The following is a 68,834-nucleotide window of genomic DNA, read 5'->3' as shown; positions in this document are numbered from 1 at the left end:
CTCTGCTCCCACACCCAGCCTGGAGAACTGCAGATTCTGAGTAACTTCTGGGTCATGGCACCAGCTCCTTCCATAGCTGACAAAATCCCCACTCACAACCAACTCCTGAGAACTTGAGACACTGCCAGATCCCAGCGGCTGGGGGGAACCCCCCTTACCTCCCCTGGGGGAACTGACCTCCAAAAGCCTCCTCCCAGTCCCCATGAATGATGGGGAAGTGATTTGTGTCCCAGACTCCATCACACTGAGTTAGACAATGGCACTGGAAATGCTCAGGGGCAATTAGAAGCCTCCTACTGGTACAGAACCCAGGGCAGGTTGTTGTACAAGGAGGCTTGGTGGAGAAAAGCAGTTAAGACATTGACTTGGTTCCCAGAGTTAGTGGGGATCTGGATCCTGCCCAGCATGGCCCTGGGCATGGGCCCAATGTCAATAACCATTTACTTCATTCTTTTTCAGGAATTGCGGAAGCTGGAGGCCAAACATCCTAACCTGGTGATCATTGCGCTGGGTGGGTGCCTGGCCCCAGGCCCAGAGCTGAGGTTCCATCTCCCTGCGGCATGTTCTTCCTGTTCCTATCCCCCTCTGCATCCCCCCTCCCAGGTTCACCCAATCACAGTGAGGAGAACAGGACCAGAGTCAATAATCGCTGAGAGCCCATTGACACCTTCCCCAGCCCCAGAGGAGGCAGGTGTGAGTGGAAATTCTGGCAGGGTTGGTTGGCTCTGGAAAGGCTGGAAAGCCCCAGGACCACCATGTGGCAGGTTCCTCCTGTGAGAGTCACACATGGGCAGCTCTTTCTGGCATTCCCACCTCTGGGATGGAGCCCTGCATGTCCAGCTGGGGACTTCTCTCACCTACAATGCATCACAAGCAATTCTAAATCATCCACTTCCTTTGTCTAAGTGAGATCAACTCCGCGCGTATGAACTAACCACTAACTCCAGCACATTTCCATTTTCTTGGCTACTCAGATTGTCCAAGGAACTGATCATAATTGTCTCTCTGAACTAGCTTTTCCTCTTGTTGCTCCAGCACAGCTCCCCATGCCTGGACCCAGCAGCAGTCCCCACTCCCTTCCCCAACCCCTCTCCCACCTCTGAGCCCAATGGAAGAAGCCCTGTGGCCCCGGGGGCCGTACCCTGGTGGGGGTGACATCGGGGAGGAGGAATCATGCTCTTGACCCCCTGCTCTGTCGCTGTAGATGTCACAGACCCAGCCAGCATCAAGGCGGCGGCAGCCAGAGTTGAGACACACCTGAAAGGCTCCGGGCTGAATCTGCTGATAAACAACGCTGGGATAGTGAAGTTGAACACACTGGAGTCAGAGACACCAGAGGACATGGCCCTGGTGTACGCGACCAACGTGACGGGGCCCTTGCTGGTGAGCCAGGTAAGGGCCCTGACAGAGAGCACGTGGCCAGATGCACCAGGGTTTGACAGTGCTTGGGCCAGGAGTCCTCCCTTCCCTGGGTTTGGGTCACTGGGTCAATATGGGGCCTTGGCTGGGAACACAAAGGCTGCAAGTGTATTGAGGGACTTGAACCTCTCAGAAATGAAACCTCACCCCCAGATCCCTGCATGGCCCTGGCTCTGCACACACACTGCTTCAATCCCTCACTTTTCACACCCAGAGCATCAGTGCAAGGACAGAGTCATTCATGAAGCCCCAGTTCCCTTACTTGAGAGACCTCTGTCTCCCCAGTCCCACCACTATGTGTGGCCTTAAGAGGACTCTCTCCCCGTCCCCTCAGATGTGGCCCAGCCGGCAGAGGGGCATCTGTCTGCTCCGGGGCTGAGGGTGACTGCAGCACGGAGCTGCGAGATGGTCTCTGGCTGGCCGGGCTGGGGCTCATGGACGTAGGTCCACAGCCAGGAACTACGGCCCTTCGAACTGTGAGGACAGAAACGTGTCCTTTCTCCTTGACATATAGTCCCCAGTGGGATAAGCAGCAGGAAGGGGCTATCAGGGCTGGTTCCCTCTTTTACCAAAGGCACCGAGTGCTTGTGAGCATCTCTATAAAGCCCCTGGACCCCCTGGGCAGCCCATGAGGCTCACAAATGGGCACCTGGGTCTGAGTGGCGGCAGGAACTGGCACAAACTCGACAGCCCAAAAAATGAGCTTCCCCGTGTGTTCACTACAAACCCATCTCTGCTGGTGCTCAGCAGACTGATGGCCCCAAGTGGGCTCACTCCAGGTGCCATACGAGCTGCAAGTGGCAGCGCACAAGGGGCTGGGGGGGGCAGGACAGGCTCGGAGGGCTCCACGCTGGGTGGGTCTGTCACTGGCCTGTGTACAGAGACCGAGTGTGGCACAGGCCGGGGAGGCAGGGCTTGTGTGGCCAGAGGCCGGGGGGTTCAGGCACCTGCTGCGGAGCCGGCACAGACCAGTTAGCTTCACGCCAAGGGCAGCTGGTGGGGAGATGCCTCAGAGCAGGGGAAAGAGATTCTTCCAACCCCGGCAGGGCTGTGGGGAGGCTCTGTGCCCTCCCTGGTCCTCATCCTTCCTCTCCTCTCCCCACACACCCTGGCTCCTGGCCAAGCCACAAGCTGTAGCCTGGCTGGGCAACTCAAACCATTGACCTGCCCAGGGTAGGCAGGTGGGGGAGCAACATCCAGCCTGAGTCCCTGATCCCGGGGCCTCCTGCTCAGGATATAGGGGGGGTTCCCACAGGTGTCCACATGACTCTTCCCCTGCCCTGGCTCTGGCTTGCAGCCTTGCCCAGCAAAGACTCACAGCTGAGGAGCTGCAGCTGGGCCATGCTCAGAGCCATGTGGGCAGGTGTGGGGAGCCGCAGACCCCCCATCTATCTGCCCTGGATGGGGACTCTGAAGGTGGGAACATGAGTTGCGTCATTCTGGGCTCCTACCTGGGCATGAGCAGGGTCCACAGCTCCCCACACCTGCCTGTGTGGGGCTCCTACTTCTGGCCTGGCCGGGGGCTGGGTTTCAGGGGGAAGAGCAGAGACCCACCGCATTCTGGTGGCCTGTCTCACGAGCACGAGGCTGGTTCCTTTTCTGACCTCACGGCTGCTCTGATCTCCCCACTGCCCAGGCCTTCCTGCCCTTGCTGAAGCAGGCTGCCCAGGGAAGCCCCCAGACAGGGCTGAGCTGCAGCAAGGCGGCCATCGTCAACATGTCCAGCGAGGCTGGCTCCATCCGGAATCTCTACCTCTGGCATCTGGGACAAGTCATCTCCTATCGCTGCAGCAAGGTACAGGGCACACCCAGCAGGGCCGGACTGCTGCCTGGGTCTGCTACTTGCACAAACCCCTGTCAGTCGGTGTCTTCCCCTTATTCCCCATCCTACTGCCACCACTCCAGCCTCCAGCGCTGTGCTGGGCAGGGCCGGCAGATTTTTTTCTGCCTGCAATTCACTTGGGCTTCAGATCAGAGTTCCCATCCGGTGAGGAACTTTCTGTTGTGCCTGTATCCTGCTGGAGAAATCCTCACACTCTGAGGGGGCCAGGGCAGCTCAGCCCCCGTCCAGCCAGTCTCAGCTTAGGGAAGGTCACTGCGGAGCTATGAATTGTATCGCCCCTGGGGTGGACATACCCCATTTTGAGACCATCCCCAGTTCAACTCAAGGGGGTCAGATCCTTGCTGCGTCTGGCTCAAATGTCGGGTACCCCAAAGGAGCATTGATGTCACATTTCCACTTTCCTCGAACTGCCCAGATCCTGCATAACAGAGAGCGGCCTCAGCACAGCTCTCATGTGTGCTCACCTGTCACGGCTCACTGCAGGCCTGTCAGCATCAGTGGCTCATCAGAGTGCAGCCACACCTGCATCTCGGTGGCTTGCTGTCCTCATTGAGCCCATCAGAGACTGCAGCTCCCACGAGTGTTTTCTTCTCACTAGTGTTTCCGACAGGCTGAGTACTTGGGCAGCCATCCTGGAAAAACTCACATGCCACCCAGCTGATCAGCAGAGCGCGCACAGCCGGCAGCGTGTGTTTTCATTGGTGGGTGCCATCCACACATGCTTCAGTGCACATAAAGTTTATTCTGCACATAGAGGGACAAAAATAAAAGGAGCTCTGATCTCGCACCTTTGTCTCTCTGTCTGTCCCATCCCTCCCTTCGGGAGGGTGGGTCGTTTCCTACAAGGCTCATTCCCTCCCACACACTCTGCTGTCTCTGCTCATGGTGTCTCACCTGCAGGCTGCTCTGAACATGCTCACCAAGTGCCAGGCCTTGGGGTATGGTGGAGACGGGATCCTGAGTGTCGCTGTCCATCCTGGCTGGGTGCAGACAGACATGGGGAATTCTGACTCCATCCAGGTAGGTACCTCGCTCGGAGCGGACAGTGATTGCCAAGTGTTAGGAGCAGATGTTTATTGTAGGGGTAATGGCTGTGCTGGAACCCATCCTGCCCTCCGCCTCTGCCCTGCGTGGAGGGATTGTGTCCCACTCAGAGGCCCTCAGGGATTCCATGCTGTGCTCTGGGCTTCCAACCTCCTGCTGCCGCTTGCTTGGTTCCTCAAGCTGCTGGCATCCCAGAGTGAAGGTGAGCAGAGCTGCTGCTGCTGTGGGGTTTTTATGGGCACCAGCTCACAGGTACTTACATGCACTCATGTCTGTGCTCTCCACCCAGTATCTTCATGTACCCCCAAAGCCCAACTCCCATCCTGGACTCTGGACAACTTCAACTTACCACTCTCTAGCCAAGAGCTGAAACCCACTCCAGCTCCCCAGCCCAGATCCTGGACCCCCATCCTCACACCCACCCCCCAGTCCTGAGCACCTTCCACATCTTCTGGTAGCCCAAATCACTAATTTCCAGCATTTCCCGGAAGCCCAAACTCCCAGGCAGAGCCCTCACACTCCTGCATCCCAACCCTCTGTCCCAGCCCAGAGCCCCTCCCCCACTCACACCCCTTGGCCCCATTCCCACAGCATGAATTGTGTTATGTGGACCAGGGTGAAGGTCATGCATCACAACACAGCTGTGTTTTGCACACCCCCTGCCTTGGGACACACAAGAAAATTCATGCCACTCAGGGGAGGGACAGTTCAAGGGAACTCCAGCTGGGCCAAGGGCTCAACTTGGTCCTGTCTCTGGGCCCCTGGGATGCTCCCAAAGTCAGCTCCCTGACCTCACTCTGCTTCCCCCACCCACAGGCCCCAGTGACGGTGGAGGCGAGTGTCAGAGGGATGCTGCACGTGCTCTCCACGCTCTGCGAGAAGGACAATGGAGGCTTTGTGAATTGGGAAGGGAAAGTTCTTCCCTGGTGAGATGTTCCCAGCCCTGCGCCAAGAGCCCTGGGCCAGGCTTTTCCAGTGACCGTGCTGTTAGCTGTGCCTCTGGCCTCAATAAACCCACTGAGCTAACGCAGAAGCCCTGACTGAGCCTGGCCTGGTCTGTCCTGTCCTGGAAGACACTGGCTGCGCCTGGGTGGAGCTGCCACGTGACCATTGGTTCCTCCCCGCACAACCAAAGCCCAGAGCTGGTCTGTGAGGCAGGAGCTTTGGGTGTCCAGCTGGGAGGGGGTGGCTGAGAGTGAGGAAAACACCCAGGACCTCACTGCTGCAAGGAAGAGGCCCAGGGAGAGCTCACAGGCAATGACACCCCTTCTCCCACACTTGTGCAGTATATTGAATTAGCCACCCTGAGTTATCTTGGCCAATGCTACCTAACCTGGGCCAAGTAGCCCCTGCCCCCGAGGCAGCGCAGGGGGCACTGGGAAGGGGAGGTCAGGAGCCTCTGGGTGTCTCTCTTCATCAGTCTGTCATACAGGAGGATTCTCTGGGCACTGCTGAGAAAGCCAAACCAGGGCAAATTGCTAACTCAGTGTGTCCAGGTGTGGGCCAGGGTGTGCCCCAACGGGGGTGGAGCAGGCCACAAGACCTATCCAACTCTCGGCCCTGCCTCGTTCTGGGCAGGCAGCAGTCTCCAAAGGGCCCAGTCCTCCTTAACAGGGCTGCAGGTGGGCAGAATATGGGCCCTGGCTTTGGGGCAGGATTGGCCACATCCCACATAGGCAGTCAAGGTGTAAGCCCCAGCCCTAGGTCAGGGCAGGGCTGCAGTTCATTAGTCAGGCTCAGCCCGTACAGCAGGACAGGGCACACACAGTCTGTGTAGCAGCCCTGGCTCTGGGGCAGGGCTGGGCTGCCTTTAATCAGGCTCAGCACCTTGTTAGCAGCTTGTGTGCAGCCACGGCTAACCTGCCATTGCTTTGGAGTAGCCCAGGCACTTTGAAGTACTGGCAGCTTAGTCACTGCAGGAGACAAGCTGGCACTTCCAAGTTTGCGGCTTCATAGCTGTCCAGGGAGGTGGGAGCTGGGGAGAGAATTAGCTTAATGAAGTGCTGCATATGCATCACAGCACTTCATTAGTAATCTCCCAACACCCTATTTCCCATACTCCCTTCCAAGATGGGAGCCAGTGCAGACACAGCCTGAGACAGCCAGGCAGGTTACTGAACTAATTCAGAAATAGTGGATGGCTTTTTTTAAGGTCTTTAAACCTCATTCTACTTGGAATAATGCCTATTCCAAGAGAGAGAATGGGGGCTGTATGGACAGGTAACTGGGGCTCTTTCAAAGAATAGTTTATTCCGAAATTATGCTGCTGTGTCGCCATAGCGCCCATGTGCTTCAAGGGCTCTAATCTGAACTAGGCTCTCTGGTGTGGGGAAAAGCTTCTTCTGGACTCCAAATCATGCGCCCATATGCTAATGAGGTACAGAACATTTCCATCCATGCCCCATTTGCATCTCCTGGACAGCTCATTATTACGCCACTTCTGGAAGCAGCGGCACGTGAAGACAGAGCCGCAGGATCCCCCCCCAGGCAGGGGCTGCACCCACGGGCTGTCTCTGTTCTGACACAGCCTGTGGCAGGGCCCAAGACCTCAGTGAGAGACAAACAGTGCAGAGGGAGGGGGAGGTCGGGTGCCAGGGGGGACGGGTGGCAGGTGTGAAGGGGAACCTGGCCAGGGCTTGTGGCTGAGGGAGGAGGGGAAAAGGGCAGTAGGGGGGTTGGCAGGGTCTGAGGGGACAAGGGGATCAGAGGTGTAGGGAGGGGAAGGCCGAGATTATTAATGAAGTGCTGTGCTGCACAGGCAGCGCTTCGTTAAGCTAATTCCCCCCCACCAGCAACTCTTTAGTGTCGGCTGGTGTGTAGCTGTGGCTCACCTGCCCGTACTTTGCACTGCCTGGGGTACTCCAAGGTCCCTCGAGTCCTCATAGTTTGGAGGAGTTTAACACTTTGGAGTTGCCGGGGGCAGGGGAGAATTAGCTGAATGAAGTGCTGCGTATGCAGCACAGCACTTCATTGATGACGTCCTCACGCCCTGCTTACCAGCCTCCCTTTGAAGGAGGGCAGTGGTGGAGTAGTAGAGGTCCCTTCCACTTCTATGACATGTGTATACTCATATGTATAAATATATATAAACTCTGTAGTGTCGACACACCCAAAATAATCCTGCACTGTGACTGGTTGTGATAAGGAATTTGTCTTTACACATTGCCAGCTCACCACCGCTGTTATTCCCCAGGGCAGAGGTTTTCCAGGTTCGTCTGCACTACAGAGTTATTTCAGAATACTTATTTCAGAATTATTCCTCCCAAATTAGCCATTTGATAATAACGCCTTCACGCGCCAAGTAAGCCCTGGAATAAACAAAACCTATTGGAAAACAGCACGTCCAGACTCCAAAATACACGTTCAGACGCGCAGCCCACGGGGATCTTACAGAAGGAAATGCTCCCTCCAGAAGCCCCTGCTTCTCTGGTTTCTCCCACTAACAGAGCTACAGCCACTTAGAGAGACAGATTACTAGCATGTGTGGGGCAGCTCTCTCTCATCTGCTTGGAGCATCATCAATGATTACAAAAAGAACCTACTGAAGGACACCCACCAATCAATCAGATGCTGCTGGGTTTGCAATCAATGGCAGTAACTTCTCTGTCTGGCACTTTTGATGATCCTGCAGCTTGCTTCAGTTGCTGAATAAAGGAGCTTCTACTGTGCTAAAATATCAGACCTAGTGACAATGTAAATATGTTTTCAAAAGGAGGGTGCTGTGACCTGTTGGATAGTCCACAGGAGAGTTGCAGTGAAATGTAACCCATTAGTCCATTCAGAGTTTGGACTTAAATACTGCAGTGATCAACTGAGGAAGAACTTTGTTCATGAAAGTTTAGGGGTGGTAAAGCCTGCACACACACCCCCCCAACCCCTTAACTAATGAACCAGGAGCAAGCCTCTGGGAAAAAAACTACCAAACAAGGTAAGTGGTGGCATTGCAGAAGATCAATTTGGAGATAGACATAAGAGGAAGGGCACAACATGCAACTATATTGCATGCTGAGATGTGGTTAAACAAATATGCAGGGTGAAAGAACAAGGAATAACGGATCAATAACTGACAGCTAAGGCAATAGTGTAAATAGCAATGAATGACCCAGCTGAACTCTATTAGGAGGCAGAAAAACTGTACAGACCCAACACAGAAACCAGTGTAATTTGGACCTCGCTGATCAGTGTCACACACATTTTAAACTGATCTCATAGCAGAATTTCCAACAATCTTTTTCCCAGTCTCATAGTCATATCCATGTTCCTACTAGGAAACCAGAGCAGCCTCTACACAGTAACAAATCTCTCCCCATTTTCCAGTGAAAAAGAGAGCCCAGCTCAGTGGTGGAACATGTGATGCTGATGAAGATATCCCAGGTGCTCCCATTTGGGTGGTTTTCTAAACAGAAATCAGTTTTCATCTCTTGTCCCAGTATGTTGGGGGGTTGCACTGGATGCTTGAAAAGGATTTAAACTCTTAACATTCCCCTCTGCAAATGTGCGAAAATTGAGCAAACCTGTCCCTCAGCTGCCTCAGTTCCCAGCCTCTGAGGCTCAGGTTTCTGTTCCCATCGATCACACAAAGGTGCAGTAGGATGCACATGCACAGGGCTCTGCTTGCCATGGGCTGCACTGGGCAGGACAACCTGACCCACAGCCGGGGGGCTCAGGAGTCTGACACAGAAATGCCCTTGGTGCAGGCTGACACACCTAGGCCGTGTCACACTCAGCCAGCAGCAACAGAGACTGACCCAGGCCCAGGAACAAGCCTGTGGCTCTGAGCAGTAAATAGTCACCAGGCAGGGGGCAGAGCTGGGCAGAGGGCCAGGCAGAGCCCTCCCACAGAGGGAGCTGCAGAAGGGACCAATGCAGCAGAGAAACAAAGAGACATAACTGCCGAGTCTCACACATTGGCTCAGAGCTACCGAAGCAAGACACGAGTGAGCCAGGCTGATGCCAGCCCCACAGTCATGGGTCAGTAATTCACCCTGAGACTGAAGGGGTGAGAGGTCCCGGGAGTGACTCCTTCCCCCCAAAAGGCTCATTTATGAGTTTACCTCTGGGCACCCAGAGGGAACAGACCCCTTGGGGCACAGCCCCTGCAGAGCACAGTTTAGTAAGCATGAAAAGAAGCACAAAAATCTACCCCACGAGCCCCAGTTTAAACTCCTACTGCCAGAGACAACAACGTCTCCACTGCGGCTGCTCTCAAAATATGGAGCATCCACCAACATGCTCGCAAGTGGCAGACTTGTGCGGTTGACACAACCAGCCCTGTTGCATGTACCTCACCTGCCCAAGTAGCTCAGCAAATCTATGTGACCAGGCAGGTGACAGGCACAGAAACACAGAGGATGCCAAGAACAGTAACAGCAGGTTACTGCCAGTCACCAGCAACCCTGGACAGAGGCATTTGGAATTCTTATGGTGATGCCAACAGTGATACCCAGAAACCCCATCCCCCAGACTGACCACTGCATAGTCCCCTGGGCATAGGAGAGCCTATTTGTCCATCACTGCCAGGACACCTTCCAAAGGTGAGCGAATAGCTATCACAAGACTTGAACCCCTCATCAGAGCATTAGGGGGCGCACAATAAGCAGTTCAACTCGCCAGCCCTGGGTAGAAAGGAGCCATGGGAAGCTGCAGAGAGTTTGTGGCCTATGAAATGAGATGCAGGGGTCAGGACATTGGCTTATTCTGAGGGTCATTAGCTCCAGGGGTAGAACACTTGATCAGCAGGTGAGCAGTAGTGGGATGCGTGGCGGATAAAAAGACTCCCAAATGCTCACCCTGAAAAGCTCCAGCCGGGGCAGCACAGCCCATCCCCCACTCCGTGAGAGACAGGAGATAACTCTGCCCCACAGCTGGGCCGTTCCTCATTCCACCCCTGGGGTGTGAAGAGGGAGAAAGGAGGGTGTGGGGAGCACAGAGTGAAAGTGAGGCGGGGACTCAGGCTGAGGGAGCAAAGGGGGGCAGGACTCCAGGCTCTGCTGATGGGATCCTGGCACTTGGGCAGGTGGGGTGGGAGGAGGGTAGATTGGTGGAGTCTGATCTGCACACGGCAGAGGGGACAGGAAGTGAAAGGGGGTTTTTTCGTTCCTCTCATCCGCAATGTCCTCTCGGCGACAACTCCAGCTTCCGTCGGGCACAATGTCTGTGCTGGGCAATGGGAAGGGGTTGTTGTGGGCAGCCCACCAGAGTGGGTCGGCCCCCACAAAAGCTCATCACTTGATAAATTCGTTTGGTTGTCGTTAAAGTGCTGCAGGACGGCTTTTTGGCTGAAGACATAGATGAACGCAGATACCTCCCTGTCAGGACGCACAATACAAGCAAGGGGGGCACCATGGCTTAACTGGTAAAAGCACCTGCTTTGTAAACAGGAGAGCCTGGGTTCAACTCCCAGTAGAGCCTTGTTGTGCATCATGAGCAACATGTTCCTACAGGTGTCTGGGGAACCAAAAACCCCTCCCTTGGCAATCCCAGTCATGGCTGGGGAAGGCAAAGGCTGATGGGAGAGGAGCATTGGGAAGAATCCAGTCACAGACAAGAGCTCAGGCAAACACAGAGGAAAGTGGCGTTGGGAAGGTGGCTCCTCTGGCTACAAGAACAGAGACTGATCCTTCCAGCCCTGTGGCTCTCTGGCACTGCCTGTGCACAGCTGCTGACAGCGCAATCTCAGCTGGGCAGGAGAGGGAGAGTTACTCTCCTCTCACATCCCTTTGTTTGTCACTGACAAAACCCAAACGAGTTAGGAGAAAAGTCCCAGAGAGGCTCTGTGGCTCCCCTGCCCATGGACCTCCCAGGTAAGGGGAGATTTGGAAAGCAGCACCCAGTGGTGACTGGACAAATCTTTCTGGCTGCCTCTCACCTGCTTTGCAGCACCTCTGGGCTGTGCTGGAGAGTTCAGAGAGCTGCAGGAGGCGGCTGCTGTCCTTCTGGAGGAAGAAGTAACAAACACTGACAGGTGGACAACTGAGGTGGCTGCAGAGTGGGTGTGGGCAGCATGGGAGGAACCCCAAAGCAACCCCAAAGCCGTTTGTCTGTTACAAAGGCAGGGAGGTGATGCCCTTGATTCTTGTTATTCACCAACAGGTCTATGGAGCCAAGGGCTCAGCATTAGGTCCTGGGCCACTGAGCACTGGGGAATCCCATTCACAGTGTTTATTGTCTCCTGGCCCTCTCCTGCCCCAGACCTGCCTCTGCAGAGACACCCCCCACACTACTGAGCGACACCATTGGCCTGTGCTTGGAGTCTGCCCAGCACAGGAGCTGAGGCAGCAGGCTCAGCTGTGCTAGAAGTAGCATCACACAATAGGACTGGAACTCAACAAAGCTCAGCAGGATGGTGCCTATAAAGGCTCAGTGAGGATGGGATTCAAGCCCTGCAGAGCACAATGGATTAGCCGTCCATCCCCTTCACCACTCGGCACCTCACCCAACATGCCTGGAATTTTTTCATATGTCCCAACTTGAACCCTGCCAGGAACCTTTCTGCCACTCACTGGCTGGCCAGGGACACGGGATGGGCAGGTTTGGCCCAACAGGGCTATGATCACTCATGTCCCCTGCAGAGCTGCTTCCTGGGGTGAGCAGGGGACTGTGGTGCCCTGCCCTGGGAGCAGCACAGCTCAGCCCATGTGTCCCTGCTGGGTGGGTCCAGAGCAGGGCCATGGGCAGGGTCTGCAGCCTTTGTGTCTCCTCCTGACATGCTCTGCTCCTTTCCAGCTGCTCTGTTAGCACAGCAGCTCCGGCTGGCTTGGCCCCTTCTGTGCCAGGTCAGTCTGTGAGGGGCCGATGGGAGGCAGGTTCAGGAACAGGCTTTGGCTGGGTCTGGCTGGGACTGAACATGTGGGATAGGGCAGGGGCACTTGCCTGGCACAGCTTCTTTTGGCTGAGGGGCAAAGATAGCTCTGTGATTCCCAGCCAGTGACATCAGTGAGGGCAAAGCCTTCAAGTCCATGCTCCTGACCTTGAATCCCATCACACACACACATTGCCCCCCCCCACCCACTCACCGCCCCCACAGGTAACACATGGGGGGTGAAAAAATGAAACAGATTGTGATAGTGTTGGGGGGGGGGGCGTGTGGGTGCATGTGTGAGACTCAGGCTGTAGGTAAAGTATCTTCTGTAAAAGGCCTTGTGATTGGAGAAAAACATCTCCAATACGCCTACCTTCATACCTCCAGCTTCCACCCCAGACGCACCACACGATCCATTGTCTACAGCCCAGCATTAAGATATAACCGCATTTGCTCCAACCCCTCCGACAGAGACAAACACCTGCAGAATCTTCTGACTCAGGAAGCTGCCAACGTTCCTCCTGCCTCCCAAGGACACTTGCTATCACAGCAATAGCTGAGAAAAACATCTCCAATATTGAGGTGATGACCTGAAAACCTCAAAAACAGCTGCTGAAGTAGCTCAGTTGGGAGAGGGTTAGACTGAAGATTTAAAGGTCCTTGGTTCAATCCCAAGCTTCAGCAGAGCTTTTCTGAACTTTGGCCAGAGAGCAATTAGTGACTGCTTGGTTCCTTACTGCTGGCAAATGCTCCTGGAAAGGATGTTGTCAGCCCTTCTGGGACACCAAGGCGCTAGCGTGCTCTTCCTTTCTTCTCTTGCTCTTCCGCAGCAAGGGGAGGAAAAAAGACCCCATTGTGCCCAGTATGATCCAGCCAACTTCACAGATCTTGCTGAGTGTTCCCAAAAGTCCACTGCTCAACCCGCCGAGCGATTGAAAGGCAGCTCTGAGGCCCTCTCACCACCACTTTCTCCAGGTTGGGCCATCCAGGTGTCACAGCAAATGCCACACTGGTGGATGGCATTGCAGGGGAGGGTCAGAGGAACACAGCCGAGATTCTGTGGTGCACTGGTAATCACAGAACTCTCCAAGCTGAAATCAGCAAAAAACACAGTATGTCATTTGTGTCCTGGCATGTGTTCCTGCTTCTATGGCTGGCCTGCAGCCTGGCATTCCCTGCCCCTGTGAGTGCCAGCAATCAGACAGCCTGCGGTACCTTTCAATGAGACATGGGAACACTTTTGTAATTAGTGAAACAAAAACCATCCACCAACAGTATTTGTTCCCTTTGCTGCACTTAGGTGCCTGTATGCTGTTGATTTCTTCTCTTTGAAGCAATAAGAAGCAGCCAACTCAGAAGGTGCTGAGCTCGCCCATCTTCCCTGAGATGTGAGATTGCCTCTCCCCACTTGAGACACCCTTTGAGGTGGTGGGCCGAGAAGCCTTTAAGGACTCGCTTTTCTTAGTTTCCAGCTTTAAGCTGCTGGATGAGGAAAGAGTGGCCAGGCAAGTGGGTGGCTGAAAAAGGGAAAGAGATCTGACAAACAGGAAATGGTGGAGTGACAACAAAGTCCACAACCCCTTGCATATTTTTCCAGCCAACAAAATGCAGCACCAGATTTGTGCTTGGTCCACAGGGAGGGCTTTGAAGCAGTTAGGGAACGTAGGCCATTTTCTGTGAGGTTCCCCTAAAGTTAAAATACTGTTGATGGAGCTCCAGAGGGCCTCACTCATCCACTAGGAGGAAAAAGCCCCAACTCAGGTGTACCTGTGGAGAAGAAAGGCCCTGGAGAGACAGAGATTTAGAGCAAAACCCACAGATTTGAAATCAGATTGCAGAATGCAGAGCTCTGAACACTGCCATTACGCCATGGGACCTGCAGATAAACAATTTCTGGGCACCTGTGACTCTTTGGAGGTTGGCACCCTGCTTACCTTGGCTATTGATACTGGCATACATGCATTCCTTCTGAGAAAGGTAGATTTGCTGTGGTGGGGTTCAGGGGTCCCCATGCACTGCACCCTGGCCGTAGGCAGGAGTGACTCTCACTCAGCAGGTAGAGTAGGAAGTTTATTAGGTGACAGAGGTCCAGTTTCTCACAGAAGAGTCAGTGCAGCAATCAGAGAAAGTCATTCCATCTCATCCTAGGGAAAGAAGCCTGAGGGGTTCCTCTCTGAGGTGTAGCTTCCCCCTTGCCCGGCTGGCTGGCTTCAAGCTCCCTCTCCCCTCCAGCTTCTAACTGCCCCCTCCGATTCAAAGCCAGATCAGCTCCTCCCTCCTCTTTGTTCAGGGCAGAGGTGTTACCTGCCAGCCTAGGTTATAGCCCCAGGGTCATCCTTAGCTGCTGGGAGGTGCTCTGCTTCTCTCACACACATCCAGCCTGAGTCTCACACATGCACTCCTCCCACTCCATCACACTTGCCTCTACAGCATAACCAAACTTTCACCATTTTCCACTGGTATAGAGTACAGCTTCGTGGTGGAGCATTTGACTGCAGCTGAAAAAGTCCCAGGTGCTCCTTCACAGATGGTTGTCTTAAGGGAAATAGATCTTCATCTCCAGTCCATTTGGGGTTTTCCCTGGATGTTTGAAATAGATTTAAACACTTATCATTTTCCTCTGCCAATGTACCAGCACTGAGCAAACCTATCCTTCAGCTGAGATCAGTTCCCAGCCTGCAAAGCTCAGGGTTCTGATCCATTGAACACACAAGGGTACTGTACATCACAGATATGCAGGGCCCTGCTCACAGTGGCCTGTGCTGGGCAGGAGAACCAGGCCCAAAGCCAGGGGGCTCAGGAATCTAACACACAAAGGCCACTTGGTTCAGACTGAGCTCACAGCACTTTGGCTTCATCACACTCGTCCAGCAGTGTCAGGGCCCACCCCAGGCACAGGAAGAAGCCTGTGTCTTTGACCAAGAAACATTCAAATGGCAGGGGCAGAGCTGCTGGAAGCCCCAGAAAAGAACCCAGCCCAGGACCAGGCAAAGCCCTCCCACAGTGGGGGCTGCAGAAAGGGCCAAAACATCTCAGAAAAGTCACTGACAGTTCCCAGCTGCAGAGCCCCAGGCCTTGGCCCAAAGCCCCCAAAGTGAGACATGAGTGAGCCACGCTAACACCAACCCCACAGCCAGGGGTTAGAAACTTCTGTCATGGCTCCTTCCCCACTCTAGCAAGAGAAATGCAGAAGTGGGGCCCAGCAAAAGTACCTCCAAGACCTTATCTACCAGGTTTTGGTATAAACTTCCCTTCAAAAATCCAAAAACCTTAGACTTTGGGGATAAAATTCACTGCCACCAGCCAAGTAATAATAAGGAAACTGGGGAGAGACGACGTGGGAAATCTCAGCCCCAAAAGTGAGAACCAGGACACAAAAAACATTAACCAAAACCAGGTTAATAAAAAGAAAAAGGAAGAACTTTTGTTATTACAACAATATTTGTGTTGCAAACCTCATGACGAGATGGAAGAGTCACAAAGTAAAACACATGGGGAGTCTCCACCATGGGCCTAGAACTTAGTTACAAGGAGAGGAAAAGAACATTTCTAAAAAGTGCACAGACATCAGACCCCACTTCCCAAACCAGAAAGCAATAAAGCCTAATGGATCTATGTAAACTTTACCCGACTCACAGAAGATTGGAGGGTCTGTTCTTGGAGGGCGACATTCTGTGTCTCTCTCCCTCATGGCTGGAAAGAAGAAGAAGGAAAAAGACAGAGAAGAGAAGAGGGAGGAACCAAAATTCAATTCTTACCGACACTCCTATAGGCCAATCCCACCTGGCTCAGGAGGTTAACCCTTTTACTCCCAGGCTGCTGGCTAACCCTCATGATCATAACAACTTGCCTTGAGAATGAAAGGATGAGAGGTCCCTGGAGTGACTTCTGCCCCAAAAGGCTCATTTACGAGTTAACCTTGGGGCTCCCACAGAGGCCATAGTCTGGAGGATGAGGGGTTTCTTACCTGGAACTGAGGCCTGACATGTCCCCGGCTGCTCAGACTGGCCACGAAAAAGATCCTAGATCAAGAGCTGAACACTCAGAGCCACAAAAGACACTCAGAGATCAGGAGGTCAGGATTTTCCTGTAGAGTTCTATGGCTTGTTAATTTTGGCACCAAAGCGGAGGGCAAAACTCTGCACAGCTAAGGATGTAGATGTGCAATTGTCAAGGTAGTGAGAATCAGTCAGGTGCCTGTACCCAGCCCTGCTAGAGCTGGAGAGGTTCCTACACTGTTAAAAGACGCAAGGTCGAGTTCTCCACAAGGGGTCTCTTACACAATGCAAGGCAGCACTTTCCCTTGCATGACCTTATTTCCATTTGCTGCATGCAGGACACATGGTAACATTACTCAGGTTTGAGCAAGCTCACGAGCAATCCAGCAGACCACAGGCTGCAGGGTCACACACCCACCCCAGATTTCTGTCAGGGTTCCCATCAGAATGTGCCCAGCAGCAAATTTTGTAATTTGTGTGGGAGGAAAGGACGGGAGCTGCTTCAGGCCACAGCATATGGGGTGGGTTGGAGGGATGACTTGGCCTATGTCTTTGCAGAGCTTTTCATAGAATCATAGAAACATAGAACACTAGGACCGGAAGGGGCCTCGAGAGGCCATCGAGTCCAGTCCCCTGCCCCGACGGCAGGACCGACCACTATCTACACCATCCCTGATAGACATCTATCTAATCTGTTCTTAAATATCTCCAGCGAGGGAGATTCCACAACCTCCCTTGGCAACTTATTCCAGTACTTGACCACCCTGACAGTTAGGAACTTTTTCCTAATGTCCAACCTAAACTTCCCTTGCTGCAGCTTAAGTCCATTGCCTCTTGTTCTCTCCTCAGAGGCCAAGAAGAACAAGTTTTCTCCCTCCTCCTTATGACATCCTTTAAGATATCTGAAAACCGCTATCATGTCCCCCCTCAATCTTCTTTTTTCCAAGCTAAACAAGCCCAATTCTTTCAGCCTTTCTTCAAAAGTCATGTTCTCCAGACCTTTCATCATTCTAGTTGCTCTTCTCTGGACCTTCTCTAATTGCTCCACATCTTTCTTGAATTGGGGTGCCCAGAACTGGACACAATATTCCAGCTGAGGTCTAACCAGCACAGAGTAGAGCGGTAGAATGACCTTGGAAAGGTAAAGTTAAGTGTAGGATTTACCAGAGCACTGGAGGTTTATTGAAACCTGATTCTGTGGAAAGCCCAGTGCTCCCTTTTCAAGAAGGGCTTGTTGGTCTAGGGGTATGATTCTCCCTTTGGGTGGGAGAGGTCCTGGGTTCAAATCCCAGACAAGCCCTTGTTCTACCATTGTCTAATAGCTGATCCAGATGGTTTTGGGGCTCATGTCCTCTTTCATGATTTCTCATTCCTTGTTCACAACACACCTGCTAATGCATCCCAAAATCATGTTTGCTTTTTTTTGCAGCTCACCTTCGGCAGGAAGTTACAACAACATCAGTTTCATTGGAAAATGTGGGTATCGATCCCACAACCCTTTATATGCGAAGGAAGTGCTTTACCATTTGAGGGAATTCCCCTCTGGAAAAAAAAGTGTTCTGCCCCAGCCACCTCATTGCTGACTCCTTATGTCCCTCTCACTCCCCTGGCTCCTTTCCTAAGATGATCCTTGTTAGCCCAGTTCCTACCAGCTGGCTGGCTGAGCTGTTCAGACAGTGCTGCTAATAATGCCAAGGAGATGGTTTCAAGCTCTATGTGACACCTTGGGCCATCTTGATGAAGTGGCCTGGCTACTGTGGACAGGGAGGTTCCATCACGCACAGGGAGCTGTGCAGTGCCAGCCTTGTGGGAGGGCTGTGTGGGGATCCCTGCCTGCATCACAATGCCACTGCCTGGGGCTGCTGGTGCCTGGCAGCCTGGCTTTGCAGTGCCTGGTGTCCTCTGAACAGGTTCCACTGGCTGTGTCACCTCCCTGGGCTCAGAGTTTCACTGATCTACATGGGCAGGTGATATACATGCAACATGGGTGGCTCTGTGAGCTGCAGAGGTCTGTAACATGTGGTGCTTTGGCAGATGCTTCATTTCTGAGAGCAGCTGCAGAGGAGATCATGGACAGTCAGTGTCTGTTGGAGGAGGGGTTCACATTGGGGCTCTGGGGCATATTTTTATGCTTTTCATTACTGGCCATGTGAGTGATTTATTTCTAGAGCTGTTTTTGGAGTGCCCGATCTGGGTGTGTTTACTAGCCAGAGCTGTTAGAAAGCACCACCAGCACCCCCAGGCAGTGGCATTGTGATGCAGGCAGGGATTCCCATAGAGCCCTCCCACAAGGCTGGACCTGCACAACTCCCTGTGCGTGATGGAACCTCCCCATCCACAGCAGCCAGGCCACTTAGTCAAGATGCCCCAAAGGCTCACCTGGAGCTTGAAACCGTCACGATGACGTTATTATCACCAATGTTGAAACCGCTCAGCCAGCTGGTTGGAACTGGTTTTACAAGTGTCATCTGAGGAAAGGAGTCAGGGGAGCCGCAGGGACATATGGACTCAACAATGAGGTGGCTGGGGCAGAATGTTCCCTTGCCCAGAGGGGAATTAGCTCAAATGGTAGAGCGCTTGCTTAGCATGCAAGAGGTAGTGGGATTGATACCCACATTCTCCAGTGCAGGCCTTTTCCCCAAGGCAACAGGAAACCACTTCCTTCTTCTTGGCTGCTCCCCAGGAAGCTCTCCATTCAGAGGGGCCATTTGGAGGTGTCTGTGCTCAGCTGTGTGCAAGGGCACAAAAGAGCACTTGGAACATCTTCTCTCCCCCCTGCTGTGGGGATTCTGAGCAGTGGGGGAGGGGTAGCAAGCTAGTTCCAGAGGCCCCAGGGACCCTGCAGCTGCTTCTTGCTCCTTTCTGAAAGGGCCCTTGTGAGCTGTCACTGTGCAGGCTGGCTCGCTCAGTTGGTGTGAGTATGATTCTCCTAACACTAAGAGTGGGGTCCCAGTAAGAGGGAGGGCCAGAGCTGACAAGGTCTATTCTGTCTGGGTGGAAATGGCCCATGATCAGTAGTTTGGATCAAAAGAGGAAAAAGTAAGTCAGATCACACAGGGGGATGTGGCCCATTGTCAGAGTCTAATGTGGAGCTGTTAACACCCAGGGCAGAGAAGCTGCTTTTGGAAGGAGCCAGCTACTCCCAGTCTCTGTTTAATCCTTGGTTGATGGAGTTAAATTTGCAAATAAATTGCAGCTCAGAGATTTCTCTCTCGATTTGATGGCATGTATTATATTAGGAGATGTGCAGGTAAAGGAGCCCCTGATGGTATGGTTGCTGTTAGGTCCTGTGAGGATATTCGTGGTGTAGATATGCGAGAAGAACTGGCAGCAAGGTTTGTTGCAGGGCTTGGTTCCCTATTTAGTGTAACTATGTTGTGATCTTTAGTTGGTGGTGAGGAGTTGTTTTAGGTTGGCAGTCTGTCTGTTGGCGAGGACAGGCCTGCCTCTCAAGGGCTGTGAGAGTGAAGAGTCATTGTCCAGGATGGTTTGCAGATCATGGATGATGCGTTGGAGAGGTCTAAAGTAGTGGCTGTTAGTGAGATGGCCAGTGGTGTTCTCTTGTTTTCCTTGTGAGACCACTTGCAGCAGGTGGCTTCTGGGTACCTGTCTGGCTCTGTCAATCTGTTTCCTCACTTCCTTCAGTGGATATTTTAGTTTGAGGAAAGCTTGGTAAAGGTCTTGTAGATGTTTGTCTCTGATGGAGCAGAGCAAATATGGTTGTTCCTTAGTGCCTTGCTGTATACAATGGATCATGTAGTCTCCTCTGGATGGAATCTGGAGGCGTATAGATAAGCAAAGAGGTCTCTGGGTTTTCCGTATAGGGTGATATTTAAGTGACCATCGCTTATCTGCACAGTTGCAGTAGTGTGCAGGAAGTGGATCACTTTTGTGGACTGGTCCAGACTAAGGTTGATGGTGGGGTAGAAAATTGAAATTCTGGTGGAATTCTTCAAGAGCCTCCTTCCCAATCAATGAAGCAGTTGCAGACGTCCTTGTTCTTTCAGTGAGCTTTCTCTATTATTAATCTTAGCGTCTATATTTGCTGTATGGTCCTTTTATCTTTCCCAAATCCCACCTGCTTGCCTGTTAGATGTTCTTTTATTTTTTATCTCAATCTCTCCATCAGTATCATCAGCAGTAGCTTGCCTAGAGGACTTGTTAGGGCAATCCTTCTGTGCACTGCCTTTCTCGTGTATTGTCGCTGGCACGGTTGTTGTCCATTCCTCAGTGGACTTTCCTTCCTTCCCTGCAATCTTATATAGTCGGTGTATTTCCTGACATGTACTTTCTCTGCTGTATTTGATCATCTCTCGCATGATCTTATTTCTCGAGCATTTGTTTTTCTATAGTCGTACCATTACTCTTTCAAATTCTTTCCTTGAAATATGAGATAAAGCTCTGCTATGTGCCCACACCTGACTCCCTGACAGCCCCAACACTTGGGGCTGCCCAGCTTTGATGGTGCTTGGATCTTATAAGGCACCGGAGGAAGCTCAACTTGTGGTGAGTGGGGTCACACAGACCAGGCAGAGTGTGAATGACTGAGCCCAGCAGCACCAGCTGAATCTCCCTCCAGGCAGGAGGAAGTGTGGGGAAAGCTTTGGCAAGGAGAAGTCAAGTGCAGCTGGGGTTTGTGTGGCGGGGGTTGGTTGGTTTTGTTTTTGTCTAAAACTCTGACATGTGATGTTTGCCTTTCCTCCAAAGATGAGTTTTGCAAGGCCGAGTGTTGCTCAGGGAGCAAGAAGTCTTGAGTTGAACTCCCTGATGCTCCCGCCACAGAGTATGTTTGCTGCTCTCCCTGACTTTGTGTTCCCTATGTTTCTCTTACCATCATATGCCAACAATGCCCAGATGCTTTGTGTATTGGACAGACTTCTAATTCCCTTCAACAAAGGGTTAATGGGCACAAAAGAGGCATCAAAACACTCCAGATCCACAAACCAGTTTGTCAACATTTTAATGGACTGACCATTCTATTAATGACTTAAGAGTATGCATGTTACTGAAAAAACAAATTTCCCACCACTATTCAAAGGGAAATAGCTGAGCTGTCTTTTCTACTCAAATTCGGCACATTGACCCATTGTTTGAACTGGGATGGGAATTTTCTGATTCACTAAAGGGGCTTATTTGCATACTTGTCTTAATCTAATTCTTGACCTCCCCCCCACCCCCGGCTTCCACCCCTCTGCTCTGTGATTTGCTCACCTTGATCATTTTTTTCTGAATTGTTCTCCTTGATTACTGTTTTAGGTTCTCTGTGCCTTTAATATCGAGTCTGTTCTGGTATGGCTATGGTCTGCAGAAGTGGGTCTGTCCCATCAAAGTTTGCCTCATAAATTGTTTTCCTTGTCCTTAAAGCGCTACTTGACTGATTTTTGTGTTGACAGAGTGGTTTGTGACCTCTTCCAAGTGGGAAGTTTGTTTCTTCCTTCAGGACTGTGAAGAGAGCTTGGAAATGACCTTGGAAAGGTGAAGTTAGGTGCAGGACTTCTCAGAGCACTGGCTGTGTGTTCCAGGCTGCTTCTGGAGTATGCCCAGTGCCTCCATTCTGATGGTGGCATGTTGCTCAAGGGGTGGGAGAGCTCCGGGGCTCAAGTCCCAGACTAGCCCTTCTTCTGCCTTTCTCTGATATCTTACCAAGACATCTGGGGGGACTGATGTCTCTTTGCATGTTTTCCCTCTGTTCATTTGCTCAGTATGATGAAGCAGCCTTTTGCTACTGGATGGCTCAGCTCAGGCATTAGCTCTGTTAAGATGTTGTCCTCCCAGCGTTTATGTCCCTCCTTGTCACTGGGGCAGCACCACTTGCTGGCGGAAGCCACATATGTCCAGCTTCCGGCTTTGCCTTTTTCCTGGATAAATTGGCATTTCCCCTTTCTAGGCTACAGTCCTTTAATTCCCTGTCACTCCCACAGCGACCCAGGCAGTCCTCTTGTTCCCTGCCACAAGCCACATCTGTGCCACACCCTCAGTGGCTGTTGGAGGAATCCCTCCTTCTGGTTGCAGCTCAGCATGGACTCCACATGCGGCACTTCTCGGCTTTCCCTTCTCAGCTTCCACTTCTCCTTCCCTGGACTGCTTCCTACAACTCCCCTTCATTTGGCTGTGCTGGCTATGAACCCTCAGCCCTACAAGGGGCTGCCCTTTACCTGAAGCCTCTGTCTTACCAGCTTCCATCCCTGATTTCTAGCCCTATCTGCTCCTGCTGACAATCTCTGCTGCCAGCCTCTTCCTGCAGGTGCAGCCTGGGCAGTGATTCAGCCAGACACTTAGACACTTGAATGTCACTGAAGAGGATTTCTAGAGTTCCACAACAACCTCTGCAGAAGTGCTGGGGACCATGAGTGGCTGGGGCAGTGGTCTCCTGTGTTTATCAGTTCCCTGATTCCTGGAGCTTTGAGGCCAGCAGAACTGGGGAGGAAACGCAGATTAAAGAAAACCACTGGAACTTCTGTGGAGGGCAGGTGCCACTGGCAGGGTGCTCCTGCTGCACCTTCCCGTGGGAGGTGTGTGGTGCAGTGTGAGCTTATGTGCTTTATGTGCTTTTATGTGCTTTGGGAGTCTGGGCAAGTCCAAGCCTCACCTTTTCCAGACCCATGAGGAAGCCTGTCCTTTATGTAAAGGTAGTGACTATTAAGCCTTCTTCTGAGACATGGGCTGGAGACCCTGCCAGGGGCAGGGTGTATTTGGACAGTAAGAATTTTGGCCGTCAGGTCAACACAATGACGACAGGACAAGACCCCTCTGATGAAGAACATCTCCTGGGGTGGGGAAAGGCTGGCCAGGCTGTGTCCTGGGCCCAAGTCCTTCTCAGTCAGGTGAAGTAAGTAGCCAAGCGAGAGGAGGGATGGAGATGGCCAAAGCCCCTTCCCAACAGGCTGGCCAGCCTCACCACATGTGCATGCTGGAATCTCCTCCCATCAGGGCTCTAGATGGCTCCCTGCCAGCTAAGTAAGCCATGTCAGGGCCTTGATTACCCAAATGCTGACTGCATAGCTGCATAGGGCACCTCAGCATTTCCCATTTGATTCCATTCATTGCAATGGGAGCTGGGCACCTGAGTCCCCAGTCCCAGCCCTGTGTTCCTTCTGTGCTGTGTGGGCCGGGCTGCCAGGGAACAGAGAGGCCCTGGGGATGCCAGACCTGATATACAGGCTCAGAGACTCTGTGTAGACAGTCCTGTGCCTCCAGCAAATCCTCCAGGGGCTGCAGGGCATTGGGTTGCAGCAGTGTCCCTTGTGCAGCAGCGCAGATTGGGGGCATATCAAACTCTGGTTAAGCTGTCTGGTTGTGCAGTGGGGTAAAGCAGGTTCACCACCCACTGACAGCAGCTCCTGGGGGCGAGAGGAAAGTGGCTCCATGCACTCCCTGCCACTCGTAGGCACCACCCACCACTTCCTATTGGCTGTGGTTCCCCCTTCCTGGCCAATGGGAAATGCAGGGGCGATTCCTGCATTTGTGATTTCCACCTTCACTGCCTCCCCCAGGGGCTGCAGGGGATGTGTCAGACACTAAAGAGAAGAGCTGAGACTCCATGGCCAAGGAGCAGGGCACAGAAGATCCAAAGTCTGAAGAAGTGAAGCAGGGCCAGCGTCAGTGGGAGCCACAGACTCATAGGGCTCAGTAATTGGAAGGGACCTGAAGTGCCCATTGAGTCTAGTTCCATTTCCTCATGACAAGACCAAGCACCATCTCTAGTGGGGTGAGCAATCCTCAGGGGGCCTGAAATTTCATAAGGGGGGCACAGCCCAGTGAGCTGCTGGGTCTCAGGCTCATCCGCCTCAATAAAAATGACAAAATCTGTGACTGTTTCGTTGTCTGCGTCATCATATTTATACACTGATGAATGAAGTTTTTCCGTTCTACAGACTTGTTTCCTTACACACGCCCAAATGGGCTTTTATATATATGAACATCACTGACATTTCTGTAGGTTCTGATGACATGAGACAGGTTGTGGGGGAGCTGCTCATTTCAGGGATGAAAAGTGGGGACCAATGTAAAAAGTTTCCTTCTTTATATTTATCCAGCTTCTAAAATATCTCCAAAGATGGAGATTTTGCCCTTACCCAAGGCAATTTATTCCAGTGCTTAACTGCCCTGACAGGAAATATCTCCGAATATCCAACCTCCCTTGCTGCAATTAAAGGGGAATTCAAGTTAACTAAAATTAAAGGGAAGGAATTTTATGATTTGTAGCTGTATTCCCAATTGGATAGATTGATTGATTGATGTTTGGTGTCTATCTATCTATCTATCTATTGGTCATTACTGTGGCCAGATTAGGGATTGGAGAACTCACTGCTCAAAGAATTAAATTTAAACTTGAGAGAGAAATAAAATTGTGCAATGTGCAGACCTGAGCACAGAGATGTTCTGCATGTGAATTATGATACAGACCCACAAGTGTGAACTTTGGGTCCTTTCCCTTCCTGTCACTGCATTAATGTCCTCCAAACACCCCAGGGGCGTGGGGCTTTCTCTAGCCCTGTGCGCCTTCCAGTGCAGACCAAGTGCCTTTCTGGTGTGCGCTTTGGTGCCACACTCCCGACTGCACCATACAGGAGGCCTGTGATCTGCAGGGGCGTCAGATGAGATGATCTCTGCAAAGAGCCTGTGGCACAGAGCAGCCTCTGGTGTTCCCATGTGCAGCCGGCTAGAGCCCCAGAATGTCCCTGAGAGAGTGGGGGTGACACAGGGGTAGCAGCTCAGCCATGCAAAGGGGCTGCCAGGGGCAGGACATGAGCCCTGCTGGCCAGGGGGAGGTGTGGGAGTGACATCACAAGGGCCTTTTACAGCACCCCAGCCGATTGGTTAAAAGAAGTTGGAAGGTGATGACCTCATAGAGAGTCCCTGACACCAGCCATGTGGGACAGGCTGCAGGGCTGGGGCCATCTCAGACACCCCCGGGGCTTCCCCACAGGGAGTCTCCTTCCTCCGCTCTGCCCATGAGGCTGGAGAGGAACCAGGGTGAGGAAAATGAGCATGAGAAGGAGCCTCTTTGTCCCGTTCTCCTTCCCTCTTGACTAACTGCGCTGGGCGACCGACGTTCACCTGGGTCAGGTCAGAGCCTGATCCAGCTGATGCTGGGCAAATTGAAGGCAGGGAAAACACTCGGTTAAGGTGCTGCCCTCCCCAGTGGATGAATGAATGAATGAATCAGGTTCCTCCTTTCCACTCCCATCGCTCATAGTTGTAAAGCACAACAGTCTGTGAGCCACGAATGCCCCTTTCTCTGGAGAGTCACTAACAGGCAATTTCCCACAGAAAACTCTCTGCAAATGTGTGTTCAGTCTTTATGAAAAAGAAACGTGTTCTACTGACTGCACCGGCTCTGCGCTGAGATCAATGGTGTCAGCATTCATTTGTTGTGCAGAAATTGCCGTAGGTGTGTGAGGTGTTCGGGAGATGTAGCAGCACCAGTGAAAGGCTTGGCCAAGATTCACTCCAACAGTCTGTTTTCTTTGCATCTCACCTCCTGCAGCCCAGATAACAAAGACTGGAGTCCGGCCCTTGTGAGCACTTTGCCCCACACATTTGACTTTTGCCCAGCTGACAGGCACATTTGACTCTTTCTACTCTGTGATAGGCTGTATGGAGCAATTTATTCGTGACCTGGTTAGCTCAGTTGGCAGAGCATGAGACTCTTAATCTCAGGGTCATGGGTTCAAGCCCCATGCTGGGTGCTTCTGTTCTTGCACTAATGTATTCAGCCTACCAAACAGTTTTCACTGTTGTCCTGGCCTCTGGCAGGAAATGTGCGTTCTTCTCCTTGGCTCTAGTACAAACAAAGACAGTACAAGGAGGACTGGTGTTGACATTCTGCAGCCCTTGACTTGGAAGTAGTGGGGTCTGCCATGGCAGGAATCAGCTCTTAAAGCTGCAAGGACCTGGAAACCCTGAATCAGGAAGCTGAGACCATGCAGGCAGCAGCCATACCATGAGGTGCTCCTCCAGAGACCAGATGTCAGCCAGCCCCCTGAGTGCCCCCAGGGCTCCCCCACCAGGCCATCCCATGGCTCTCAGGCCTCCAGCCATTGGAAGAGGAAGTGGGGCCCGTCCTGCACTGAGTCTGAGCTCTGTGACCTCTGGAGTGAGGAGGACGTGCTCCACGTAATGGGAAGCAAGCAATGGAGTGCAGAAGTGTTCACCCAGCTGGGCAAGGGCCTGACCCCCTGGGATCACTCTTCCTGCCCACCTCCCCATATCAGGAGTAAGGTCTAGTAAGGAGTTGCAGCAGGGTTATGCCTGGGTGCAGGACTTGGCCATCTGGCCCAGGGGCTGTCCCCAACACTTGCCCCTATTACTGGGAGCTCAAAGCCACCCTGCGCCCCAAGGACACCTCCTCTCCCCTGGCCTTCCTTGATGCCATGGCTGAGGTGCCTCAGCAGGATGTGAAGTCTGAGTCTGGACCAGAGCCCATCCCCACACACCCCAGGGCCACAGCAGGGACCATCTGCCCCACCATCCAAGTAATCCAGCTCGGAGTTTGAGCTTGTGCTGGACGTCCCCTCCCACAGCTCCAGCCAGACATCTGCCCAATGGTCCTTCCCAGACCATGGCGATGGACTGTCAGGCATGAACCCCACAGGGCACACGCCCCCAGGGCATGACCCCCCCCCACATGCCCGGGCACACCACAGCCCCACAGATAAGGCCACGGCCACCAGCACCCATCAGCTCCCTCACCCTCAGACAGCCCCATGTGCCCCATGTCACCCCCCCGCATGTAAACAGTTAGTGTATATAGTTATCCCCCCAGTGCACATAGTTAGTTCTGATGGTGTTTGTTATGTTCCGTGGTCAGAGCTGAGCTTTTTGGTTGTTTAACAAGGAATCAGTTTTGTTTTTCACACACCCCACCATGTGTTACGTGTGGGGGTGGAGAGCCGGTGGTGGGGGCAATGGGTGTGTGGTTGGGCTGGTGTGTGGGTGATGGAGGCAGTGAGTGAGTGGTGGGGGGGGGCGGGTTGCAGGTGGTGGTGGGATTGTGCGGAGGGGGCGGGGGGGCACCTGAGTGGTGCTCACTTGATCCCCCAATCAAACTACTCCCATAGGGCCTCCCAGACATGGACCCACTCTTGTGGAGGGGCCTGATGGCTCCGGGCAGCAGCCCAGCTCACCTGTCCTCCTTTGGGCACCTGGAGGTGCAGCTGCTGGTACTGACACATCCATGGGATGGCTCTAATGCCACAGAGCACCTCAGGACAGCTTAAGAAGATGGGAGGACCATGAGTACATGTCGCCAGAGGACTTCCATAAAGAGCCCCCCCGCCCCCGGCCTGGCTTCTCCCCTCCACCAAACCCACCCCCAAAGCAGCAGGCACGCTGAGGCCAGCATCACAAGGTGGTAGAAAATTGGGCGATCCCCAAGTGGGGCCTCTTAACAGTGGGGCTTCTTTTACCTGTGGGACAGGAGACATGTCCCAAAGACGCATTCCCCAGCTGCTGAGAAGCACAGAAGAACTCAGGGCTTGCCCAGGGTGGCACAGTTGAATGGAGACCTGTCTCAGGGCCTGTTGCTGGTGCTGTGGAAGAACCTATTGCAGTCGGGGCATTGAAAGATTCATTCCCCATGGGCAAGTATCTGCTCTTTTCCCAGCTGTGCACTGCCCAGCCCAGGAGCTGGGAGAGACCAGAGCCCCTGATTCAGCCTTGGGAACAGGCCCTTCCTCAGAGGCAGCTGCCCATGTCTCTGGCTGCAGCTGACACAGGGCTGCCCCCACCTTGTCCCCATGTCTGGCTGGGGCACTGAACCCCTGCACTCTGGCTGCCTGGGACTGAGGTGAGTGTAGCACTGTTGGTCGACACTGGAGATGGGCTGGGCCCTGTCAGGCAAATGAAATCATCCCACCCCCCACCTCTGGCAGCCAGAGCTCAGCTCAGCCTCACAGAGTTGGCCTGTGCTTGGAGTCTGCCCAGCGCAGGAGCTGGGTGGCAGCCGGCTCAGCCGTTGTAGAAGTAGCATCACACAATAGGACTGGAACTCAACAAAGCTCAGCAGGATGGTGCCTATAAAGGCTCAGTGAGGATGGGATTCAAGCCCTGCAGTGCACAATGGATTAGCCGTCCATCACCTTCACCACTCGGCCGCCTCACCCAACATACCTGGAACTTTTTCATATGTCCCAACTTCAACCCTGCCAGGAAGTCTGGCCGGGGACACGGGATGGGCAGGTTTGGCCCAACAGGGCTACGCTCACTCCTGTCCCTTGCAGTGCTGCTTCCTGGGGCGAGCAGGGCCCTGTGGTGCCCTGGCCTGGGAGCAGCACAGCCCGGCCATGACCATTCTCTACTCTGGGGCTGGGCCCTGCCCCAGCTCTGTGCATGTGTCCCTGCTGGGTGGGTACAGAGCAGGGCCATGGGCAGGGCCTGCAGCCTTTGTGTCTCCTCCTGACATGCTCTGCTCCTTTCCAGCTGCTCTGTTAGCACAGCAGCTCCAGCTGGATTGGCCCCTTCTCTGCCAGGCCTGTCTGTGAGGTAGGGAGCTGATGGGAGGCAGGTTCAGGAGCAGGCTGTGGCTGGGAGGGAACACGTGGGATAGGGCAGGGGCACTGGCCTGGCACAGCTTCTGTTGGAGGAGGGGCAAAGATAGTTCTGTGGTTCCCAGCCAGTGAAATCAGTGAGGGAAAACCCTTCAAGTACGTGCCAGGAGAGAGCTTCTGTGCAACAGCAGCAATGCATCTGCTGGGCTCCCCTCCTGGACAACAGGGTCTGGTTGAACTTCTTCTGTCACATGGGGGTTGGGCTTGTCAGAGAGAGAGGCTGCAGCAGAAAGAGATGAGCCCTCAGGGGCATAAGAGAAAGTGAGACAAACACAGAGGCTCGTGCTTCTGCCTGGTTTTGAACCAGGGACCTTTTGCGTGTTAGGCAAATGTGATAACCACTACACTACAGAAGCTCAACTTGCCTAGTAGATGTATCTTGCCCTACCCTAAATTGCATCTTCAAGCCACTGCTTGCCCTGCCACATGTGGATGGGGGACCTAATAGAAATTGAGGGGAGTCCTTTACCAGCTCAGCTGCTGGAGGAGAGGGAAGCAGCTGCACTCACGACTGGGACTTTCAATAGCAGCTCTTCCAGAATTGAAGTCCCAAGTGGTTATGCAAATGAGACATGCAATATTTAAGACTGCAACTCATTTGCATTTCCCATTGGCCACATTTCCATGCCACTTCCAAAAGGGCTGGGCAGTGGAGCCACAGCCTTCCTGTGTAGATGCTCCACAGGACTTTTTGAAAGAGCTGCGGCTTTTTTGGAAAAAAACTCTCTTGTGCAGACATAGCTGTGGGGAAAAAAGTGGAAAAGCAGAGCCAGGCTCCAGCTGAAACATTTGCAACAGCTTCTAACAAAGAAATGTGTGTGTGCAGAACAGAACACGAGAATTCTTTTAACAACTACAGAACATACTAATGGTTAAACACCAGTTTTATTCTCTCTCCTCACACTTGCTTTAGAAAAGTAATTCTCAGCACACTGAAAGGTCTATTGAAAGTTCCTTGAAAGAGCTATTTCCTTGGGCCATGGCTACAGTTTTGAAAGGGAAACACTAATGAGGCTCTGCCATGCCACATGGAGGAACCAGGAGCACCAGCAGCTCTGCCGACATCATGGAAATCATCAACATGTACTTTGCAGATCATATCTAACATGCACAACACCACATCCTGTCTGCAAGCAGTGGCCACCACCAGGTGCCCCATGAAGGGTCAGCAACAAGACACCACTTGGGAACTGAAGCCAGGATCCCCTGCTTACAAAGCAGGTGCTTTAACCAGCTAAGCCTTGGAGCCCACCTCCAACCAAGTGCTCCTGTCTGCCCACACCTGACTCCCACCAGCCCCACCTGGGCCTGCTTCGCTCTGCTGGAGTTTAGATCCTCTCAGACAGAGGAGCTGGGGAAGTTGAACTCACAAGGGGGGTGACTCTTTGCACAGGTCTGCACTAGAGAATTAGGTGGTGTCTCTCAGGGGTGTAAGAAACTGTCCCCCACCTCTGGAAGAAAACAGACCTACTCCAGTGCTCAGATTGTCATGGCAACCACAGGGCTTTTATGGTCCACATTGGTTGGGGAAGGTCCTTGGCCAGTGAAGACCCAGAGGACAGGTGTCCTGTGACTGCTGTACTGGGGAGACTGTGGTCAGTGCTGGCAGCTCCCTAGAAATGGGGAACTGGCGACATCTGAAAGATAAGGTAATCACAGCCCATGACGCAGGTTAACCTTTGTTTTAAACAGAAATCTTTAAGGGCAAGGAGGCCGGGGTCCAGCAGCTTTCGAACCCAAATGGGCTGTTTCTTTGCAGGGGGCAAAATGTAGGAAATGGAAGGCGGCACTGGAGAAGCTTAGCTCCTGGCTTGACACTGCCTTGGAAAAGAAGGAAAAAACCACCAGTTCTGTTGGAGAATGTGGGCATTTATCCCAAAGCCTCTCGCATGCTTAGTGAGCGCTCTACCAATTCAGCAAATTACCCTGTGTCTGTGCATAATTTCTGACTCACCCATCTTATTCCAGAGGCCAAAACATCCCTGTGGCCGCCCATGGCTGCAGCTAAGGGTCGCAAAGGCTGTGTTTGCACAGCAGTGTTGTTCCTGAATAAGCGGTTCCAGAAGAGGTATTCCAGAGTTGTTGATTCCGATGTAGCGCAGCTGCACACAACGTGGAGTTTGAAATACTGCTCTGCTATTTTGACATTCAGCATCTACAAACAATGGAGCCTGTTTTTAAGCTCCTGTTTCAAAATAGCTATTTGAACTTGCTCCAATCATGGTCCCAGGAGATGCCCAGCCAAGACTCTGCTCTCTCTCTCTCTCTCTCTCTCTCTCTCTCTCTCTCTCTCTCTGTCTCCTTTGAGCTCCTGGCCTTAGGCAGGAAAAGTCTATTCTTGTCCTCAGTTGTAGAGGGGAAAATTTGATATTTCTATCACCCTCAGAAAGCAGAAGAGGATTTTCTTCTCTTCAGTTCTATCCCCACATGCCCCAAGAGGACAGAAAACAACCCTTCGCCAGCTTACTGTCCTCCTCAGCACTCTGTCGTGTTATGTCTTTCCACATCAGCTCCATTTGTGCCCTGGACCTATAAATGACCTTCACATAGCCAGGAAAGGAGGAGCTCTGAATCTGAGTTATTCACTTACATCAGGCTCCGCCTAATTCTTGACCTTCCCCCTGACCCCTCCACTCTCTGATTTGCTCACCTTGATTATCTTTTTCTGATTTGTCCTCCTTGCTTACTGTTTTTGGTTCTCTGTGCCTGAAATATTGAGTCTGTTCTGGTCTGGCTATGGTCTGAAGAAGTGGGTCTGTCACACGAAAGCTCACCTCATAAACCATTTTGCTAATCTTTAAAGTGCTACTTGACGGCTTTGTGTTTTGACAAGGATAAGGGTTTGAACACTCTGCCACTCGAGCTAACTCCTCTGCCTGGGAGCAACTCTTAACCCACTCACCTTGTTCCTGAGCCCATAATGGGCCTTTCTCTGCCCCTGAATCGGTTCTGAAAGGGCCACTTCTAAAGCATTTTTCAGGTGACCTGAAACTAGCTAGCTTAACTGTTTGGTTCCTTGCAGTAATAACACCAAATTGGTGGGTTTAAGTCTGCTTGGGTCACTTGGTAGATAGAGTCCAATGTTCTCACTTAGCTCACAGGTGTAAGCAGGCAACAGAAGCTGGTGGGAATGTCCATTTCAAAGATTTGTGGAAGTGTAGACTCGGCCAATCAGAGCTCCCATCAACCACCTATTTAGTAAATATGTGCATAGAAGAATGCCAGGCCTCAGTTCTGCAAGCAGGCGGTTCCCACTTTGTCCAAATGACAAAGCACCTCCCAATGTTAGGTGAGGGTGATTGTGTATAACAACAAGCTCTGCTGAAGAACACCAGTTTGGTGCTGAAAAAGATGCTCTACTGTGGTCTGCCTGAGCAACTCATCAAACATTAAAGAGAACTGGGACTGACAGTTCCCCTTTCTCACCACTGTCAGGCTGCCCAGGTGCTCTGTGACTGCAAACTCAAGGTACTGTCTGTCCCTTCTTTTGGTATTCTGGTCTCCAAAGGGGGGTGTGGGTTGAAATCCCACTCTTAACATCAGTTCTATTCTCTGCATGCTCTGCTGGCCTCATTTCAATGTCTCTGCTAACATTGCACCAGCCCTTGCTATGGGTTTCTGTTAGACGAGTGGCACGACTGAAGCACAATTCAGGCGCAAACTTCGTCGAAAAGTGATGGAGATCCTCTCATTTATGCACCGCAGGCACCCAGTCATGTAGCCAGCACCTGTACTGGGCACCTATTTTCTGCTCTGAGAACTACACTAGTGCCAGGTTTGTAAAACCCCAAAGGAGATTTTGCCCTTGTGGGTCACTTCCCCACCTGGCAGTTGTGCCCTGGGATTGCTGTTTGGTCTCAGCCTGTGGGCAGAACAATTCTATGCAAGGGGGAGGGAGCCCCACACCTGTCTGTGGTGCTTGTGGTACCCGAGTGGGAGAAAGGGAAAGATGCTCAGTCCTGCCCCACACCGCTCACACAGGGGATGGGAACTGTGGTGGGAGTGGCAATAGCCTCAAGGGGCTCAGAAAGAGCTACAGGTGGTAACTCGACCCTGTGACTGTCTAACATGAATGAGGGTAAATAGGGCTGCCAGGCTGGTCCAGGGTTGCTCTGAGGACGCCCATTGACTATTTCCTCTCCCACCTGGTGGGAAAGGGAACAGCTGTGCCTAGGGGGCTGCATTTGAAAGAGGAAGTCAGGCCTAGGTACTGCCTTAGCTGAGAGAAAGTGGTGATGCCCATGTGAGCCGTGTACCGAATAGGCAGACAGCCCTGGAGCAGGTAGGAGTCAGTTGCAGGTGGGTCATTTCAGTGGTAGAGAAATTCTGTTGCTCTATCTCAGTTTTCATTCGTTTTTTTGGAAAGTCCTCGAATCCTTATTGCATCTAAAATAACCTCCAGAATATGAAACTAGTATAAACGATGCAGCAGAGTCTGAGTTTTCAGAGAGGGGTGAACCTGCTCATTCATCTCAATGAGGTGTTGACTTGGAAACCAAATCACAACTCATGGAATGACAGTATTAGTGATTGAAGTGCTGATTCTCCAGCTAACGTCTGCTTCCATTGATGCTGGATGTAGCGGCAGGTATTCTGGCACAGCACAGTGAGGAGTCCAAGCCTATTAACCCAAGTGTTAAGCGTCCCTTGCAAAAAAATGAGGCGAGAGGAAGAAGAAATTCATTCCCTGTTTCGTACCAAGATTCTCATCTTCTTCCTGAGCACGAAGCCTTCCTGGGCAGGTTTAGCACTGCACAGGCACAAGGTTCTGGAGTTGGGGTGACAGCTGTGGGGTCTGTTCCTGCGGGCTCTGTGTCTGTGGGTAGCAGAGCAGAAACAGCAGCTGCTGGTCCAAGGCCATGTGCGTTGGGAGCAGATGAGCTCAGGAGCACGCAGCAGGCTGGGGTCTCTCCATCAAAAGCATATTGCAGCAGGTGGTGATTGTGTTCCCCCTATTCCAGGGAACATGGGTCGTGTTAATGTCGTGCTCAGGGCAGTGGAGGTAGGGGGATAGAGAGGGTATGAGGGAACACCCGGCAGAGGTCTAGGACAGTGGGTGAGGCGCAGAAGGGTCTGAGAGTTCTCTGTTTGACCCTTTTTCCCCAAGGGTTGACCTGGTGCCTGTAATTCTTCGTGCCTGCATTGTCCACTCAAATGCTCCCTCACAGGGCATGTTTTGCAGCTCAAGCCACAGAGGGAGGTGTAATTGTCACCAGCTCAGGCTAAGGGAGATGCTAAACTGTGGTTCCAAGCCATGTAAGTCTGGGGCTTAGCTGGGCAGTGGCAGTCACTGGAGTAGGGGGTGGAGAGCCATGAGCAGCAGGTGGGCAGGCCTGGGGGGAATACAGGAGAGAACAGCAGAACGGCAGGCTGGTGGGAGGCGAGGCGAGAGCAGGAGGCACACTGCAGCGGAAGAGGCAGAGCAGGGATGGGAAGAGGTGAGCTGGGAGTGAGGGGAGAGCACAGGTGGGACCTCAGCGGGTGGAAGCTGAGCAATGTATCTGGCGGGGATACGGGCACAGTGAGCAAACCAGTGCCTCCCCCATACTTCTACAGAGCTCCAAGTGCTCACATGAAGCCTCCACTTCTCGGGACCTTCCTGCCTTGGCACTAGCCGTTTGGGAAGAAGAGGTTTTTGAAGTCCGGGGGTCCTTTAGAAAGGCCCCGTTTACATGGGCAGGGTGTGTTGTGAATGCGGCACTTTTGAATCACTCGTGGACACCTCTATGCTAACGGGGAGCTGCATGTTCATGGCAGCACCTCATTCGCCTCTGAAAAAATCCCTCATTACCTTTCCCCTTTTGAAAGGAGGGGCAGTGGAGACAGGCCCTGTTTGTGCCTCTCCTAAGTGCTGTGGGAACAACCTCTGGCACACAGAGAATCCATTCCTGGTTTTGCAGAATGGTTTCCTGTTTTGCTGAAGGGGTCCCAGTTGGTAAGAAGGAAATGTTGAGTGGATGTGAACATTGTTGGTTGGAAGGTTTGGTTGAGTTTTGTCTCCTCAGGAGAAGTGGAAACTGGGGAAGCTATTGCACCATTGCTATTGATGAAGTTTTTAAAAGTTCCTGGTGCCCTTTGCTTTCCCGTTCTTCGAAGGGAAAGTGGCTGATGCACTGGCTTCTGAGAAAACTTTAGAAAAGTATCCAAAATGTCTCAGGAGGTATTTTCTGCAGCTTGACACTTATCACGTTTGCTTAACAAATAAGTAGTCACTTGTTCAAAACCAGACAGAAACCATCCTCCTTTCTCTTGTTATTTCTTCTGTGGGATCAGCTAATTTCTGAAAGAATCCTGAACAGCTCTGTTTTCTTCCTCATTGCTCTTTTTCCTTTCATGAAACTTTAACACTTGAGGGATAGTGGGGAATAAGAGCCAAAAAGAGGTCCCGTCACTTGAGCGCTTGATTGCCACGTATTTAACAAATATGAGCATGGAAGAATTCCAACCCTCAGACTGCGTCAAAGAAAGCGAGTTCTTCTGAAAGATTTTTTGAATGAAGGGGGCTCTTTCGAAAGAGCCCATGGATTGTCTCCACTCAAAAACCATACTTTTGAAAGGAAATTGAAAGAATGCGTTGCTCCTTCTGCAACCAGTCTTCCTTTCCTGTTTCAGGAACAGCACCTCCTTTCCAAAGCTTCTTTTGAAACAAAATGTGCATAAACGCTTTGCAGGGCCCGTCTTTTGAAAGAACCGTCTTCATTTAGGATCCCTGGTCCATTCTTTCAAAAGAGCGGGGGCTGTGTGGATGCTCGCTTTTGAAAGAGCAGATCACTCTTTTGATAGTCTTCTTTGTGTGTGGACGCGCTCTTTGAAAGAAGTTCTTTTGGATGAGATCTTCTGGAGGGCTTCTTTCAAGGGATCTCTGTGGAGTACCCAGAGCCTCAGCGTGGCAAACTGGCAGTTCCTCCTTCATCCATTTCTTTTCAGCTAATGGCAAAGTACCTCCCAGCATTAGATCATATCGGGGTGATTGCGTATGAAAGCCAGCTGAGCTGGAGAATGGCTCTTTGCTGTTGAAAGATTTGTGCTGCAGATGAGTACAGAATGAATTGAGCCTGCCTGGCTCATCAAATATTAAGCAAAACTAGCATAAAGAGAGTACCCCTTTCAGCTGTGTCAGGATGGCCGAGTGGTCTAAGGTGTCAGACTCAAGGTACTGTCTTTACTTCACCTGGGGGTTCTGGTCTCCTGAAGGAGACATGGGTTCAAATCCCATTCCTGACATCACTTTCATTTTCTACATGCCAAACTGGCCTCCAGAGGCTCCTGGAAAGACTGACCTGTCAGCATACTTCCCCTGGCTGGAGTCTACCAAGCCTTGCTTTGGATTTCTGTTAGGGCAGTACCAAGACAGGCATAACTCAGACATGAACTTGGTGGGCAAGTGATGGTGAACCTGCAGTGTCAGTTTGACACTTGGAAGTTGCTGTGGGAGGAATATGTCTATTTGGGAAAGGATCCTGAGTCCTTATCCCAGCCATGTGCCTGCGCACAAAGAGCAATGGCCCCTGCAGGAGGTGTGTCATAGGGATAAGAGTTATCCCCGCAAAAAGCACCACACTGTTGAAGGAAAAGACTTCTCTGTGTTTAGGCGGCTGACATCCAGCTTTATTGAATTCAATAAGGCAACAGATGAGCCAAACTGGACACCAGTAAGGCCATGTCCAGCAAGGCTGCTTGATGCAGCTAACTCGAGTATTTTATACCCTCACACAAACAAGTCCAGGGCCAGAAGCAATTAGTTCGAGAAACATCAGTTATTTTCAGAGAGAAAACTGTTCTCAGCAAGGAGGAAGAGGCACTAGGGAGCAAGAGCCCCAAATGCAAGGAGTTCAGTGAGGCATTCCACTGAGCTCACCCTCCCTGCCAGGCCCAAACAGGTGAGGGAAAGTTCAAGCTCTTGTGCACATGCAGAAATAAGAAACAAGAAACGGCGTCGATCTAAGATGGCTTCTACAGCACCTCAGAAAAGAAAACGGCTGTGATGTAACCCAACAAACCCAGCCGCACACCCAGCTCAGCATCCCCAGCTGGCTGCCCCCAAACTCCCAGCAAGGCTCAGCACACAATGAACAACCCTCCCTTCGCCTGGCTGGACACCCACAGACAATGGTCCCTCCAGCCTTTTCCACCCATGTGTGCAATAAATTTTGTATGCTCTGAATTATGCACCAGTGTGCACCACCAACAGAAACAAAAGCCTCAGTGGTGAGCGCTCTGCTAATCAGCCGGGCAACACTCGAGTCTCTCCGAGCAGTCACACAAGGGCACAGATAACAGGGAACCCAGCCACAGCCACAGCACCGCACCCAGCCCTGCCCTGATTTGCCTCACTGCTGGGCACAAGGGCTCAGCTCCCTGGGATGCACTGAGTGAGGCAGCCGACTGGCGGGAGGGGTCCGATGCCCTCACAGCTGCAGGGCAGGTCACCCACCTGCCCCTGAGCTCAGCCCATGCTGGAGGCAGCCGGACAGCTAAAGCAGAACACAGTGTCAGATGGGGGGAGGGTCCTGAGTGCTGCTTCCCAGCCGCGTGTGTCAGCCATGGCCCTGACTTCCTCTTATAATCCAACATCCCGGTCAGAGCTGTTCCCGTTCCCTCCACGGGGAGGGGAGATGGTCAAGGTGCTCTCCTGTGCCATTGCATATGGCTGAGCACAGAGAGCCCCAGACCCCCACCAGTCCCGTGCGCTGGGAGCCAGGTGGTTGTTTGAATTCTGTTTTGCTGAAGACGTCAGGCCTGGGCCCTCTGATTATTTACATGTCTCTGGCTTAACAGCTGGCAGGGCCGTTCAGCTGTGATGGTGGAGTGGTTAAGGTGTTGGACTAGATCTCCAATAGGGTTTTCCCTGGGCAGGTTCCAATCCTGCTCACAGCGAGGCCTGTGTTAGCCACACTCCTACCCTGGCAATGCAGGCAGGCACTCTGAGCACAGCCTGAGCTTGCCACACAAAGGTGTCTGTGCCTGGGGCAAATGCTGAGGCTGTGATGCAGTTGCTGCTCCAGACACACACTGGCTGCTGCTGTTTGGGGGAGCCTCTCTGCCGTACCGCTTGCTGGAGGACCGAGGTGCAGACAGGTTTGAAGGAGGCGGCTGGGAGCTTTGAGTATCTCTGTGGAAAGCTGGTCCCAGGTGGGAGGGCCTGCGACGGAGAGAGCAGGAAACGTGTGTGTGGCTGATCCAAGAGGCGATGGAGGCTGGGGTGAGGCTGACAGGAGGTGGGACCTGAATGGGGGTAGCAGTAGCGCAGGGCGGTCGCTCACGAAGGGCCAGGTGAGTGCAGCGCTGCAGCCTGTGTTTGAGGAGGTGAGAAGTGGGAGTCAGCGGAGGCTGCAGAGACAGGGGAGCTGTGTGAGCAGCAGGCCAGGAGAAGGCCCATTTTGCAAATGCTGTGCTAACGGAGCAGCTGCAAAGGAGCAGAGAGTGTCCGGGGAGACACAAGAGCTGCAAACCCTGCCCAGGGCCGCCCATAGCCCCCGTCTGTACCCGTCCAGCAGGGACACATGGACAGAGCTGGTGCAGGACCCAGCCCCAGAGCGGAGCCTGCCCATGTCCGGACTGTGCTGCTCCCAGGGCAGGGCACTACAGCTGGGGTTTTGTTCTCAGTGGAAGCAGGGGAAGAGGGAGCTTTGGTCTGGGCCTCGCCCAAGGTCCTTCCATCAGGGTTTTCCTTTCCACTGCACAGAGGCTCTGGGTGCAGTGGGGTCGGTGGCAACTTGGGCAGGGTTGAAACAGCTCCCCTCTGCTCCAAGCCCTGCCCTCGCCTCTGGCTTTACCCCTTTCCTGCACCTGCCCCACCTGCCAGTGGGAACAAGGTTTGGGCTCCAGGCCCTGTGTGTGTCTCTGCGCCCTCAGGACTTTCTCCCACCCTTGGGGTTTGTCCCCTCACTCCCTGTGCACAGCCCCATGTGCTCCCCACTGGCACTTTCTCAGGAGCTCCCCACACTGCATTTAGTGCAGCCAGGGGCCCTATTCTGCCTGGGCTGTTGTGCCGGTGGGGAAGTGCCCAGCTCCCAGGGCAGCAGGAGCAAACGGCACTTTCAACAGCCTTTCTGTGGGCACTGCTGAGCAGGGACCCCAGGGGTTCCAGGGCGGGACAGCCACATGGACACCTGCCTCAGGCCCTGTGGCTGGTGCTGCAGACTGATCTATTGCTCTCAGCGTCAGACAGAGGGGAGTGTGACATTCATCTCTACAGGGAAGTGTCTGCCCCTTTCCCAGCCCAGCCCAGCCCAGCACCTGGGAGAGACCAGAGCCCCTGAGCCAGCACTGGGGACAGGCCCTTCTCTTTGAGGCAGCTGCCCATGTGAGTGGCTGCAGCTGAGCCAGGGCTGCCCCCACCTTACCCCCATGTGTGGCTGGGGCACTGCACCCCAGCTGTGCTTGGGGCCGTGCTCACCCCAGGAAGCCGCACCGCAGGGGACAGGAGTGAGTGTAGCCCTGCGGGGCCAAACCTGATGTCCTGTGTCCCCGGCTGACCAGCCAGCGGCAGAAAGGTTCCTGGCAGCATTCACTTTGGTGAATATAAAAGGCTCATAGAGGTATCAGGTGAGGTGGCTGAGTGGTGAAGGTGATAGACTACAAATCCCTTGTGCCCTGCATATTATGCAACCCTTCTATTAATGGCAGGTGCTTGCCAGAACAGCCGGGTTCAACTGCTGGGGGGTTTCTTGTCAAGGACACAACCAATCAGCTCAAGCCCCCACCCAGTGGCCTGGGACAATTTCAGCCCACTGGCTGGGTGCCTGTAAGGCAGTTCTCCTCCCCGCCCCCTGCACCAGCACAGAGTCTGAGATAGAAACAGCTTATTTAATAGCAATGACCATAACGTACCCCAAGGATACAGTGACAGATGCCGTGTGTCTAAGCAAAGAAGAGACAAACCCCTTTACCCAGATCCCATCCCCATACGCTGTAGAACGAAGTCTCTTGCTGGGGCTCTTGGCCCTTTACCCCACACACAGTTTCAGGGTGTACCTCCTGCGGTGCATCCCGAACCCAGAGCCCATAGATATGTCACAGGGGCAGTACGAGCTGCCCACTTGTCTGCAGCATCCCACTGGCTGCCCCTCCTACAGGCCAGCCACCCACCCACCGGTTGCGGTCATCCGCACTCTTCCTACATGCCATCCACCACTACTCCTACCAGCCAGCCACCTGCCAGTCAGCATTGTCCCTCCCTCACCCATCACACTGCTGGGGATTGCCCTGAAGTAGAAACCTGTGATTTCAGCTCCATGTGATCTTAGCTGCTACTTTGCAACTTCAGCTCTTAATACCTCCAGAAGGGCTTCATGAACACCCTAGCACCCAACTCTTTGTTGCCACAGGTAGTAACAGCCAGACCAAACCAGACCTACAGCTTTACAAGCGACCAACAGACAAGACCAAATCAGCAAGCAAGCCAACTAACCTAATTATTACTGCCCCTCAGATGTTTACAATGCTTTAAATCAGGGAGCCCTTCATTATCAATGTCTTTTGCAGCTGTGGCAACTGCTCTGTCCACTACAACAACCCAGAGCATTGGTGAGATCTCACAACTCCCACACTCAGTGTCAGCTTAAATTGTGATTTTACAACAACGTGTAGACCGAATCTCATGGCTGACTTGTGACCCATTAGGCTTTGCCTGAAAGGTATCACACACCCGCACCTTTGCATTCTCATGCAAATGGCCTCTGGGAGACACATTCCTCCCAGCCTCAGTAACCTTGTGTTCCTGCTGCCACATTCCCTACACATTGGTTCAAATCCCATTATCATTGAATCTTTATAGTCACCAGCCTGCTGAGGTTTGTTGAGTTCCAGCCTGTGTGTGTGATGTTGCTTCCTACACACCCCCTCCCTCAGCCTGCTGCCTCCCAGCTTCTCTGCTGGCCACAGGACAAGCACAGACCAACTCTGGGAGGCTGAGCTGAGCTCCGGCTGCCAGAGGTGGGGGTGGGATGATTTCATTTGCCTGACAGGGCCCAGCTTGTCTCCAATGGCAGCCCAACAGTGCAGTGCTCATCTCAGTCCCCTGCAGTGCTGCTGCCAGGACCTCAGCAGGGCCCCAAACACAACCAGTGGTGCAGTGCTCTGGTAAAGAGGGGCAGCCCTGCTCAGGTGCAGCCAGTGACAGGGGAAGGGCACCTCCCCAAGGCTTGATATGGTGCTCTGGTCTCTCCTAGCTCCTGGGCTGGGCAGTGCACATGTGGGAAAGGAGCAGATACTTGAGCAGGGGGAATGAATGATGCTCTGCCATGGACAGTAATAGCTCCATCTACAGCCCAAGTCACAGGGCATGAGGCAGGTCTCCTTTCAACTGTGCTACCCTGTGCAGATCCTGACTTCTTCTGTGCTTCTCAGCAGCTGGGGAAAAGCCTCTTTGGGACTTATCTCCTGCCCCACAGCTGACAGGAGCCCCACAGTTAAGAGGCCCCTCTTGGGGAGTGGCTGATTTTCTGTCCCATTTTGATGCTGGCTGCAGAGCACGTGCTGCTTTGCTGGTGGGAGCAGCCAGGCTCTGTGATCTTTAGGGAAGTCCTCTAGCCACAAGCAGTCATGGCCCTCCCCTCCTCTTGTGCTGGCCTTGGGTGCTCTGGAGCATTAGAGCATCCCACGAAGGTGTCAGAACTAGCAGCCCCTGCTCCAAGGGCCCAGAGGAGGACAGATGAGTTGGGCTCTAGCCTGGAACTCTTCCTCTCACCTGCTGTCCCCTGACTTTCTTAGCCTGCTCTGGATGGTCCTTCCTTTAAATGCCACGTGTGCAATAGGAATTGCCTGGCAGCTCCAGGTGCTGGCAACAATTGTGTGGCAATCAGGAGAAGCTGTGAAAAACATAACCTCAATCCTCAGGGATCTCTTCACAAACTGGTAAGTTGCAGGGCCTCGACCTATTGCAGCCATGTTGGTGACTCAGCCCAGCCAGAGACCTATCTAGCTCCCGTGGGCCTCACTCATCCAGCAGGAGGAAGAAAACACTTCCTCAGGTGCACCTGTGGATAAAGAAGCCCAAGCTTTGGAGAAACAAAGATTTACAGCAACAACACAACCAACCAGCAGTCCACTGAGATTTGAACTCAGATTGCAGAGATCAGACTCCTGCTGTTTACACCCCAGGACCTACCAAATGTAACTTCTTCCAACACCTGTGACTCTTGACAGGCTGGCCCCCTGCACTCCATGCCACCCTCCAGCTGTTTCACCTCTCAGGACACTCCTTCCTGCCCCATTTCTACCACTCTTCTCCCCTAGACATTGAGCCCAGCCCATCTTGCTGCCGGCTCCACTTGGCTGTAAGGCGACATTTCTTTAAAGCCCCCAGCAAGATGAAAAGGGTTATTTTTTCTTTTTCAATCAACAGCTTGCAGAGAATTAACAGAAGTGCCGAGACTGGGGAGCTTGGTGGTGCTTGTGTAAGACTATCCAGCTGAGGGAGGACATAATGGTCTTGGCTGTGAATTCCCGAAGTAATTGATGTCTTCTCTACACACACATTTACAAAGTGTGCAGAGACCTTTCCTGCTGGAAGTGATGTATGGGATAGACTCTGAATGAGCACCTCTTTATGGAAATGAGACCCAAAATTCCTCATGTCAGTCTCAACTGTCAGTTTCGCTGTGTAGCCAGATTTCAACAAAGGGAGGGGTTTGCTAGGTTTATCTGCATGGGCACTGACAAATGTTAAGGGTTCGTCTCCATTTTCAGGATCCCCGTACAATAGAAATCCAGAGTATGTTGGTTAACGTGAGACAACTATTGTCATACAAGTGTCTGCCTTTGAAAAGGGGAGCATGGATTAGAAAGAAGATCACTTCACCTGAAATCAAACACTCTACCACTGGCTTACTCACACATTTCACTCTTGCTTGAACCACTTATCTTCAGTTCCCTGTAGGACAAACTCTTCTTCCCCAGGCTCCTTTTTCTGTCCCAGCCCAGAGTAGTTTTTCAAATGGGGGTTGATTCAACCTTCTCTCCTCAGACACACACAACAGCTTCCCCACCGACCTAGCTTCTCCCACTCACATAGCTACCCTCACTCAGGGAGGCAGATTTCCTTTGTGTGTGGGACAGTGTTCTTCTATCTGCTTGGAGGCTCTTCAGTAATTCTAAAGAAGTCAGAGAAAATGCACTGAAGGGCATCAGCAGATCTGTCAGGTGTGGCTGGGTTTGCATTCAGGGTAGGTAAGTCTTCTATTTGGCACATTTGCTTATCTAGCCCCCCGGTGCCCTGTGAGTGATAGAGAATAGAGCTTCCACAATATGAATATATCAAAGCAAATGAAAAACAAAACGTGGGGTTGAAGACACATGCTCTGTCATTCATAATCCTTGTGTTTGCAGAGTCCTTTCAAGGAAGTGTTGGTGGTGTAGTGGTTAGCATGGCTGCCTTCCACACAGTTGGTCTGGGTTCAATTCCTAGTCAACACAGGTTTAGTTCTTCCTCCTTTTCTTTCAATTTCTCTGTTGGAAGCGGAGAGAGGAGATGACCTGCTCCTTGGTGAAATGGGAAGTGTCTTGGCTTTTTAAGCTATGATGCTTGGTGTGAACCAACTTCTGTCAGCTAAAGGTTGTGGATAGCTTCTGTGCAATCCGCCCCACTGTCTTGGGGGTTATGCTGGGAAGGCGCAAGGCTGAGGGAGTAAACCCAGACAGGAAGTCCGGAGGGGAGTCCTAAGGCAGTTCTGTGCCAACTTCTGGCATTGACCTGGCAGTCTCTGCAGCTGAGCTGGTACCAGACGTAGAGGTTATCCTCTCCTTTGGATGATATCAGTGAAGCCGAGAGGGGGACACTTGCATCTGGGCAGCCCAGGGTCCCAAAAAATTGCCCAGGCTCGCGCCTGGACAGGTACTCCAGCATCTACAGTAGCTTTGTTGATTTTCAAAAGGCATTTGACAGGATAGATCAGAAAGTGACTTGGGTGCTGTTGGAGTCACAGGGAGTGGATAGAAGACTGATCGGTTGTTGAGAGGTATCAACAAGAATGCACAGGCATAGGTAAGAATGTGTGGAGGGATGGGCATTTGGTTATAAAAAGTATCTTCATCATGCATCTTGACAAGATGGCGGAAAAAGTAGACGGAATAGCTGCTCGGGATGATAATCTACAAGCTGAGGTTCGTGGATGATATAGTTCTCATTAAAGATGATGAGAAGAAGCTGACAAGAATGGTGCAGGTGCTAAATGAGGAAGGGAAGTGATAAAGACGGATTATGAACATGAACGATGTTATGACCACTGAGACATGTGTGGACGGGCACCGCCAATAAAAACACATGCTGCCAGCTCTGGGTGCTCTTTTAATCAGCTGGGCAGCATTTGAATTTCTCCTGGATGGCCACTCAAGCACTCAGCTTCTGGGAAGCACTCGTGAGAACAAAACACTCCTGTGGGCTGCACTCTCTCATGCTCTCAATGATGACAGCAACCCACAGAGATGCGGGTATAGCTGCCCTTTGATAAGCCACTGATGCTGAGGCCTCCAGTGAGCTGTGACAGGTGAGCACACCTGAGAGCTGTGCTGAGGCTGCTCTCGGTTATGCAGGGTCTGGTTGGTTAGGGAAAAGTGGAAAAGAGACATGGATGCTCCTCTTGGTTTTCCCATAACTTTTCCAGATGCAGTGAGGATCTGGCGCCCCTTCAGTTGAACTGGGGATGGTCTCTAAATGGGGTATGCCCACCCTTAGAAAGGGGTAGAATTAACAGCTCCTCAGTGACCCTTCCCTGAGCTAACACTGTCTCGACTGGTGCTGAGCTGCACCCGGCCCATCACTGCATGGGGATTTCTCTGGCGGGAGACAGGCACAAGAGAAAGTTCCTCACCGGATGGGAACTCTGATTGAAAGCTGTGAGCTTCCACGGCTGTAAGTGGTGTTGTACGCAGGGGAGGGAGAAAATGGCAGTGGGTGAAATAAGACTATCATACTTCCCCTTTATAAATCTATGGTATCCCCACATCTTGAGTACTGTGTGCAGATGTGGTCTCCTCACCTCAGAAAAGATATATTGGCGTTAGAAAAGGTTCAGAAAAGGGCAACTAAAATGATAAAGGGTTTGGAAGGGGTCCCACATGAGGAGAGGCAACAGAGACTGGGACTTTTCAGTCTAGAAAAGAGGAGAGTGAGGGGCGATATGATAGAGGTAGATACAATCATGAATGGAGTGGAGAAAGTGGATACAGAAAAGTTATTTTCTTGTTCCCATAATGTAAGAAGGAGAGGACACCAAATGAAATTAATGGGTAGCAGGTTCAAAACTAATAAAAGAAAGTTTTTCTTCACACAGGGCACAGTCAACCTGTGGAACTCCTTTCCAGAGGAGGCTGTGAAGGCCAGGACTCGAACAGAGTTTAAAAAAGAGCTTGATAAATATTTGGAGGTGAGGTCCATAGATGGCTGTCAGCAAGGGGTAAAGTATGGTGCTGAGCCTTTTGTGGAAGGCGGGAGACGGATGGCAAGGGACAAATCGCTTGACCGTTGTCTTCGGTTCACCTCCTCTGGGGCAGCTGGCACTGGCTACTGTTAGCAGACAGGATACTGGGCTACATGGACCTTTGCTCTGACTCAGTATGGCCGTTCTTATGTTCACCTTATCGACTGGGTAAGGGCAGCTATGTTCTTATGTTATATCTTAAGAGCCTTTCTGAGGGCACTGCTGAGCAGGGACCCCAGGGGCTCCAGGGTGGGACAGCCACATGGACACCTGCCTCAGGCCCTGTTGCTGGTGCTGCAGACTGATCTATTGCTCTCAGTGTCAGAGAGAGGGGAGTGTGACATTCAACCCCACAGGCAAGTGTCTGCCCCTTTCCCAGCTGTGCACAGCCCAGCTCATCCCAGCTGCTGGGAGAGATCAGAGCCCCTGAGCCAGCCTGAGGGACAGGCCCTTCTCTCAGAGGTAGCTGCCCATGTGAGTGGCTGCAGCTGAGCCAGGGCTGCCCCCACCTCGTCCCCATGTCTGGCTGGGGTGCTGCACCCCGGCTGTGTTTGGGGCCCTGCTCACCCCAGGAAGCCGCACTGCAGGGAACAGGAGTGAGAGTAGCACTGCCGGGCCAAATCTGCCCATCCTGTGTCCCTGGCACACCAGTGAGTTGCAGAAAGGTTCCTGGTAGGGTTGACTTTGGGACATATGAAAAACTTGCAACAGGAGAAGATGAGGTGGCCGAGTGGTTAAGGTGATGGACTGCTAATCCATTGTGCTCTGCACGCATGGGTTCAAATCCCATCCTCATCGCATCTTTCTTTGTTGATTTCCAGCCCTATTGTGGGATGCTACTTCCACCACAGCTGAGCCTGCTGCCTCCAAGCACAGGACACCTCTGTGAGGCTGAACTGAGCTCCAGCTGGCAGAGGTGGGGGTGGGATGATTTCATTTGCCCTGAAAGTGCCAAGCCTGACTCCAGTGTCAGCTCCACTCACCTCTCCCCCCTGCAGTGCTGCTGCCTGGAGCTCAGCAGGGTCCCAAACACAACCAGGGGTGTAGTTCCCTGGCAAGGAGGGGGCAGCCCAGACTCAGCTGAGGTCAGGCACAGGTGCAGCTGCCTCTGAGTGAATTGCTGGTTCCCCAAACCTTGATGCAGTGCTCTGGTCTCTCCCAGCTCCTTTGCTGGGCAGTGCACATCTGGGAAAAGAGCAGATACTTGCCCAGGGGGAAGGAATGTTTCTCTGCCCCTGACAGCAATAGATCCAGCCACAGGGCCTGGGGCAGGTCTCCATTCAACTGTTCCCCGCTGGGCAAGCCCTGAGTTCTTCTGTGCTTCTCAGCAGCTGGGAAAAGCCTCTTTGGGACATATCTCCTGCTCCACAGCTGAAAGGAGTGCAAAGGAGCTGCTGGGTTCAGCTCCCGGGGGTGCCGGGCTGCGACCTTCTGCAGCCCCTGGTGTTGGCCCTGACAGGACATGGGGCTGAAGGGACCTTTGTTCTGACCCACAATGGATGTTCTGAGGGTTCACATGCTGGTGAGAGGTGCCCAGCGTGCAATGCCAGCCTATCCAAAGGTGTAAGAAGCATTTGGGGAGGGGTGCAGGCCACCATTCAGGGCTCTGTTTCTTGCAGCCCAAGTTGAAGGTCAGAGGCACCTGCTGGCTACACTGCACTTTTGAAGAGAGTTTTGTGTGGTGTGTGTTCTGTTTAGGCCTGTTTGCTCCTCTCCAGAGCAAGGGACATCAGTGGCTCACAGACTGTTGTACTGAACAGCACTAGGCCAAGGGAGCTGGAAGGAGGACCCTCATTCACTTCTGCTATTTAGTATCATTGGGGACTGCAGAACCTTAACCGAGTGTTTTCCCTGCCTTCGCTTTGCCCAGCACCAGCTGGATCAGACTCTGACCTTCCCCACACAGACGTCTGCCGTCCAGCGCAGTTCATGGTGGGAAAGGAGAAGACGCCAAAAGGCTCCTCCTCGTGCTCACATTCCTTATCCTGAATTCTCTCTCCAGCCTCCAGGGCAGAGCTCTCAAGAAGGAGACTCCCTGGGACAAAGCCCTGGGGAGGGTCTATGAGATGGCCCCTGTCCTACAGACTGTCCCGTCCATCCATTGTTCTGCACTGTCTGAGGTCACAGCTTCACAGCCTCTTTTAACCCATCAGCTAAGGTTCTTCAAAAGGCCCTTGTGATCTCACTGCCACAACCACCCCTGCCCTGCAGGGCTCCTGTCCTGCCCCTGACAGCCCCTTGTGTAAACACACTCTCAGGCTCTGGAGCAAAAAGGGCACATAAAACACCCAACAACTCCTCCCATCCTCAGTGTCCTCCAGGCTGCAACTCCCGCTCCCCTCATGTCTGTGCTGGGGACTTGGAAAGTGTTGTTGTGGGCAGTCCGTGGTGGTCAGTCCCACTAAAGCTCATCACTTCATCAATTATTTCATTAGTCTTTAAAGTGCCTGTTATGATCATGAGGGTTAGCCAGCAGCCTGGGAGTAAAAGGGTTAACCTCCTCACCCAGGTGGGGTTGGCCAAAAGGAATGTAGGTAAGAATTCAATTTCGGCTCCTCCAACTTCTGTTCTCTGTTCTTTCTTCTTCTTTCCAGCCATGAGGGTATCTCCCTCCAAGAACAGGCCCTCCAATCTTCTGTAAGTAGGGTAAAGTTTCAATAGATCCATTAGGCTTTATTGTTTTCTGATTTGGGAAGTGGGATCTGATGTCTGTGCACTTTTTATAAATGTTCCTTTACTCTCCTTGTAACTAAGTTCTAGGCCCATGGTGGAGACTCCCCATCTGTTTTACTTTGTGACTCTTCCATCTAGTCATGAGGCTTGCAACACAAATATTGTAATAATAAAAGTTCTTTCTTTTTTCTTTTTATTAACCTGGTATTGGTTAATGTTTGTGTCCTGGTTTTTACTTTTGGGGCTGAGATTTCCCAAGTAGTCTCTCCCTGGTTTCCTTATTCTTACTTGAGTGGTGGCAGCAAATTTTATACCCCAAATCTAAGGTTTTTAGGATTTTTGGGGGGCAGTTTATACCAAAACCTAGTAGATAAGGTTTTGGAGGTACTTTTGCTGGCCCCCACTTCTGCATTTATCTTGTTAGATGGGGAAGGAGCTATGACAGGGTGGCAGTGGTGTTAAGAACCCAGGACTGTTTTCTGATTGTTAAGATACAGACTAACACAGCTACTTCCCTGACACCAAAGAGAGCTTTTCTCAGAGAAACACTGTGTCTTAGCTGCTTTAACACACCTGCTAGTTCACAGGTGATCTGGAGTTCAACTCCCAGGGGTTCCTTGCCATACGTCTCTCTTAAAGATTTCCTGTGTCTGCCTGTGGAACAGAGGAGACCTTCCTTGGCGAGGCCAGTCATTGATGTGGAAGGAAAAGGATGATGGGAGAGGAGTGTTGGAAAGAATCCAACCACAACCTGGAGTTTGGAGAAAGGCAGCTGTGACAGGCCTTGGGAACGTGGCAACCTCTGCCTGTGGGGCAAGGCAGGACAAGAAGAGATACTCTCCCCTCATGTCCCTTTGTCATTGACAACACCCACATAAGTTAGGAGAAACATCCCAGCAAGGCACTGTGGCTCCCCTGGCCCTGTGCCTGCCAGGGAAATGGACGTTAGGGAAGCAGCAGTCAGTGGTGCCTGGCCAAATATTTCTGGCAGCCTCTCACCTGCTTTGCAGAACCACTGGGCTGTGCTGGAGAGTTCAGAGAGGGGGAGCTGTTCCAGTCATTCTCAGGGGTGGGGCACACAGGGACCGTGCTGTCCCTTAAACCCTTTCAGCCATTGCCTCTGCACGGTCAAAAGGAAAACCCTAAGGCATGGACCTGGGGTAAGGCCTGGAACAAAGCTCCCTCTTCCCCTGCCTCTGCTTAGATCACAACCCTGTAACAGAGAGACATGAGTGCCACGTCTCACCCAACACTGGCTCGGAATGAAGGGAACTGCCTCTTCTCTGACCCACCCCAGGTAAAACCCTTCCTGCCAGCCTCTTCCTCCTGGCCACTGCCTTTTTTCTGGCCCAGCCAAGTGCCACTTTCCCAACCCTCACCCATCCAGGAGGTGACTGTGATGAGCATTGTCCTGGCCTGCAGCTCATACAGTTCCCCTGTCTTTGTAGCCTCCACAGGCTCCCACTTTTCCACCTCCTCAACCACAGGCTGCAGCTTTGATAGACGGAGAAGGTCAACAATGAGGTATTCCATCGGACGACACAACCAAAGAGAACCTGCCCTAGAAGGTTCCACAATGGAAGTTACAGCTATTCGGGCTTATTATCCAAAGGAACAATGAATTGAAAATCAAGACCCTGATATTCGGCATAATGGTCGGTTTGAATAGGAGAGGCAGAGCCCAGAGAAAATGGGAAGATGATATCGTAAATTGGCGTGGAGCTCATCTACCGACACCAAGGAAATAGTGATGGAGGCATTGGAGACCAATGGGTGCTGAGCCCATGATTGATGATAATGGTGATGTCAAAAGCCTCGCTGGTGTGTTCCCTCATGCCCACCTTTCTGGCAGGAAGAGAGGACATCCGCCTCATGGGGCTACACTTGGCTGCCTCTGGCCTTTTCCAGGGAGGTACCAACCTGGATGGAGCTGCTATTCCCCATGTCCATCTGCACCCCGACAGGATGGACAGCGACACTCAGGAGCCTGTCTCCACCATACCCCAAGGCCTGGCACTTGGAGAGCATGTTCAGAGCAGCGTGAAGGCGAGAGGCCATGAGCAGAGACAGCAGAGTGTGGGGGCAGGAATGAGCCCTGTAGAAATGACCTGGCCTTCCAAGGGGAGGGATGGGACAAACAGACAATGAGTACCGAAGCATGTGCGGATCGGCACCACCAATGAAAATACAGGCTATCGGCTGTGCGTGAGTCAATTAGCTAGCTCTGCTGCTTTGAACGTGGTGCTCACAATGCTAAAGTCATGGGGTGAAGCCAATTTTCAGGTGATTCCCTGCTTTTAGTTACCTAACTGCAAAAGTCAGGGAGGCCAAAAGAGGTGAAGGAAACAGGCTGAGAGTCTGGCAGAGACCTTCACTTTTAGAAGATCAAACCAGCTGGTTGTTTGAGATTTCACCTTCCTCTGGGAAATTAGTCTCTCCCAACTTCCCTCAGGCAGTCTCAGAATTGGGTCCTTCATTCCTACAGGTCACTTCTTCAAAGGATCATCTCGGGGGTGCTTTGTTTCAGTAAAACAACAAGAAGTCCTGAAGAAGCTTTCAGATTGAGAGATATTGTGGGGCATAAACTTTCATCGGCAAACACCTGCTTCATCTTTGTAACTCTTAGCCCTTTCACACAAGAGTAGCCCTGCCAATTTCCTTCCCCTCCCCGAAAGCTTGGCCACCAGCAGGTCACGCCAGGATCCTGTTAGCAGAAGGCAGTCGGATCCTTTTGGCTCTAGGGTGTCATGTCACATCCCAGCTGCTTCCCCACCATCAATGTGCTGCAGTCCCCTGTGACCATTGGGTCAATGTGGGAAATAAAGTAGGAAAGGACAATGAAGAGAGTCAAGCTGAGGGAAGCAGGCATGGCCACTTGCCATCACTTATTTCTTGCTGGGGATGGCTGATCAAATTATCCCCAACTGACATGGAAGGGCTTCACAACAGCTGGAGGAGTGGCTGAAGTAACTCTGTAGGGAGAGTGTTAGATTGAAATTCTAAAGGTCCTTGGTTCAATCACAGGCTTCAGCAGAACTCCAAGTAGAAGGGGCTGTAGAACTGGAGGTGTCAAGACTGTCTGATGCTCTGTAGAAAAGCCTCTGAAAACATGTCTTAATTGCTTGGGTGGCCTTGCAGATTCTTGCATGGATTTGTTTGTGAAGAGAGACATCACTGCCTGTTAAGGTCCTTGAACTCCTCTACTGTTCCTAACTCTCTGTTCCTTTAGTTAAGTTTGAAGTGGGGGAAGAGCAACAGATCTTGGAGCTGGTTGAAACAGTACCTGAGTCTCTCCTAGGCTGATGGTCAAACCAAAGAAGCAAGGGGCATCAGCAAACTTGTTGACAATGAGCTGGAGATCAGATTCCTTGTGTGTCACAAGTGCACAGTCATCAGCAAAAAAGGCTTCAAGGATGAGCCTCTCAAGCATCTTGGTTTTAGCTTTCAGATGACAAAGGTTGAAAAGTGACCCATCAAGTATGTATTTTATGCAGACTCCACACATCACACTGATGCATTCCCTCATCGAACCTGAGCCAAAGCCATCTTTGCACTGGTCCAGCATTCAGTTTGCTCCCTTTCAGCTGCTGCACCCATCCACTTCTGGAGCTAATAACCAACTGCTAGTCAGTCTATTTGCTAAAAATTTCCCCTGAGACTCAGTCCAATAATTACAGCTCTTGGTGACTTTAACTACCCTTAAAACACTAGTTTTCACTAATTTCTTTATCAGGTTTAGAACAATATGACAAAAGCATTCAGATAACTAGCTCAATCCATACTTCTCTACTTTTTCTTTTATAATGTTTTAAAGCAGGGGAGCCCTGTGCAATCCATGTCTTGTGCAGTTACGATGACTGCCCTGTCCCCCTCAACAACTTGGAGCATTGGTGAGATTTCACAATTGTTATGCTAAGTGTGAGCATAAATTGTGATTTTACAAGAATGTGTTTAAAATAGACAATGCTCATTGCTTCCTTGCTACCCATCAGCCTTTGTTTGCAAGGTATCACATATGCACCCCTTTATACGCTCATGCAAATGATCTCTGGGAGACACATTCCTCCCAGCCTTCAGCAGCATTGGACACATCAATGGACCCAATGGACACATCAGTACCACCCTGTACCGTACACCCACTGACCGCTACGCCTACCTTCATGCCTCCAGCTTCCATCCCAGACACACCACACGATCCATCATTTACAGCCAAGCACTTAGATATAACCGCATTTGTTCCAACCCCTCCGACAGAGACAAACACCTACAGCATCTGCACCAAGCATTCTTGAGACTGCAATACCCACCTGAGGAAGTGAGAAGACAAATCAACAGAGCCAGACGTGTGCCATGAAGCCTCCTGCTACAGGACAAGCCCAAGAGAGAAACCAACAGAACACCACTAGCCATCACCTACAGTCCTCAGCTAAAACCTCTATAGCACATCATCAGAGATCTACAACCCATCCTGGACAACGATCCCACACTTTCACAGGCCTTGGGAGGCAGACCTATCATTGCTCACAGACAACCTGCCAACCTAAAACAAATCCTAACAAGCAACTATACACCGCACCAAAGTCACTCTATCTCAGGGACCCATCCATGCAACAAACCTCGTTGCCAGCTCTGCCCACATATACACACCAGCAACATCATTACAGGACCTAACTGGATCAGCCACACCATCGTGGGTTTGTTCACCTGCACATCTACCAATGTAATTTATGCCATCATGTGCCAGCAATGCCCCTCTGCCATATACATCAGACAAACTGGACAGTCTCTACATAAAAGAATAAATGCACACAACTCAGACATCAGAAATGGCAATATACAAAAACCCATAGGAGAGCACTTCAATCTCCCAGGACACAGTAGCAGATTTAGAAGTAGCCATCCTACAGCAAAGAAATTTCAAGACCAGACTCCAAAGAGAAATTGCTGAGCTACAATTCATCTGCAAATTCAATACCCTCAGCTCAGGATTAAACAAAGACTGTGAATAGCTGGCTAAATACAGAAGCAGCTTCCCCTCTCTTGGAGTTCACACCTCCAGATCTACTGATGACAATACAACTCAGCCTTCCTGACTGAGCTAACCTCGTTATCCCCAGCCTTGCTCTGGCCTATTTATACCTGGCCTTGCAGATTTCCAGGACCAGCATCTGAAGAAGTGAGTTAACTCACGAAAGCTCATGCTCTAAATTTTTCTGTTAGTCTATAAGGTACCACAGGACCCTTCATTGCTGCTTCAGCAGCATTGAGTTCCTGCTGGCACATTCCTAACACTGGAATGGCTGAGGGTTCATAGCCAGTGCACAGAAGTGAAGTGGGAGTTCTAGGAAGCAGTCCAGGGAAGGAGCAGGGAGAGGTGGGAGGAAAAAGCTCAGAAGCGGTCAGTGTAGGGTCCCTGCTGAGCTGCAACCAGAGGGAGGGTGCGCCTGGGTTCCACCAACTCCACTGAGGGCATAGATGAGGCTTGTGGCGGGGAATGAGAGGATTGTCTGGGTGACTGGGAGTGCCAGAGAAATGAAGGACTGTAGCTCAGAAGGGAGAAACGCCAAGTCATCCAGACAAAAGGGTGAGTCAGAAGCTGGATAGTTGCAGCTTCTACCAGCAAGAGGGGCTGCCACACTGAACAGGAGAGGTGGAGTCACTGGCAGAACCATATCTTGATAGAGCTGAGCCACCCAGAAGCAATTGGCTGTTCCATTACACTGAGCAAATGAACAGAGGAAAATCATGCAAGATGAGATGAGTCCCTGAGCTGTTTGGGTCAGCTATAAGACAATGGTAGAACAAGGGCTTGTCTGGGATTTGAACCCAGGACCTCTCCCACCCTAAGGGAGAATCATACCCCTAGACCAACAAGCCCTTCTTGTAAATGAAGCACTGGGCTTTCCACAGAATCAGGTTTCAATAAACCCCCAGTGCTCTGATAAACACTACACCTAACTTCACCTTTCCAAGGTCATTTCCAAGCTCTCCTCACAGCTTTGAAGCAAGAAACCAACTACACACTCAGGACAGTTCACAAACCACACTGTGGGTAAGAAAAATGTCGGCAACGCAAGGTCAGGGACAGCAACAAACACACTCTTTGGAGGGAGCATCAGGGAGTTCAACTCAAGACTTCTTGCTCCCTGAGCAACAGATGGCCTTGCAAAACAAACCCATCTTCTGAGAAAAAGCAAATGTCACTTCTCACAATTTTAGACAAAAGTAAACCAAACAGCCCCACACACCAGCTGCACCTGACTTCACCTTGCCAAGGACTTCCCCACAGTCCCTCCTGGTTGGAGTGAGATTCATGATCTCAGGGTGCTGGTGCGGCTGGGCTTAGTCCTTCACCACTCTTTGGCCACGTCTACACTAGCCCCAAACTTTGAAATTGCCACGCAAATGTCCATTTTGAAGTTTACTTATGAAGCACTGAAATGCATATTCAGCTCTTCATTAGCATGCGGGCAGCCGCCGCACTTCAAAATTGACGTGGCTTGCTGCTGCGTGGCTCATCCAGATGGGGCTCCTTTTTGAAAAGAACCCACCTACTTCGAAGTCCCCTTATTCCCGTCTGCTCATGCATTTCAGCATTTCAGTGCTTCATTAGTAAACTTCGAAATGGCCATTTGCGTGGCCATTTTGAAGTTTGGGACTAGTGTAAACACGGCCTTTACCTGCCTGGTCCATGTGACTCCACCCAGAACAAGCTCAGCTTCCTCCCATGCATTACAAGATCCAAACTCCATCAAAGCTGGTCAGGCCCAAGAGTTGGGGCCTGCAGGGGTCAGGAGTGTGCAGATAGCAGAGCTACATCTGATATTTAGAAGGAGGACGTAGAAAGAGCAGTGAGACGACTAAAGAAAAACAAAAGCCCTGGAAATGATAAGCTCATGGGAGAGATGATCAAACAGAGCACAGAAAGTATGATTCAGTGTGATTCAGGAAATACACCAACTCTGTAGCGTCGCAAGGAAAGAAGGAAAGGCCACTAAGGAATGGAGAAGGTCTGTGCTAGTGACAACACAGAAGAAAGGAAGTGCACAGAACTATTGCACTAATGAATCATCAAGGCAAGGTGCTGATGATGATACTGATGGAGCGATTGAGATCACTGCTAAAAGAACATCTAGCAGACAAGCACATGGGATTTGGGAAAGATAGAAGTACCATACAGCATATATAGGCACAAAGATTAATAGCGGAGAAAGTTTCCTAACCAGCAATGCGTGTAAGGAATTATGGAGAACTGAGAATGATTAAAAGAAAACACACAGCCAGACATTGTGGCATGAGGACATCATGAACCCCCATCTCTGAAAGGAAAGGGAAGATCACAGTTCGTTCCATGCATGTTCCAGCTTCCCTCCCATCCCTTGGCCCTGCTGCATGTTCCACAGTTCTTCTGGTGGTGGCCACACACCTTCAGGCTCGAGGACCCATCTTCCTATTATCAGCCCCCTTACCAAAGCAATAATCTAACTGTGACCATGAATGAAACTACCACTTAGCTCTTTCCCTCATACAGGAATGTGTTCATCTTTAAGGTGTGACAGAACTGCTTGCTTTGTGATGCTACAAAATAGCTCGCCCCCCCCCGAGACCTCCCCCAGTCTGACCTGGAGAAAATAATTAGTTTTGGTATGGCATTATGAGGAGGAGATTAAATGTTGGAATCTTGTCTCAAAGAATTTTGTCCCCAAATGCATCAATAATGTGAAAATACTGAACAGCCCTCATGAGGAATTAAAAAATGAAATGACTAAAAATTAATGAATAAAAAAGGAAAGAAAAACTGAGGAAGAGGGGGCTTCTGGAAGGAGCGTTTCCTTCTGTAAGATCCCCGTGCCCTGCACGTCTGAACGTGTATTTTGGAGTCTGGAAGAGCTTCTTCTGGACTCCACATAATGCGCCCATATGCTAATGAGGTACAGAACATTTCCATCCATGCCTCATTTGCATCATAAGAGCATAAGAATGGCCATACTGGGTCAGACCAAAGGTCCATCCAGCCCAGTATCCCGTCTGCCGACAGTGGCCAATGCCAGGTGCCCCAGAGAAGGAGAACAGAAGACAATGATCAAGTGATTTATCTCCTGCCATCCATCTCCTGCCCTTGTACTGAAGGCTGGGGCACCATACTTTACCCCTGGCTAATAGCCATTTATGGACCTAACCTGCAAAAATTTATCAAGCTCTTTTTTAAACCCTAATAGAGTCCTGACCTTCACAGCCTCTTCCGGCAAGGAGTTCCACAGGTTGACTGGGCGCTGTGTGAAGAAAAATTTCCTTTTGTTAGTTTTGAACCTACTACCCATCAATTTCATTTGGTGTCCCCTAGTTCTTGTATTATGGGAAAAGGTAAATAATTTTTCTATATTCACTTTCTCCACACCATTCATGATTTTATATACCTCTGTCATATCGCCCCTCAATCGCCTCTTTTCCAGACTGAAAAGTCCCAGTCTCTCTAGCCTCTCCCCATATGGGACCCGTTCCAAACCCCTAATCATCTTAGTTGCCCTTTTCTGAACCTTTTCAAATGCCAATATATCTTTTTTGAGGTGAGGAGACCACATCTGCACGCAGTACTCAAGATGTGGGCGTACCATAGTTTTATATAGGGGAAGTATGATATCTTTTGTCTTATTATCTATCCCTTTTTTAATAATTCCTAACATCCTATTTGCCTTACTAACTGCCACTGCACACTGCGTGGATGTCTTCAGAGAACTATCCACTATAACTCCAAGATCCCTTTCCTGATCTGTCATAGCTAAATTTGACCCCATCATGTTGTACGTGTAATTTGGGTTATTTTTTCCAATGTGCATTACCTTACACTTACCCACATTACCCACATCTCCAGGACAGCTCATTACCACGTCACTTCTGGAAGAAGCGGCACGTGAAGACACAGAAGCAGGATCTCTCCAGGCAGGGGCTGCACCCACGGGCTGTCTCTGTTCTGACACAGCCTGTGGCAGGGCCCAAGACCTCAGTGGGTGACAAACAGTGTAGAGGGAGGGGGAGGCCGGGTGCCAGGGGGGACGGGTGGCAGGTGTGAACGGGAACCCGGCCAGGGCTTGTGGCTGAGGGAGGAGGGGAAAAGGGCAGTGGGGGGGTTGGCAGGGTCTGAGGGGACAAGGGGATCAGGGCTCTGCGGAGGGGTGGGAGGGACAGGATCTGAGGGGACCCACTGTGGGGCCCAGGACAGCTGGCAAGGGGCAGCCGGGGCTGCGGGAACCCCCAGCTGGGCTCAGAGCAGTGGGGGATGGGTGAGAGAGTCTGAAAGGGGAGGCCAGGCTGGTGGGGGAGGGGAGGAAATCTCATTCAGTGGCCAGGGGCCCTGCAGCTGCCTGTTGCTCATTTCCAAAAAGGCCCCTTGGGAGGTCCTGCTCTGCAGGCCGGCGAGCTCAGTGCCTTGAGCATTGGCCTGTTAAACCCGGGGGGTGAGCTCAGCCCTTGAGGGGAGCCATTTAGGAGTCTGGGGCAAATGGGTCTCTTTCCACTACTTCCCTTCTTCAAAGGGAGGCTGGTGAGCAGGGCGTGAGGACGTCATCAATGAAGTGCTGTGCTGCATATGCAACACTTCATTCAGCTAATTCTCCCCCGCTCCCGGCAACTTCAAAGTGTTAAACTCCTCCAAACTTTGAGAACTCAAGGGACTTTGGCGATGGACCCTGGCCCTGGGGCAGGATTGGCCACGTCCCACATAGGTAGTCAAGGTGTAAGGGCAGGGCCACAGTTCATGAGTCAGGCTCAACCCCTACGGCAGAGCAGGGCACACACAGTCTGTGTAGCAGCCCTGGCTCTGGGGCAGGGCTGGGCCATCTTTAATCAGGCTCAGCACCTTGTTAGCAGCTTGTGTGCAGCCACGGCTAAGCTGCCATTCCTTTGAAGTAGCCCAGGCACTTTGAAGCACTGGCGGGTTAGACAATTGCTTGTAAAGTGTTCTACTGACTGCACCGGCTCTGCGCTGAATGGCAGATAATTATTAATGGCAGATAATAAACCAAAGGGGTTGTGTAGAGTTGCACAAGTGGGACTGAAGGGCAGAAGGAGACAGAAAGTCTCCAATTTGAGAAGTTCCCATATAAACTCTGTAGTGTCGACACACCCGAAATAATCCCACACTGTGACTGGTTATAATAAGGAATTTGTCTTTTCACATTGCCAGTTCACCACCATTGTTATTCCCCAGGGCAGAGGTTTTCCAGGTTTGCCTGCACTACAGAGTTATTTCAGAATAGCTTATTTCAGAATTATTCCTCCCAAATAAGCCATTTGATAAGAACCCCTTCACGCGCCAAGGAAGCCCCGGCATAAACAAAACCTATTGGAAAACAGCGCGTCCCCACACAAGAGAGCCTAGTTCAGATTAGAGTCCTTGAAGCACACGGGCGCTATGGCGACACAGCAGCATTATTTCGGAATAAACTATTCTTTGAAAGAGCCCCAGTTACCTGTCCATACAGCCCCCATTCTCTCTCTTGGAATAGGCACTATTTCTCATAGAATGAGGTTTAAAGACCTCGTGAGGTCCCTTCCACTTCCAGTACTCCATGAAAGAGACTGGAGGATAGTCACAGTGGAGACACAGCCTGAGACAGCCAGGCAGGTTACTGAACTAATTTAGAAATAGTGGATGGCTTTTTTTGAGGTCTTTAAACCTCTTTGTACGAGAAATAGTGCCTATTCCAAAAGAGAGAATGGGGGCTGTATGGACAGGTAACTGGGGCTCTTTCAAAGAATAGTTTATTCCGAAATAATGCTGCTGTGTTGCCATAGCGCCCGTGTGCTTCAAGGGCTCTAACCTGAGCTAGGCTGTCTGGTGTGGGGACGTGCTGTTTTCCAATAGGTTTTGTTTATTCTGGGGCTTCCTTGTCACGTGAAAGCATTATTATCAAATGGCTTATTTGGGAGGAATAATTCTGAAATAAGCTGTTCTGAAATAACTCTGTAGTGCAGACAAACCTGGAAAACCTCTGCCCTGGGGAATAACAGTGGTGGTGAACTGGCAATGTGTAAAGACAAATTCCTGATTACAACCAGTCACAGTATGGGATTATTTCGGGTGTGTCGACACTACAGAGTTTATATATATATATATATATATATATATATATATATATATTTATTTATACATATGAGTATACACATGTCATAGAACTGGAAGGGGCCTCAGGAGGTCTCAAACAGAACAAACCCTGAGGTTCTTCCAAAGGCCCTTGTGATGTCACAGACACACCCACCAGTGCCCTGCAGGGCTCATGTCCTGCCCCTGGCAGCCCCCTCTGCAAACGCACCCCAAGGGTCTGGAACACGAAAGACACATAAAAAACACAAAAACCCGAACTCCTCCCATCCTCAGTGTCCTGTGGGATCCTGGCACTGGGGCAGGTGGGGAGAGAGGAGGGGAGATTGGTGGTTTCTGACCTGTACACTGCAGAGGGCACAATAAATGAAAGGGGCATTTTAACTCTTCCCGTCCTCAATGTCCTCTGGGCAGCAACTCCAGCTTCCCTCCGGCACAATGTCTGTGCTGGGGAATGGGAAGGTGGTGTTGTGGGCAGTCCAGCCGTGTGGGTTGGCCCCACAAAAACACATTTCTTTCAAGTGCTACAGGGCTGTTTTTTGGTTTAAGACACAGACGAACACAGTTACCTTCCTATCAGGAAGCAGTAAGATAACAAGGAGACGATTGTGGCTTAGCTGGCTAACATACCTGCCCCATAAACAGGAGATGCCCAGTGGTTCCCTGTTGTATGTCCTCCCTTGGCAATCTCTCTCCCTGCTGGGGAAGGTAAAGGCTGATGGAAAAGGAGCGTTGGAAAGAATCTAGTCACAGCCTGGAGCTCGGGAAAAGGCAGTTGTGATGGGTGTGGGGAAGGTGCTGCTGTGGCTGCCAGAAGAGAGTCTGTGCCTCACAGCTTTGTGGTTCTGGGGGTGCCTGTGCCAGCCAGCTCCTCCAGCACGTTTGTAACACAGACACAATTCCCTGTCGGCAGGAGCTACGTTCTGCCCTGTCTGCGGGAGCAGCTCCTGCCCCAGCCCTGCCGCTGCAGAGACACCCCCCAGCTCCGTCTGTCCACACACAAGTGCGTGACAGGGAGCGTCTCACTCCCAGGCACACCCACCTCTGCCCCCACCCCCGTGTTAATTCACCTCTCACCCCAGCTGTCCCCAGTGCTGACCTGACACACCTGAAATCCCTCTTGTAGCTTCCTTCTGCTTCCTCACCAACATTTCCTAACCTTGCTGGGAAGCAAAACCCCTGCAGTGGACATGAATTGTGCAGGTGGGAGACGTTCTGACACAGCCCCTGGGCAGGGCCCAAGGTTTCAGCTGGTGACTCTGCAGTGCAGAGGGAGGGGGAGGCCAGGTGCCAGGGGAGAGGTGGGAGGTGTGAAGGGGAACCCGGGCAGGGCTTGTGGCTGAGGGAGGAGGGGAAAAGGGCAGTGGGGGGGGGTTGGCAGGGTCTGAGGGGTCAAGGGGATCAGGGCAGTGGGGGGAGGGGTGGGAGAGGCAGGATCTGAGGGACCCACTGCGGGGCCCAGGACAGCTGGCAAGGGGCAGCCGGGGCTGGGGGAACTCCAAGCTGGGCTCAGAGCAGTGGGGGATGGGTGAGAGAGTCTGAAAGGGGAGGCCAGGCTGGTGGGGGAGGGGAGGAAATCTCATTCAGTGGCCAGGGGCCCTGCAGCCGCCTGTTGCTCATTTCCAAGGTCCTGCTCTGCAGGCCGGCGAGCTCAGTGCTTTGAGCATTGGCCTGTTCAACCCAGGGGGGTGAGCTCAGCCCTTGAGGGGAGCCATTTAGGAGTCTGGGGCAAATGGGTCTGTCTCCACTACTGCCCTTCTTCAAAGGGAGGCTGGTAAGCAGGGCGTGAGGACGTCATCAATGAAGTGCTGTGCTGCATAAGCAGCACCTCATTCAGCTAATTCTCCCCCGCCCCCGGCAACTCCAAAGTGTTAAACTCCTCCAAACTTTGAGGACTCAGGGGACTTTGGGGTACCCCAGGCAGTGCAAAGTACGGGCAGGTGAGCCACAGCTACACACCAGCCGACACTAAAGAGTTGCTGGTGGGGGGGAATTAGCTTAACGAAGCGCTGCCTGTGCAGCACAGCACTTCATTAACAATCTCCCTACACCCTACGTAACATGCTCCCTTCCAAGTGGGGAGGGAGAGGCAGTGTAGACAAGCCCTATATAGAGTTAAAAAAGAAAAAAAACCTGTCAGGGAAGGGGTTAGGTCCTGCCAGGAGGGCAGAGGACTGGACTCAATGACCTCCCTAGGCCCCTTCCAGTTCTATGACATGTGTATCCTCATATGTGTGTGTGTATATATATATATATATAAACTCTGTAGTGTTGACACACCCGAAATAATCCCACACTGTGACTGGTTGTAATCAGGAATTTGTCTTTACACATTGCCAGTTCACCACCACTGTTATTCCCCAGGGCAGAGGTTTTGCAGGTTTGTCTGCACTACAGAGTTATTTCAGAACAGCTTATTTCAGAATTATTCCTCCCAAATAGGCCATTTGATAATGAAGCCTTCACGCACCAAGGAAGGCCCAGAATAAACAAAACCTATTGGAAAACAGCACGTCCCCACACCAGAGAGCCTAGTTCAGATTAGAGCCCTTGAAGCACACGGGCGCTATGGCGACACAGCAGCATTATTTCGGAATAAACTATTCTTTGAAAGAGCCCCAGTTATCTGTCCATACAGCCCCCATTCTCTCTTTTGGAATAGGCACTATTCCTAGTAGAATGAGGCTTAAAGACCTCGAAAAAAGCCATCCACTATTTCTAATTAGTTCAGTAACCTGCCCGGCTGTCTCAGGCTGTGTTTGCACTGGCTCCCATCTTGGAAGGGAGCATGGGAAATAGGGTGTTGTGAGATTACTAACGAAGTGCTGTGATACAAAAGCAGCACTTCATTAAGCTAGTTCTCGATTCCTGCGGGCCCCCCCCCGCGCAACTTTGAAGCAACAAACTTGGAAGTGCCAGCTTGTCTGTCACAGTGCGTAACCCGCCGGTACTTCAAAGTGCCTGGGCTACTTCAAAGCAAAGGCAGGTTAGTCGTGGCTGCACACAAGCTGCTAACAAGGTGCTGAGGCTGATTAAAGGCGGCCCAGCCCTGCCCCAGATCCAGGGCTGCTACACAGACTGTGTGTGCCCTGCCCTGCTGTAGGGGTTGAGCCTGACTAATCAACTGTGGCCCTGCCCTGACCTAGGGCTGGGGCTTACATCTTGACTGCGTAAGTGGGATGTGGCCAATCCTGCCCCACGGACAGGGCCTATATGCTGCCCACCTGCAGCCCAGATAAGGAGGACTGGGCCCTATGGGGACTGCTGCCTGCCCAGAACGAGGCAGGGCTGAGAGTTGGGGAGGTCTTGTGGCCTGCTCCACCCCAGTTGGGGCACACCCTGGCCCACACCGGGACACACTGTGTTAGCATTTTGCCCTGGTTTGGCTTTCTCAGCTGCGCCCAGACAATCCTCCTGTATGACAGACTGATGAAGAGAGACACCCAGTGTATCCAGAGGCTCCTGGCCTCCCCCTCCCAGTGCCCCCTGCGCTGCCTCAGGGGCAGGGGCTTCTTGGCCCAGGTTAGGTAGCATTGGCCAAGAAAACTCAGGGTGGCTAATTCAATATACTGCACAAGTGCGGGAGAAGGGGTGTCACTGCCCGTGAGCTCTCCCTGGGCCTCTTCCCTGCAGCAGTGAGGTCCTGGGTGTTTTCCTCACTCTCAGCCACCCTCTCCCAGCTGGACACCCAAAGCTCCTGCCTCACAGACCAGCTCTGGGCTTTGGCTGTGGAGGGAGGTACCAGTGGTCACATGGCATCTCCACCCAGGTGCAGCCGGTGGCTTCCAGGACAGGACAGACCAGGCCAGGCTCAGTCAGGCCTCCTGCGTTAGCTCAGTGGGTTTATTGAGGCCAGAGGCACAGCTGACAGCACGGTCACTGGAAAAGCCTGGCCCAGGGCTCTTGGCGCAGGGCTGGGAACATCTCACCAAGGAAGAACTTTCCCTTCCCAGTTCACAAAGCCTCCATTGTCCTTCTCGCAGAGCGTGGAGAGCACGTGCAGCATCCCTCTGACACTCGCCTCCACCGTCACTGGGGCCTGTGGGTGGGGGGAAGCAGAGTGAGGTGGGGGAGCTGACTTTGGGAGCATCCCAGGACCCCAGGGGCCCAGAGACAGGAGCAAGTTGAGCCCTTGGCCCAGCTGGAGTTCCCTTGAACTGTCCCTCCCCTGAGTGGCATGAATTTTCTTGTGTGTCCCAAGGCAGAGGGGTGTGCAAAACACAGCTGTGTTGTGATGCATGACCTTCACCCTGGTGCACGTAACACAATTCATGCTGTGGGAGTGGGGCCAAGGGGTGTGAGTGGGGGAGGGGCTCTGGGCTGGGACAGAGGGTTGGGGTGCAGCAGTGTGAGGGCTCTGCCTGGGAGTTTGGGCTTTAGGGAAAAGCTGGAAATTAGGGATTTGGGATGCAGGTGTGGAAGGTGCTCAGGACTGGAGGGTGGGTGTGAGGATGGGGGTCCAGGATCTGGGCTGGGGAGCTGGAGTGGGTTTTAGCTCTTGGCTGGAGAGTGGGCAGTAGAAGTGGTCCAGGGTCCAGGCTAGGAGTTGGGCTTTGGGGTACATGAAGATCCTGGGTGGAGAGCACAGACATGACTGCATGCAAGTACCTGTGAGCTGGTGCCCATAAAAACCCCACAGCAGCAGCAGCAGCAGCTCTGCTCACCTTCACTCTGGGATGCCAGCAGCTCGAGGAACCAAGCAAGCGGCAGCAGGAAGTTGGAAGCCCAGAGCACAGCATGGAATCCCTGAGGGCATCTGAGTGGGACACGATCCCTCCGTGCAGGGCGGAGGTGGAGGGTAGGACGGGTTCCAGCACAGCCATTACCCCCAACAATGAACATCTGCCCATAACACTTGCCTACCACTGGCCTCTCCCAGCGAGGCACCTACCTGGATGGAGCCGGAACTCCCCATGTCTGTCTGCACCCAGCCAGGATGGACAGCGACACTCAGGATCCCATCTCCACCATGCCCTAAGGCCTGGCACTTGGTGAGCATGTTGAGAGCAGCCTGCAGGTGAGAAGCCATGAGCAGAGAGAGCAGAATGTGGGGGAGGAAGTGAGCCCTCTAAGAAATGACCCACCCTCCCACAGGTGTACAAGGGTCTGAGAGCAGCGTTCCTTTTAATTTCATCTTTCCACGTGCAGAATAAATTGCACGTACACCAGGGCATGTGCGTGTGGGCACCACCAGTAAAAACACACCCTGCCAGCTGCGGGTGCGCTGCTAATCAGCTGGGCTGCATTTGAATTTCTCCTGGATGGCCCCCCAAGCACTCAGCTTCTAGAAAACACTTGTGAAAAGAAAACAATAGTGTGAGCTGCAATCTCTCAGGAAGGGCAGCAAGCCACAGAGATGCAGAGGTAGCTGCACTTTGACTAGCCACTGATGCTGAGAGGCTTCCAGTGGGCTGTGACAGGTGAACACACCTGAGAGCCGTGCTGAGGCAATTCTTGGTTATGCAGGATCTGGGTGGTAGGGGAAAGTGGAGATGTGACATCGATTCTCCTTTGGATTCCATTTTACCAGGCCCCCTTGAGTTGAACTGGGGATGGTCTCAAAGTGGGGTAAGTCCAACCCTGGGAGGGGTAGAATTAACAGCTCTGCAGTGGCCCTTCCCTGTGCCAAGACTGGCTTCATTGGGGCTGAGCCATCCCTGGCCCATCTCTGCATGGGGAGTTCTCTGCCAGGATACAGTCACAACAGAAACTTTCTCACCAGACGGGAACTCTGATGGGAAGCTGACTGGAATTGCAGGCAGCTGAAGAAGAGCTGGACCCAGCAAACACAGTGCTGGAGGCTGGAGTGGTGGGAGTACGATGGGGAACATGTGGAATGCACTAACTGACATGAATTTCTGGAAGGAGCAAACCCAAGCAGCAGTCAGGCCCTGCTGGGTGTGCCCTGTACCTTGCTGCAGCGATAGGAGATGATTTGGACCATATGCCAGTCGCAGACATTCTGGATGGAGCCACCCTCGCTGGAGATGTTGACGATGGCCGCCTTGCTGCAGCTCAGCCCTGTCTGGGGGCTTCCCTGGGCAGCCTGCTTCAGCAAGGGCAGGAAGGCCTGGGCAGTGGGGACAGCAGAGTAGCAATGCAGTCATGAGGCAGGTCACCAGAATGGGGTCGGTCTCTGCTCTTCCCCCGACACCCAGCCCCTAGGCAGACCAGAAGCAGGAGCCCCAGGCAGGCAGGTGTGTGGAGCTGCAGACCCTCCTCATGCCCCGCCAGAGGCCAACAATGATCCCTAGCTCATGTCCCTGCCTTCATGTCCCTACGGTTCCCCACGCCTGCCCACATGGCTCAGCTGCAGCTCTTCAGCTATGAGGCTTTACCCAGGCCAGGCTGAAAGCCAGAGAAAGGGCAGGGTAAGAGTCATGTGGACACCTGTGGGGACCACCCCGTGTCCTGGCCAGGAGCCCCGAGGCTCAGGGACTCAGGCTGTGTGCTGCTCCCACACCTGCCTCCCCTGGGCAGGGCAAAGCGTCTGAGTTGCCCATCCAGCTCCAGCATCTGGCTTAGCCAGGAGCCGGGGTGTCGGGGGAGAGGCACAGAACCTCCCCACATCTCTTGCCCCTGTTCTGAGGCACCTCCCCACCACCTGCCCTTGGCGTGAAGCTGACTTACCTGTGCCAGCTGCAGAGCAGATGCCTGAGCCCCCCGGCCCCTGGCCACACAAGCCCTGTCTCCCCGGCCTACGCCAGCCTTGCTCTCTGCACGCAGGCCAGTGACGGACCTACCCAGCCTGGAGCCCTCCGAGCCTGTCCTGCCCCCCAGCCCCTTGTGCACCACCATTCTCAGGTTCACCAGGGCTCGGCAGCCACAGTGAGCCTACTTGGGGGGCATCACTGCTGAGCACCCAGCGCTGAGGAGGGTTTGGAGTGAACCCAGGGGAAAGCTCATTCTTCAGGCTGTCGATTTAGCGCCAGCTCCTCGTGCAAGTGACTCACAAATTCCCTCAGGGTGGGGATGCAGCGGGAGTGGGGGTGCAGTGTGGGTCGGGCATCAGGGGAAGGGGCTGAGTGGGGGCAGGGCGTGGGTCGAGCAGGCACCAGCGGCCTCTCCCGCACCCAGGCAGCTGCCGGTGTTCGCACCCAGCCCTCCGCTCGTGGGTATCACAAGCTGCCCAGGGGGTTCAGGGGCTTTAGGCAGATGCTCGCCAGCACTCGATGCCTTTGGTAAAGGAGGGAAACAGCCCTGGTAGCCCCTTCCTGCTGCTCATCCCACCGGGGACTATTTGTCAAGGAGAAAGGACACGTTTCTGTCCTCACGGTTCCCAGGCCCCCCAGTTCCTGGCTGTGGCCCTGTGTCCATGAGACTCAGCCCGGGCAGCCATAGACCATCTCACAGATGCACTCTGCAGTCACACTCAGACCCAGGGGAGACAGACGCCCCTCTGCTGGCAGGGCCCCAGCTGGGGGGCATGGAGAGAGGCCACTTAACACTACACACAATGGCAGGGTTGGGGAGACAGAGGTTTCTCATGAAAGGTAGCTGGGGCCTCGTGCATTGCACTGTCCTTGCACTGACGCTCTGGGTGTGAAAAGTGAGGGATTGAGGCTCTGTGCGCTGCAGAGCCAGGGCCATGCAGGGATCTGGGGGTGAGTCTTCATTTCTGAGAGGTTCAAGTCCTATAATCCACCTGAAGCCTGTGGTACTACCAGCCAAGGCCCCACATTGATCCAGTGACCCAAACCCAGGGAAGGGAGGACTCCTGGCCCAAGCACTGTCAAACCCTGGTGCATCTGGCCACGTGCTCTCTGTCAGGGCCCTTACCTGGCTCACCAGCAAGGGCCCCGTCACGTTGGTCGCATACACCAGGGCCATGTCCTCTGGTGTCTCTGACTCCAGCGTGTTCAACTTCACTATCCCAGCGTTGTTTATCAGCAGATTGAGCCCCGAGCCTTTCAGGTGTGTCTCAACTCTGGCTGCCGCCGCCTTGATGCTGGCTGGGTCTGTGACATCTACAGCAACAGAGCAGGGGGTCAAGAGCATGATTCCTCCTCTCCGACGTCACCCCCACCACAGCACGGCCCCCTGGGCCAGAGGGCTTCTTCCATTGGGCTCAGAGGTGGGAGAGGGGTTGGGGAAAGGAGGTGGGGGTTGGGGACTGCTGCTGGGTCCAGGCACGGGGAGCTGTGCTGGAGCAACAAGAGGAAAGGCCAGTTCAGAGAGACAATTATGATCAGTTCCTTGGACAATCTGAGTAGCCTAGAAAATGTGAGTGTGCTGGAGTCGGTGATTAGTTCGTTCGTGTGGCGTTGCTCTTACATAGACAAAGGAAGTGGATGATTTAGAATTGCTTGTGATGCATTGGAGGTGAGAGAATTCCCCAGCTGGACAGGTGGGGATCCATCCCAGAGGTGGCAATGCCGGACAGAGCTGCCCATGTGTGATTCTCACAGGAGAGTCCTGCCACGTGGTGGCTCTGGGGCTTTCCAGCCTCTGGAGCTCCAACCCACGCTCCAGACTATCCATTCGTACATTCCTCCTTTGGAGCTCGGTCAGGTGTCAGTGGGCTCTCAGCGATTATTGTCTCTGGTCCTGTTCTCCCCACGGGGATCAGGAGAGCTTGGGAAGGGGGATGTGTAATGAAAGAGGGAGAACGTGTAGCAGGGAGAGGGGAGGGGAGCTCTGGGCCTGGGGCTGGACACCCACCGAGTGCAACTGTCACCAGGTTTGGATGTTTGGCCTCCAGGTTCTGCAACTCCTGAGAAAGAATAAAGCTAATGGTTATGGACATTGGGCCCACGCCCAGGGCCAGGCTGGGCAGAGTCCAGATCCCCACTGCCCCTTGGCACCAAGTTCAGGCCTTACTGCTTTCCTCTGCAAAGCCTCCTCATAGTGTCCTGCCCTGGGGTTCTGAGGCTGCAGGAGGCTCCTAATTTCCCCTGAGCATTTCCAATGCCATCATCTAACCCAGTGCGATGGAGTCATGGACCCAAATCACTTCCCCATCAGCAGCCCAGCTGTGTTCCCTCGGTGCCCTCTGCAAATGTGTGTCCCACAGCGAGGCCAGACACAGTGACTGTGCGAAGCGGCTGAGCCTTTGGGAATGGGGATGCTGGGGAGGAGCAGGGCATGGGGGAGCAGCAGGCGTGTCTAGGAGTTGGACAGGAGGGAGACCAATGGAGAGTGGGAGGAAGGTGGTGGAGGGCAGTTCCCCCACGGGTGGTAAGGGGAGTCCCCTCCCAGCAGATGAAGGCTGGCAGTGTCGCAAGCTCTCATGAGCTGGCTGTGAGTGCGGATTTTGTCAGCTGCAGAAGGAGCTGGTGCCGTGACCTAGAAGCTCCTCTGAGCCTGAAGTTTCCCAGGCCGGGTGTGGGAGCAGAGGTGAGAAGAGAGAGGGCCTCAGGCAGTGGCAGACAAGGGAGGGGTTGGACTAACTATTTGGGCAGCTCTGCACATTCCAGCCAGAGCAGCGTCTGCAGTCACTGCCTGCTCTGCTGTGTGGGTCTCTGCACCGAGTGCTCAGAGACTGGAAGTCCTTTGGGTAGTTTCTCCTTCCCCCTCCAGCCATGCCCCTCTCCCCATTCTCACCTGCATTCGCTCTCCCATCGGGTCCCGGCAGGTGGCAAAGACCCACTCCGGTGGGCTGGAGTTCCCCAGAAGCTGCTTGACGAGTTCCAGGCCGATTCCTCGATTGGCCCCGGTCACCAGAACACTGCGGAGATTCAAGCCAGCCATGGTCCCTCGCCTGCCTGTGCTGGGTGAGAGCTGCACTAGTTAGAGCCCTGACTTCCCTGCGCACCCACAGCTGGGGTTGTCGAACGATACCTCCAGGGAAATAACTCTGCTGCTATCATGTGACGAGACAGGAAGAGCTGGAATGGTTTTCGTCTATTTGTTCCCCCTCCTCCCTGGGTCGGGGGGTCGGTTGGTTTGGTTACTGCTTACTGACGTTTTGGTTCAGGGCCAATCAAGTGCTGGCTGCCTTACTGTGCAGAAGGGCAACACCCCTGTACTGACTGTGCCCTGAG

General features: G+C 52.5%; 2 protein-coding genes and 9 non-coding genes across 11 annotated transcripts in view; 8 read left to right on the top strand and 3 right to left on the bottom strand.

The window, feature by feature from the left end:
* The window catches only part of LOC142005145 (C-signal-like), a 5,768-nt gene extending 532 nt beyond the window's left edge, over positions 1 to 5,236 (top strand). Inside the window, exons 2-6 of the mRNA XM_074982833.1 lie at positions 460 to 511; positions 1,205 to 1,392; positions 3,056 to 3,214; positions 4,163 to 4,282; positions 5,123 to 5,236. Coding sequence (XP_074838934.1) covers positions 460 to 511; positions 1,205 to 1,392; positions 3,056 to 3,214; positions 4,163 to 4,282; positions 5,123 to 5,236 — 633 coding nt within the window. The remainder of the gene's footprint in view (positions 1 to 459; positions 512 to 1,204; positions 1,393 to 3,055; positions 3,215 to 4,162; positions 4,283 to 5,122) is intronic.
* A 7,482-nt stretch (positions 5,237 to 12,718) lies between these two features.
* TRNAF-GAA (transfer RNA phenylalanine (anticodon GAA)) lies at positions 12,719 to 12,791 on the top strand. The gene has a single exon. It is a non-coding gene; the product is annotated as a tRNA-Phe (tRNA).
* A 4,542-nt stretch (positions 12,792 to 17,333) lies between these two features.
* Positions 17,334 to 17,405, top strand: TRNAP-UGG (transfer RNA proline (anticodon UGG)). The gene has a single exon. It is a non-coding gene; the product is annotated as a tRNA-Pro (tRNA).
* A 1,250-nt stretch (positions 17,406 to 18,655) lies between these two features.
* On the top strand, positions 18,656 to 18,728 carry TRNAA-AGC (transfer RNA alanine (anticodon AGC)). Its single transcript has one exon. It is a non-coding gene; the product is annotated as a tRNA-Ala (tRNA).
* A 6,996-nt stretch (positions 18,729 to 25,724) lies between these two features.
* TRNAK-CUU (transfer RNA lysine (anticodon CUU)) lies at positions 25,725 to 25,797 on the top strand. The gene has a single exon. It is a non-coding gene; the product is annotated as a tRNA-Lys (tRNA).
* A 3,142-nt stretch (positions 25,798 to 28,939) lies between these two features.
* On the bottom strand, positions 28,940 to 29,012 carry TRNAV-AAC (transfer RNA valine (anticodon AAC)). Its single transcript has one exon. It is a non-coding gene; the product is annotated as a tRNA-Val (tRNA).
* Positions 29,013 to 35,771: 6,759 nt separating this feature from the next.
* Positions 35,772 to 35,880, top strand: TRNAL-CAA (transfer RNA leucine (anticodon CAA)). Its single transcript has 2 exons — positions 35,772 to 35,809; positions 35,835 to 35,880. It is a non-coding gene; the product is annotated as a tRNA-Leu (tRNA).
* A 7,122-nt stretch (positions 35,881 to 43,002) lies between these two features.
* On the top strand, positions 43,003 to 43,074 carry TRNAG-UCC (transfer RNA glycine (anticodon UCC)). The gene has a single exon. It is a non-coding gene; the product is annotated as a tRNA-Gly (tRNA).
* Positions 43,075 to 45,793: 2,719 nt separating this feature from the next.
* TRNAS-GCU (transfer RNA serine (anticodon GCU)) lies at positions 45,794 to 45,875 on the top strand. The gene has a single exon. It is a non-coding gene; the product is annotated as a tRNA-Ser (tRNA).
* Positions 45,876 to 53,555: 7,680 nt separating this feature from the next.
* TRNAP-AGG (transfer RNA proline (anticodon AGG)) lies at positions 53,556 to 53,627 on the bottom strand. The gene has a single exon. It is a non-coding gene; the product is annotated as a tRNA-Pro (tRNA).
* A 9,058-nt stretch (positions 53,628 to 62,685) lies between these two features.
* On the bottom strand, positions 62,686 to 68,617 carry LOC142005142 (C-signal-like). Its single transcript, XM_074982831.1, has 6 exons — positions 68,395 to 68,617; positions 67,513 to 67,564; positions 66,631 to 66,818; positions 64,763 to 64,921; positions 63,743 to 63,862; positions 62,686 to 62,890 (listed from the first exon to the last, which is right to left on the bottom strand). The coding sequence occupies exons 1-6, from the start codon at positions 68,539 to 68,541 to the stop codon at positions 62,777 to 62,779; spliced, it is 780 nt and encodes a 259-aa protein (XP_074838932.1). The 5' UTR covers positions 68,542 to 68,617; the 3' UTR covers positions 62,686 to 62,776.
* Between the last annotated feature and the right edge of the window lie 217 nt (positions 68,618 to 68,834).

The sequence above is a fragment of the Carettochelys insculpta genome, chromosome 33 (genome assembly GCF_033958435.1).
Source record: "Carettochelys insculpta isolate YL-2023 chromosome 33, ASM3395843v1, whole genome shotgun sequence".
NCBI lineage: Eukaryota > Metazoa > Chordata > Testudines > Carettochelyidae > Carettochelys > Carettochelys insculpta.
The sequence above is the reverse complement of the archived record's forward strand: the minus strand, read 5'-3'. Positions and strand labels throughout refer to the sequence as shown.

Bases quoted from the DNA above. Each gene is read 5' to 3' on its own strand.
- LOC142005142 (XM_074982831.1), bottom strand. From the start codon at position 68,541: ATGGCTGGCTTGAATCTCCGCAGTGTTCTGGTGACCGGGGCCAATCGA. The intron at 64,922-66,630 runs GTAAGGGCCCTG...CCCACTGCCCAG, and splicing joins GGCCCTTGCTGGTGAGCCAG to GCCTTCCTGCCCTTGCTGAA. The intron at 62,891-63,742 runs GTAGGTGCCTCG...CCCCACCCACAG, and splicing joins GGAGTTCCGGCTCCATCCAG to GCCCCAGTGACGGTGGAGGC.